The 72,089-nt window shown below is 44.8% G+C and overlaps 1 long non-coding RNA gene across 1 annotated transcript; it reads right to left on the reverse strand.

Annotated features, from left to right (window-relative positions):
* Positions 1-13,516: 13,516 nt before the first annotated feature.
* On the reverse strand, positions 13,517-25,009 carry LOC121042795 (uncharacterized). The gene is made up of 3 exons (XR_005796450.1): positions 24,860-25,009; positions 14,073-14,200; positions 13,517-13,871 (listed from the first exon to the last, which is right to left on the reverse strand). It is a non-coding gene; the product is annotated as an uncharacterized LOC121042795 (long non-coding RNA).
* Between the last annotated feature and the right edge of the window lie 47,080 nt (positions 25,010-72,089).

Consider the following 72,089-nt stretch of genomic DNA (forward strand, 5'->3'; position numbering starts at 1 on the left):
GATCTGAAAGATCATCTGGAACCATGAGTGATTCACAATCTTTTTTCCACCCAGCCCTCTAACAGGATGAAACACACTTCGATCAGGAGGAGGAACCCTTCTAAAGTGGTGATTCTAACTGGGGGTGGGGGGGGGTCACATTTGGAAACACAGAGGGTTGGGGGAGGTACCTGTCAGATTTGCTTTGTGTCATCTAGAAGGCAGAGGTCTGGGGGAAAGGCAACACAGGGCAGATACATTTTGATAAAGGTGACCAAGGACAGCCTGAACGACACAGCTAGAAGCAGTCCCGAACCCCCTACACCCCATGGTTCTGATATCCTTTGTCTGTGCCGAAAAACACCAACCAAGTTAACAACTAATTGTTTAGATGTGGGAAGCCAGGGAGACCCAATGATGGGAAGCAACCAGAAACACACAGAAAAGAGACAATGCTTTGTGTCAAATTCAGGTCCCTGACTCCCAACCCAGGTTAGGATGTAGCACAGTACATAGCTGCCTAAAAAGGACTATGCTTTCTGAAGGAGAGGAGTAAAGGTATTGATCCGTTCAATCATTAATATGATATTGTGGGGTGAGGTGCGTCTGGGTAGCTCAGTCGATTAAGCGTCCGACTCTTGATTTCGGCTCTGGCTGTGAGCTCATGGTTCACGGGTTTGAGCCTCACGTTGGGCTCTACACTGACAGGGTGGAGCCTGCTTGGGATTCTCTCTCTCCCTTTCTCTCTGCCCAACCCCCTCCCTCCCCGCCCACTGGCACCGTATCTCTCTCTCAAATAGATAAACTTAAAAATAAAATAAAATAAATGTGGGATGAAGAAGGAGCCCAGGAGAGAGGTGGGAAAGGCAGGGGACCGCGGGCATCATCAGCTAGAGCTAGGGAAGTGGAGCCGTGCGGTTGGGAGGGCAGAGGCTGTTCTCCAGGATCTGCAGGCTGGGAAGGAGAGGGCTGCAGGGCTGAGGGCCCGCGCTGGGACACCTCTCTCCAGCTCCCTAGTCACTGACATCATGTTGGTCACGCACCAGCTCTACCACTTGCCAGCTGAGTGACTCCGGCAGGTTGCCTAAATCTCGCTGTGCTTCAGTTTCGTCTTTCGTAAAAACGAAGATGGCAACGAAAGTCCTCATCTGCCAGGTGACTGTGGGGATCAAGCAAGGTAGTAAGTGTGAAGTAGTAGAAGGTGATCTACTGTGTTAACAACAATGAGTGTATCGCCCTGGCTGGTTTAAGGGTGCCCAGAAAGCCAAACAAAGCATGTCAGGGTTGTTAGAAAACGGGAGCAGTTACCATGGAGAAGATGCATCAAAGTAAAGGGGGTGGGAGGCGGGGGGAGAGGGGAGGTTGACCAGAGCCACCAGAGTCTGTCTTGGGCAAATCAGTGAAGGGGGGGCTTGAGTGTTAAGGCCTCTCATATAGCTGTCAAGCTTGGTACCAAACGATTTTCATTCTTTTTCTCCAAGCCCTCCCTGCTCGTAGAGCCTTCCTCCCACCTCCCAGGTATCCGCTCCCATCCCACCCTTTGGCCGTAGGCACAACCTCCCACCACCTGGTGTGGTTCCCTCATGCAAGGACACTTGTATTTGCAACTTTACCGACAGTGGCCATCAGACCTTCCCTGCGCTCAGATCCCTGCCTGTCCCCTGCTAGGTGACAGACGGCTGCATCGAGGAACAAATCCTAGACATTCGTGGCATACTGCTTCCTGAGTGCCAGAGTGGCCTTCATAACCATTTCAGGCGACGGTCACAAAGTTTTAAGTTGGTATTCTAGACAAGTATGTGGCTTGGGATCAAGGGAAAGCAAAGTGCTCATCAGGAAGGATTCCTGGTCATAGCAGATGGAGCTATTTCTTTCCCAGGGTGACGTTCACCACGCCCAGTTTCCTCTGCCTACATGCCCCAAAGACACCTCCCATGCCATCTGTCCCAAACTGATGGCACCATCGTATCTTCAAAACCAGCTTCCCCTCTGTTCCCTTTCACAGGTGCTGGCAGCCCCCACGATTAATCAAATCTTGATTCCCCCCTCTTCCTGAACACCCTGCCACTGTTCAACCGCGTCTGCTAAATTTGGGGTGAGCAAGTGCGATGGTCTGATAGGTTGTGTTACCCCCAAATTGATATGTTGAAATCCTAATCTGCAATGAGATGGTATTTGGAGGTGGGGCCTTTGGGAGGTACTTAGACCATAAGACTAGCACCCTCACGAATGCAACTAGTGTGTTTTGTTTTGTTTTGTTTTTTTATTTTTGGGACAGAGAGAGACAGAGCATGAATGGGGGAGGGGCAGAGAGAGAGGGAGACAGAATCGGAAACAGGCTCCAGGCTCCGAGCCATCAGCCCAGAGCCTGACGCGGGGCTCGAACTCACAGACCGCGAGATCGTGACCCGGCTGAAGTCGGACGCTTAACCGACTGCGCCACCCAGGCGCCCCGCAACTAGTGTTCTTATATAAGAGACCCAATGAGAGAGCTCCCAAGCCCCCTTGTGCCATGTGAGGATACAAGAAGTCTGTGACCTGGAAGAGGGCCCTCAACTGACCATGCTGCCACCCCGGTCTTCGGCTTTCGGCTTCCAAAATTATGAGAAGTTTCTGTTGTGTATAAGCCACCCAGGCTGTGGTATTTTGTTCGAGCAGCCTGAATGGACTAAGGCACCAACTGTCCCAGTTTTCCTGGGACTGAGGAATTTCCCAGGATGTGAGACCTTCAGTGCCAACATCAGGGAAGTGTCATGGACGTAATGTTCTAGGCAAAATTCTGGGAAGGATGTGACCCTTAAGCATTCGTATAGCAGTCAGTGTTATGCCACATCCATATCTCTCAGAATTTGGGGGCTCTTGTTAACATCCACTGCAAGTCTCTGCCTCTGAACTTAGGGGCTTCTCCTCCCACCCCTGCCCAACCTCCGAAATCTCTGCCCACCTGCACGTAGATCAGAAGTGCTAGGAAACGGGGCTTCTGGGTGGCTCAGTCAGTTAAACGTGCGACTTCAGCTCAAGGTATGATCTCACAGTTTGTGAGTTCAAGCTGACAGCTCAGAGCCTGGAGCCCGTTTCAGATTCTGTGCCTCCTTCTCTGTCTGCCCCTCCCCCACTCACGCTTTGTCTCTCTCTGTCTCTCAAAAAGAAACAAACATTATGGAATTTTTCCTAAAAAAAAAAAAAAAAAAAAGCGTTAGGAAACTCTGAGCCTTGGGAGCAGTTCTCTGGAGCGGTGTACAAATGCCCCAGCCCCCTCTCTTTGGAAAGGATAATTTGGAGATGTGTTATTTTACACCATCTCTCAGTTTCACCACACATTCAAGCAGGTGATTCGCTGCCTGCCCCTCTCTCTGGGTCGCTTCCCTGCCCGTGCTCCCTGTACTTCTCAGATAAACCACTTGCCCCCCAGTCTGCTTCCGGGGAAGTCCAAGCAAAAACAGTCACCCGAGGAGAAGCCCTACGCCTCACATTGGAGCTTGTAGATCAGGACTATTCAATAGAGCTTCCTGCGCGATGGGAATGTTCTAGATCTTTGCTGTCCATAGTGAGAGTCACTGGCCACGGAGAGCTATGAAGCATTTGAAATGTGGCTAGTGTGACTGATAGGCTGAATTTTCAAGTTTACTCAATTTTAACTAACTTATACTTTACTAGCCACATGTAGCTTGTGACTATCACATCGGATAGCACACATTAGGGGTCAACCATACCTTTCTCTTTATAGAAGTAAAAAGTGTTTTGACTTCTTAAAAAACAAGGGTTGGGGATTGATAAGAAGAAGGGGTGTGGAAGAGGTGGGGTGAAAACCCCGGTTTTTGAGAATTCCCTTTCCCCTGGGTCTGTGGAAAAAAGTTGTGTAGTTGGAGGATGATTCACTGATGCTGTCCATAAACATAGGACTCACAAATCATAGACTTACCTGCGTTAATTATAAATAAGGCTGGCACCCCTCAGGATGCTCTTAGGTCTTGTAATTAGTTCATATAAAATCACTCAAGTGTTCTCTCGGTAAAGTTCAAGCTACATCCAAGCTACTTTAGTATGTCTTGTTCTTTCAGCTACATGTTCTTAGAGACGAGGTTTCCCATGACCTTGGGTTTATTAGGTCACCATGAGAGGTTGAGAACAACCTCCTTGGCAGGCACGTTGAATACATCTTCCTAGGAGAGAGTGTTTGCTAATAACCATTTGTAGTGCTGAGAAAAAAATAAAATCTCTTCCCAAAGTCAGGCTGTTCACACAAACCAAGGGCCCTTGTAATTATGCAGAGTTTTGTGTTGTGACCGGTTGTGCCTCTTGCTGTTGTTAAGACAGAGGTAAGTGCTTGGGCTTTGGGCCACCGTGACCTAGGGCAGACACGTGACACTTCCTCTATGTGACTGTGACCCTTCGTCACTTAATCTTTCCCCATCTGTACAATGGGCATAATAGTTGTCCCTAATACCTGCCCCACTGCAGCGGTGTGAAAAGAGCAAACGAAGCAATGGAAGGAGAGGTCGGCACATTGCCTGGCATCCAGAAGGCACTCGGTAATTAACATCACCTTCACCAGTGGCAGCCCACAGACCCGAGTTCCGATCCCAGATCCTGTGACCTTAGCCAAGTTGCCTAACCTCTCTGTGTCTCCATTTCCTCATATTTATTTATTTATTTATTTATTTAACCTTTATTTATTTTTGAGACAGGGAGAGACAGAGCATGAACTGGGGAGAGGGTCAGAGAGAGGGAGACACAGAATCCGAAACAGGCTCCAGGCTCTGAGCTGTCAGCACAGAGCCCGACGCGGGGCTTGAACTCTCACGGACCACGAGATCATGACCTGAGCCGAAGTCGGACGCTCAACTGACTGAGCCACCCAGGCGCCCCTCCATTTCCTCATTTTTAAAGTAGGGATGATCTCTAGCTTGAAGGATAGCGTAGAACACAGATCATTCGTAGGCAGTACTTGGTATGCAAATTGGTACTAATTATGTAATTATTATTCTACCCTTTCCCCCCTGTAGTGATAGGCACATGGTGGAAATGGAATGAACACTTTCTAACTTGATTTTTCCCTCCTCTGCTGAAAAATGCTAGGCCTCTTTGAAATCACATTAGTGAACTCTGAAATTTGAGTTGCAGTCTATCAAGCTAGGTCAAGGGTATTTCCTCATTTGACGTCTTGTTTTTTTCTGATTGTAGTCAGGGATACATTTTGTATTTTATATGACAATTTCAGTCATTTTTTGGGAGGGGGCTAGGAGTAAACCAACATTATATGGGTACTTTGTGTCCAGCCCTGGGTCCAGATTTACCTATGTAGTCTCATTTTGTCTTCATAACAATTCTTCGTGGTTCCTCTAAGGGGCTAGTCTCATACCCGTTTCAAAGGTAGGGAAACCGAGGCAAAGGGTGGCTAAATGGGTGGTACAAGATCATACAGGGCAAAGCCATGTTTCAAAGCCAAGCTGTCTCTCTCCAGAGCCCCAGGTCTCTGGTCGTCTGCTATCTCCACATGATGTGGGCTTTTCCTCTTCCTCAAGGGGCTCAATCCTGGCAAAATCTTGTTAACACGAGGGTGGCCACATCCACTTAAGCTCTTCTGAGTGTCTCTGTTCTTTCCTCTCCTTGACCCGCTAGATCCCAGCAGCAGTTCAGGCCCTGCTCTCCCTGCCCTCGAGGTCTAGGTGGACAGCAGCTGTCCCCACTTGTCACATCATGGCGGTAGATCCTGTGCTTGCTTCTCTGTGGTTAAGGAGCTCAGTGAAGCATATAATGCTATAATGGATTTCCAGTTGCTTTAGCTAACATCCTAGCTCTGGTTTCCTGCTCTGGTTCCACTGCAGGCCTTTACCATTCTGATGGAGACCAGGTAGCACAGATTGGGGGGTAAGTGGTAATGCGGTGCGTGCATGCTGCAGGGAGTCAAAAGCAGGTTTTTGGTTCGGTCTAATCTCTCTTGTCTGTCTCTATCTGCCTCTCTCTCCAACAAACTGTTTATTACACAGACACAAATGTGTTGCAAAACTCCCCCTTTTCAAAAGCAAGATGGGGGCGCCGGGTGGCTCAGTCAGTTGAGCGTCCGACTTCAGCTCAGGTCATGATCTCGCGGTCCGTGAGTTCGAGCCCCGCGTCGGGCTCTGGGCTGATGGCTCGGAGCCTGGAGCCTGCTTCCGATTCTGTGTCTCCCTCTCTCTCTCTCTGCCCCTCCCCCATTCATGCTCTGTCTCTGTCTCAAAAATAAATAAACTTAAAAAAAAAAAAAAGCAAGATGGCGGCTCATTTCCAGGCTGCTCTGGTGGGTTGAACAATAACCATATATGGGTCAGATCCGGGCTGCATGTCACATAATTCACATTCTTGGCTTCTTGAGTCACTGTCATTATCTAACCTTTCCAGAGAGCCTGCAGTGTGTGGGCATGGATGGACAGGAAATCAGATAAGCCCCGTCTGTGTGCGCATCTGCTTGGGGACCTCTTTACCTGTTTCTGGAGAAAGAGTTTCACATTTGCAGTAACATGACTGAAAAATTCTTGCCTTAGAATCTAAGGCCTCTTTAACTCTGGAGGGAACTATCAGAGGTTCCAAATAGAGACAGATTGTAAGACTGTTCTACAGTGAGAATCATTCTCCAAATCCAGTCTTCATGCCAAACCTCTTCCTATTCCTTTTAATCTCAAAACTATTGAGACAGATTCTTCTTCTGCCCTCAGTCCAGCCCTCTTCAAACTGGAAGCACCTTTGGAAGCTTTCTTTTGGAAAGTGATCCCTACGTGGTGGAACGCGTCCATGCCCCTCTCCTTATCTGTCCGTGTGCCCCCCACCCCCATCTTTGCCCCCTGGTTTGTGTAGAAAGCCTTAATAAGAAACAGTCTGTGAGAGTTTTCCAGGGCTCTGCAGTGAGGTGAGGTGGGGGAGCTCATCCCATCCCAATGGTCCCTGTGTGAGGTCCAGGCTTAGGGTTGGGATACCCACATTCTCCTGAGGAACTGGTTGGCTACTATCCTAGGGACCCTGTCAGCTAACTCTGGGCTCACACACTTGGAGGCCCATGGGGCATTTCCCATGAGGAGCGTGGGCTGGGTGGGCCACGTGAGAACTGAGAGCACGTGTGTCCTTCAGAGGGGAGCTGTCAGCTCCAGCTGATGCTGCCGTCTGGGAAGGCAGGCCCAGTATTGTTGTACCTTCCACATCTTCTGATTGTTTTTTTTAAAGAGAAGCCAGAAATGCTTTCCAACAATAGGAAATGTCTCAATTTGTTAAGGTTGGCGACCATCCAACTGGAACATAAACAAATAGTACTGGAAGGACCCAAACAACATATCAGTGGGCCACATTTGGCCCACAAGCCGCCATTTGCAACTTTAGGCAAACCCTCCTGGCATTGACTACTGAACCCACATGCATGGCCTACGCTTCGCAAGCCTAGAGGATGTTGTGGCATGCAGTTTTTTTACTCGATAGTATTTCAGGCTTCACCTTCTGTATCCTTGTTTCCGTTTTTGTTTTCTCCATCCTCATCACTTAATCCTGTTGAATATTATCTTGTTAAATTGCATGTGCCACTGAAGAGAGCTTTCTGGAATAAGAAAGCGAAGTCATCCACTACCTATCTGCAGCACGCCTTTCTGCCCTGTTTCCCCACGCCTGCTCGTTTGGACAGGTCTTCAGATGAATGCCAATTAGTCTAAGACAATCATAGTAACTCCACTCCTCTTGCCAATGACTGGGTTGGGCATGGTCATGTGACATACCTCTGACCAACGAGATGTAAGATAAAATCGGAGGGAAGGGGATGCACCATGGGAAAGTTTTCCTTGGTGAAAAATCTCCTGAGTTCCTGATGCCCTTGTCAGTCCCAGAGCTAGCAACCCAGGGCCTCCCTCCCTCTGCATCTGGTCCGGTGAAATAGTTAGTTTTTCTTCATATTGAAGCTACTTTTGGTCAGGTTTTTCTATTGTTTGCTACCAAAAGCATCCAAACTGATACAGAAAAGAAAATTTCTGGGTCCCGAACCATACTCCACTCAAGAGATGAGATGACTTATCTATCAGTGGGCCCAGGCTGACTGCCCCTTGAGGCCTCTTACATGGAGAAAACCGAAGACTCTGCCCCCTCTGCCAGGTACTTGGGAACAGATCACAGGCACATTCATTTGGCCACATTTACCAAATGCCTACACGTGCAACACTCACCTCCAACAACCATGTGGGTAGGGGCAGGAGGCACCAGATGTGTGACAACCTCACAGAATTCCAAAGATGAAAGCTGGAGGGAGCCCTTGCTTAAAAGGGCCAGGTGGGGGGCGCCTGGGTGGCGCAGTCGGTTAAGCGTCCGACTTCAGCCAGGTCACGATCTCGCGGTCCGTGAGTTCGAGCCCCGCGTCGGGCTCTGGGCTGATGGCTCAGAGCCTGGAGCCTGTTTCCCATTCTGTTTCTCCCTCTCTCTCTGCCCCTCGCCTGTTCATGCTCTGTCTCTCTCTGTCCCAAAAATAAATAAACGTTGAAAAAAAAAAATTAAAAAAAAAAAAAAAAGGGCCAGGTGAATACATTTTCATCTCACAACCTCTCGGGATTCCCAAACCGTCAGGATTGGGCCAGCTTGGGCCTCCCTCTTTTCTTGTAGCAACATTTTAGCCTCTTACTCTACCACCAACTAGAAAGTGTGGTTAGAGACACCTGGCAGAGGCGTCCAGGGCTTAGCCAGCCCTGAAGGGGCTGCAGTGAGGAGACGTGGAGGGTGTTCACTACATTCCACAGCGGCCACCCTATGGTCTGGGAGTCCTTCTCCCTAACTCTAGGTTCCTCCCAATACCTTCCATCTCCTGAACCCATTAAGGCCACAGAAAACCCTACGAGGAATGATGATAATACTAACAGCAGCAGTAATGGTAGGAATGATTAATCCCGAGTAGGACTGTGTGCGTCAGACCCTGTCCTAAGTGCTTTACCTCTATTAGCTCGTGTAACTCTCGCAGCAACTCACGACTTAGGGGATAAGTTGTCCCCATTGTACACATGAGGGAACTGGGGCCCAAGTCACGTAGCTAGTCCCCTCACAGAGCAGGGATTTGAAGCGAGGGGGTATGGTTCCCAGTGCTAGCACTGTCCCACCCAGGGCTAATTGTGCCCACTGCTGGCGTGGGAAGAGGGGATAGGAAAACATTTACTTCTCATTCTCTGCATGACTTGGATTTTTAAAAAAATCTTGAACATGCACTACTTTGGGCTGGGTTACAAATATTGGACATGACAGCAACCACACACTCTTGGGAGCATGTGTCTAAAGACTGTACATCTGAACCTCTGACCTGCTGCCCCTCATACAAGCCTATGTGTCCCATTCCTCCAAAGTTCTACCATCCTCCACACTGAGGAGACACTAGAAGAAGAGAGATAAAGGGTGGATTCTACAGGAACCATATGGTCCCCAGATAACTTTGGCTAGAGCACCTCTGACCCGGGGAAGGGGTGAAGTGGAGAATTAGTCAAGTAAAGATGCAAGGAAGGTGAACTTGGGCGGGGCATTTGTCTTCGCTCTTAGATTGCAGGGTTTATAGCATGAGGGTCAGAAGCTACTGATAACGTTTCTACAAAGCGAGCATCTGATTTCTTGGGTAGGTGTCTTTCTTCATTTAGATGCATGTGCCAGTATTATGGCTATGTAACAGTTACCCCCTCAGTTCGGTGGCATAAACAGCTACCCATCACGCTTATGGGTTCTGTGGGTCAGAAATCCAGCCGAGGCAGAATGGAGATAACTTGTTGTGTCTGCTCTGCAGTGCTGGGCCTCAGCTGGAAGCCTTGAAGGCTGAGAGCTGGGATCCTCTGAAGGCTCCTTCACTTGCGTGTCTGGTGGTCGGTGCTGCCTGTTGGCCGAAGGTCTCAGTTCCTCTCCATGTGATCTCTCTACTTGGACTAGTCTTGGCTTCCTCACTGCATGGTGGCTGGATTCCAGAAGTGAACATTGAGAAGATGGCGGGGAAGGGAAGAAGAGAGAGAAATGCAAGCACCAAGTGGAAGCTTTACCCTTCTTGGGATCTAGCAGCCTAAGTCACACAGTTTCACTTCCGCCATTCCCCAGTAGTCAGCACAGTCACAGGCTCGTGCCTAGACTCAAGGGAAAGGAAACAGACTCTACCTCTCAGTGACTGGGTGTCCGTCGCACCGTAAGAAGGACATGCTGTATGAGATAGATATCTCCATCTTTGGAAAACCATCTGTCCTGTCATATGATGATGACAGCAGCAGTAGAATGTCAGGTGTCATCGACCAGAGAGACCACCCGCCCCTGTTATAGCTTTGAAAACACTCCTCACACTAGTTTTAACAATTACCCATCCTACAGGTGTGCTGTTTCGAAGGGGCACATGCACCCCCATGTTTATAGCAGCGCTATCAACAATAGCCAAAGGATGGAAAGAGCCCAAATGTCCATTGACAGAAGAATGGATAAAGAGGATGTGGTATATGTATAATGGCGTATCACTCGGCAATCAAAAAGAATGAAATCTTGCCATTTGCAACTACATGGATGGAACTAGAGGGTATCGTGCTAAGTGAAACTAGTCAGAGGAAGACAAAAATCCTATGACTTCACTCATATGAGGACTTTAAGACACAGAACAGATGAACACAAGGGAATGGAAGCAAAAACAATATAAAAACAGGGAGGGGGACAAAACAGAAGAGACTCCTAAATATGGAACAAACAGAGGGTTTCTGGAGGGGTTGGGGGAAGGGGGATGGGCTAAATGGGTAAGGGGCACTAAGGAATCTACTCCTGAAGTCATTGTTGCACTATATGCTAACTAACTTGGATGTAAATTTAAAAAATAAAAATAAATAAAAATAAAATAAACAAGTAAATAATGCATTTAATTTGTTAAAAAAAAAAACCAAACAATTACCCATCCTTCCCTTCCATCAGAGTCTTGTTCTGAACCAGTTAATCTGAGAAACCGGTCTCTGTTCACGGATGCTAATGGGTTACTCATCTCATAAGACCTAACTACAACTAATAGGGACCTGCTTTCTGGAGACATGGTTACTTAGCCTAAGAAGTGACTTAATAATGGTCCCAGAGGAAGGGAGTGGGCACAACTGGCTCTCTTTTGGTGCCGCTCAGCTCATACTGAGTAGACAGCCACTTGTCTCTCTGAATGCCAAGCAAGGATCTGTATGACAGTTCAATTAGTGTAAGACTGCTAAGAGCAGGTATTCACTGCATACCTGAGCGTGTAGCGGGGAGCACACAGAAGTCCTTTATCTTCTGGATCAAAGATGTTAACAATAATGGTGTTTGAGTGGTAGAATTGGGAGTAATTTTTGTTCCCTAATTTTCTCTATTTTCTAATTTTTTTCATGAGTACGTATTACTTTTATTTTATTATTTTTTAATGTTTATTTATTTTGAGAGAGAGAGAGAGAGACAGAGTGCAAGCAGGGGAGGAGCAGAGAGAGAGGGAGACACAGAATCCAAAGCCGGCTCCAGGCTCTGAGCTGTCAGCACAGAGCCCGATGCGGGGCTCGAACCCATCAGCGGTGAGATCATGACCTGAGCTGAAGTCGAACGCCCAACAGACTGAGCCACCCAGGCGCCCCTGTATTACTTTCATAATAAAAGAAAGAACATTTTTCAAACTTTCATCAGTAAGAGGCCGACAGGAAACCTTGGCTCCAACCCTTCTCTGTCACTGTCATTGTGACCTCTGCCAGCTCTCTGACTTTGTTCCCGCAGGTGTCGATGTTGACACCATACCTAACTCCTGCTCCATCACAAGGTTGTCACAATTATCTCACGGATGAGCAAATGCAAAACATTTGGAAAAGGCATTATTGCAAAGATACTATTTCTTGCTATTGGCCCTTTTCCCCCTGAATAAGCTAGACTTCCCCAAAACGATAAAAGTGAAGCCAAGTTGTTTACTTGTTTACCCTAACATCCATGGCCATTGCAGAGGCAGACGCCGAAATATAGGTTTCACAACATATTTAGAAATCCTGTGAAGCTCCTATCACAAATAGAATTTCCTTTAGCATTTTCTTCTTTGGCCTTCTCGACGTCTATCTTACAACTCTATGCAGCACCTGTGAGCTAATAAATAATGTATTCAAAGAATTCTGCAAATCCAGAAAGGTCACCATTTGTACACCATCAGTCTATCAACAGAAATTTTTGGCTTAAAGTAAAAAAGCAGGCTTATTTTGGTGACTGGTGACTTGGAATACCAGCTGCAAAAAAGGAATGGGAAATGAAGACCTGCCACCTAATCCCTTTCCAAATATTCATTTAAAGTCCAACTTTCATCAGAGTGGGTGAGTCTTCATGGGTGAAACCTTGCCAGATGGATTGCTGGTGGGAATGCGAACTGGTGCAGCCACCCTGGAAGACAGTATGGAGGTTCCTCAAACAGTTAAAAATAGAACTACCCTAGGACCCAGCAATTGCACTACTAAGTATTTATCCAAGGGATACAGACAGGTATGCTGTTTCGAAGGGGCACCTGCACCCCAATGTTTGTAGCAGCACTATTGACAATAGCCAAATTATGGAAAGACCCCAAATGTCCATCGACAGATGAAAGGATAAAGAAGACATGATATATATATATATACAATGGACTATTACTTGGCAGTCAAAAAGAATGCAATCTTGCCATTTGCAACAACATGGAGGGTATTATGCTAAGCGAAATTAGTCAGAGAAGGACAAATATCATATGACTTCATTCATACGTGGAATTGAAGATACAAAACAGATGAAAATAAGGGAAGGGAAGCAAAATAATATAAAAACAGGGAGAGGGGCAAAACATAAAGAGACTCTTAAATGCAGAGAACAAACTGAGGGTTGATGGAAGGGTTGCTGGAGGGGTTGGGCTAAATGGGTAAGGGGCATTAAGGAGGACACTTGTTGGGATGAGCCCTAGGTGTTATATGTGGGGGATGAATCACTGGCTTCTACTCCTAAAATCATTATTGCACTATACGCTAACTAACCTGGATGTAAATTTAAAAAATTAAATTAAAAAAAACAAAGAAAGCTTGCCAGATGGGTACATGAAGATTGGGAAAGCGGCATAACCTGGAATTGAGACGAGTTGGGTTGCTACAAGCCTTCATTAAGAACTGAGGGTATGGGGGCGCCTGGGTGGCGCAGTCGGTTAAGCGTCCAACTTCAGCCAGGTCACGATCTCACGGTCCGTGAGTTCGAGCCCCGCGTCAGGCTCTGGGCTGATGGCTCAGAGCCTGGAGCCTGTTTCCGATTCTGTGTCTCCCTCTCTCTCTGCCCCTCCCCCGTTCATGCTCTGTCTCTCTCTGTCCCAAAAATAAATAAACGTTGGAAAAAAAAAAAAATTAAAAAAAAAAAAAAAAAGAAGTGAGGGTATGGAGGCCCCTGGGTGGCTCAGTCAGTTAAGCATCCAACTTCCTCCTAGGTCGTGATCTTGTGGTTCATGAGTTCAAACCCTGTGTCGGGCTCTGTGCTGACAACTCAGAGCCTGGAGCCTGCTTCAGATTCTGTGTCTCCCTCTCTCTCTCTGCCCCTCCCCATCTCGTACTCTGTCTCTCTTTCAAAAATAAATAAACATTAAAACAATTTTTTTAAAATAAAAAGAACGGAGAGTGTGCACAGCCTGCCGTGGGTGTCAGCTCTGTTATGGCCTGCAGTCCCAGGCCCTGCCTGCCTCGTGGCACAGCTGAAGAGGTTAATGACCCCGCAGAGACTCAGGACCACTCACCACCAGCTCCTTGGATCCCAGAGCAATCCCGACTGAGGCCCTAAGCCTTGCACAGAAGCCCCATCCTTGCCCCCAAGCTGGGAATGACTTGTATCGATGACTTCAGTCTCACCGGTTTCTTATGTTTCAGCGGCCCCACTCTTCCCTCGTCCTGTGCCATGAACATGACCTGCAACAGGCACTCTCACCCAGAATCCATGAAATAGACGATATCCCCATTCTCCCAATGAGGAACGTAATTTACAGTCGTCAGAGGACTCGCCAAAGGCACACACCAATGGCAAAGTCAAGTGTGCCCGTGTGCAGCCCTGCGTCCCCAGCTCCCGCTGGATCCCCGGGGTGAGCTTCCACCCCCTCCTTCCGCCCTCACCGTCTCCGTTCAGTAGCACCTGTGTCTTCTCCAGGGCACGTCACTGTTGCTTCCTGTGTGCTGTGGGCTTGGCCGCTTCAGAGGTATAATCACTGGGTGCCAGGGAATTTGGTCTGGAGAAATTTCACCTTATCGGGAGAAAGGAACACTTTCATTCCTTTCTCCGCCTGAACAAACACAGCTCACCACCGGGAAACACAGTATTGGCAATCTCCCCTTCTCTCCAGGCCGTGGGATGCCCTCCGGTCTCTGACTTCCAATATCTGGCCTAGGATGCAGCCGGTTTCTTTCAAAATAAGGGGTCCTGTCTTTGGAAGATGGCACCCTGACCTCACAAGAGCTGTGCTAACCGTACTCAGAGCAACTCTCGCAGTGAAAAGGTGAAAACCTCAAGCACAGAAAAGTCACCTGGATCTCTCCTGCTGTCCTTAAACAGGGTGGTCCGGCAGGGAAGTCTGATTTGTATTGTTTTCAAAACCTAACATTCTGTTTGTTTTCCATCAGGGTAGGCTAGTCAACAGTGAGCAAAGCCTTTCTTATGGCTAAGAACACAGGGAGAATTCTAAGCCAGTTTTTAAAATTGAAAATGGACATCCGGCCCAGGAATCTTACTCTACAAGACAGAAATACGTGTTTGCATGTTCTGTCTCAGTTGCTTGAGAAGAGGCTCCCGTATCTTGTGACCAAAGGCCTCTGGTCCCAGAGGCTGTGTGGGTCTGGTTCCTGACAGGCCTAGACTTCCAGCTTCTAATCTTTTGCAGACCTCAGTATGGACAGACTAAACTTGAAATGTCTGCAAAGACACTACATGTGCTGGCTCTTTTCTGGGCTCAAGTTCATGCCTTGATTGCATGAACTGTCTTCCCTGGAGAGGCCGACTTATTCCGCTCCAGCTCTTTAATCATTGTTTGTACAAGGCTTGATCAAACTTTCTGAAGGGCAATTGGTTTTAAATGGGCAGTCACAGGCTCAGCTGAGGTCTAAAAAATACATTTTCATTCTATTGTAGTGGCAGGATACACAGAAAATTGCACGGGGATCAGAGAAAGCAAGAGAGGGGAGGGTCAGCTCAGGACAGGAAGAGAATACATGTGTCCACAAATTACATAATCTACAATTACGTAATACATCAGCAAGTAACACTCTAGGTCCCAAACTCTCTGGGAGGAAAAAAATAATAACTTGTTTTCCTCTTCCCTTGTCCTTTTCTTCCTTCTCAACAGTGAAAATGAGTTATGATGCAAAATCATATTGCTCGAAACCTGTTATCAACACCCACCCTTGGAGACAATATTAAACAAGCAGAGAATGACTATTCTCCATTTAATTCTCCTCTAACACCGTTACTATAACTACCACTACTAAGTACGACATCCGGATAGGCCTTCTCAGATTACAAAACTCTTCTTATTCCATTTGTCACTCCAAAAAAACTCTGACTCTTTGTTGCCATGATCCTCACTTCGGAGATGAGTCAATCCATCAGTTTCTCGCTATGTAGACAGGAAAGGTCCAAATCTACACCCTCTGATGATACTGTGGATTGGGATTTGGGGATGGCTGCCCCCTCCGTTTCTACCCTTAGCCCCTCTAGAGAGTGACTAGCACACCGTGTGTGAGTAGTGGCCACCAAATTCTGTCTGGTCATCGAATTGTTGCAGAACAGACTTAAACCTAGAGGTTTAACACCACAACCGCTTTCTTGCATGTCACAATTTTGTAGATCAGGAATTCAGAGAGGACTTGATAAGGTGGTTCTTCTGCCTGTGGTGTAGACTGAGTCATTCGGTGGTATTCAGCCGGAGCGAGCTGGTCTGGAAGATCCACGACAGCTTGCTCACATAAATGGTGCCCTGGCAGGGATAGCTGGGAGGCTGTGGCTTTCTTCCTCTCTCAGCAACCTCCAGACCTCTCCATGCAATCTCCCCAGCAAGGTTGTTGGACTTGTTACGTGGAAGATTAGGCCTCCAGATCCAGTGTTCTGGGAGCCAGGAAGTGAAAGCTGTCTGACTCCTAAGGCCTGGACACGGTCAAAGCAGTCCTAGACCCTGCCCCAATTTGAGAGGGATGGCAAATGTACCTAATGTTTGCACAACCCCATAGAAACCACAGAAGTCCAAGACTGAAGCTATTTGATGATGATATCTCAATAGTTGTCTATGGATACTCACAGTTTTGAACAATTTTGATTCACAAGGGAGAAAATGCATATTATCTGCTTCGGAGACCACAAATTTCTACCCTTCAACAAATGACCAGCTTTGGATTTCCCAGAGTACAGTGTATGTGACTGTCAACCGGCCACCCCCAAGAAGACTAAAAGAAGAGAGAGTTCTGGGGTGGTTTATGAGGCCTGGATTTTCAACAGCTCAGTCCTTCCCTTAAGCAGTGCCCAAATCCTGATCCCCTGAACTGTAAATATTACCATATATGGCAAAAAAGAGACTTTGCAGATGTGTTTAAATGAAAGATTTTGAGATGGAGAGATCATCCTAATGACCTGCGGGTGCCCAACATGATCACAAGGATCCTGATAGTAGGAAGGCAGGAGACCAGGGCGGGTAGCAGGAGATGTGATGCAGAAGCAAGTGGTCTGAGTGATGTGAGGAAGGGACCACGAGCCAGGGAATGTGGGCAGACTCTAGGAGCTGGGAGAGGCAAGGAACGCATTTTCGGTTAGAGCTTCTAGAAAGTATCAGGCCTGCCAACATCTTGATTTTAGTGCTGTAAAATTCATTTTAGATTTCTGATCTCTAGAACCATACCGTGATAAATGTGTGTTGTTTTAAGCCACTGAGTTTGACCAATGTGTTACAGTAGCAGAAGGAGACTAAAACCTTCCTCTAAAGCATAGCTAAGAGATTACAACATCTCATGGGATTTGTATCAACAAAGGAGTCAACCTAATAAATAAAATATAGCAAAATCTTCTTCTGCCCGGCGAGAAGTTACAATTTAGCATTCTACCCTCCACTAGATCCCTGTTAACGCCCTGCACTCTTGGATTTACTCTCCCTTCCTTTCTAAGGGGAACCTCTTCCAGGGAAAAGAATGAAAAGTAACCAAGAGCTAAAGACCATCTTCTAATGACCGACGGAGGGAAGAACAGTGGATTTTGTTTTTGTTAAATAACACTTCTAAACTCAAAAGAGTGGTTCGACTGGGTGGGGGAGGGTATCTCTTTTAAGAACAAGGCCATTAAACATTGAATGCATTTCTTAAGAATTATCTGAGTGATTCAGTTGACTTTTCACATCAGAGAATAGAGCTTAACTAATACCTTTTTTTTATATATATAGCGAAATACTGTTGGGGATTTATGTAATAATGCTTATTTGCTTTTGATGAGTACTTAACAGATCACTGTCTGTGAATTTTAAGGCTCATAACAAGTAAGCTTGTCTTTCCCTCAGAGAGCAGGGAAGAGAAGGCTCATCCAGATCCCACACGTGCCTTCCACTAAACCTCTCAAGTCACTGTCAATGTTCTTACCTAACTTCCTGCTCCTCACCCAACAAGAACTGGGGAGTTGGAAGTGGGTTAAATGGAAAATGAATACGATATTTGCCCGTATCAAGGAACAATTTGTTCTCAGTTTGAGTAAACTGACCTTCAAGACAATAGGGCGGGGCGCCTGGGTGGCTCAGTCAGTTGAGCATCCGACTCTTGATTTGGGGTCAGGTCATGATCCCAGGGTCGTGGGAGTGAGTCCTGTGTTGGGCTCCTAATTGAGCATGGAACTGCTTAAGAGTCTCCCCTCTCTCTTTCCCTCTACACCCCCACTCAAAAGTTGAAAAAAAATAAATAAATAAAGACAACAGGGAAATATGAATATGAACTACTGTGGCATTAGGTGATAAATGCATGGTGAGCGTGTTGAAAATGCTATCTGTTAAAGATGTGCCTCTGACATATTTATGGGTACCATGACATGTTATCTGAAACCTTCTGTACTTCCCTATCCCCGGCTCCTAGAGTTATGATGACAGATGACAACCTATTGAAGCTGGATGACGGGGTCCCTGGGGTTTCACTTTACAATTCTTTCTACTCCTGTGTTTGCTTTGAATTTTCTATGATTAAAAATAAAGAGAAAGAGAACTGTGGCCTTGGGCCCCAGGACAAATACCATGGAGATCTCATTACAGAGGGTTCTCTTCTCTCTCTCTCTCTCTCTTTTTTAACGTTTATTTATTTTTTGAGAGAGAGAGCATGGGCAGGGGTAGAGAGAAAGGGAGACACAATCTGAAGCAGGATCCAGGCTCTGAGCTGTCAGCACAGAGCCCGAAGCGGGGCTCAAACCCACGAGCCGTGAGATCGTGACCTGGGCTGAAGTCGGAAGCTTAACTGACTGAGCCACCCAGGTGCCCCGAGGGTTCTCTTTAGTATGTCTGTTCTCAGCCTAGATCCTCCGCTCGCCTCCTTGAGCACTTCAGTGTCTGAGGGCAAGATCTGCCCTGGAGCACGAGTCTCAGGAAGGTGGATGTGGCGAGCCATTCCTGGCCAGCATTTCAGACAAGGGAAAGACAACCTCCAGCTTGTCTGAAACAAGGAAATGCTCTCCAAGGCAGCTCACTGTTGGGCACCAGTGGAGATGGGACCCATGTCACGGTCAGCAGCTGAGGGCTGGAGTCCATGAGGCTCCCAGAGCACACCTGGGCCCACTCAATAGTTCCAGAATCTAGTCCCGAGAGCCCCTTTCCCTTAAAGATTCCCCCTCCCCATTTATTTATTTGAGTGTAGTTGACGCGCAAAGTTACATTAGTTTCGGGTGTATAACATAGTGATTCAACAAGTTTGTAAGTTAGGCTATGCTCGCCCGAAGTGTAGCTACCACCTGTCACCATACAATGCTCTTACAGTGTCACTGACTTTACTCCCTATGCTGTGCCTTTTATTTCTGTGACTTATTCATTCCCCAACTGGAAGCCTGTATCTCCCTCTCCCCTTCACCCATTTTGCCCACTCCCCACGCCCTTTCCCTCTGGCAGCCACTGGTTTGTCCTCTGTGTTTAGCCTGAGACTCTTGATGAATTCCAGAGCAGAAGGCGGAGAGGCAGGGAGTTAGGTACAAGGCCAGAGAGGTGTAGTTGTAGGAGAAGCAGCTTAAGGTGGTCACCTGGACAGCAGAAAGCGTGCTCCCTACCTTAAGACAGACAGGTGGTAGGAGGGTCCTCCGCTCCCAGGTAGGGCACCCAAGTGTACTCACATGGGGGTAGGAGAGGGATCCTTTCTAAGATGATTCCATGGCCCGGAGGCCTGGCAGGGTCAGGTGTGTTTTCTGGCTGGCGGAGCGAGCTCGGCCGCCCAGCTTGGCTGGACTTCAGGGAGCCGCCTGGGACAGTGTCACCACCGGTCCAGTCCCAACCCAAGGCCTCCAGGATGCAGCCCGCCATATGTCAGTCAGCAGCAGCGAGAAGAGTCGCTGACACCTTTCTGAATCCTATCATGGAACCCTATTCATTCAGTTACAGGAAAATACTCTACCAAGGGGCATGATTTTCTTTTTTTTTTAATTTTTTCAACGTTTATTTATTTTTGGGACAGAGAGAGACAGAGCATGAACGGGGGAGGGGCAGAGAAAGAGGGAGACACAGAATCGGAAACAGGCTCCAGGCTCTGAGCCATCAGCCCAGAGCCTGACGCGGGGCTCGAACTCACGGACCGTGAGATCGTGACCTGGCTGAAGTCGGACGCTTAACCGACTGCGCCACCCAGGCGCCCCTGATTTTCTGCTGAGGTATTGACAGTCAATGGTTCTCAACCCCGGCTGGACATTAAGACCACCTGGGAGAGTTCAAACCCCCAGCGCCCCGACCCTGGCCCTGACCAATTAGGTCAGCACACCTCAGGGGTGCTGAAAAGCTCCTCAGGTCATTCTCAGGTGCCCTGGAGGTTGGAGCCACATTTTGTGAATCATTCAGGCCTCTGCTCACCTGTCACCCCACAGAAAGGCTTTCTCAGACCAGCCCACTGAAAGAACCTGCTTATTTTCTCTTCCGAGTACGACTGATGGCTGAGATTACGTTACGTGACAGATTTATTTGTATGTTTTCATCGTCTCACGGGCTGTGGGCATCATTTAGTCATCTGCTTTGCTCACCCCCATACCCCCAGCTCTGAGAACTGCACCTGTCATACAGGGGACACTCACTGGAAGGTTCCTGAATGAATGTATTAGCAGGAAGCAGTTTTTATACGTTTTAGGATCCAGTGACGGCTGTGGTGGATGCATAATGTCTATAAGATTGCAGAGGAGAGGAGAGTGGATCAGAGTGGAGCCTCGCCCTAACTCCAGGCTTTGGAGGAACAACCTCCCTGAGGTTGTCGAGTCCCTCGACGTTACCGGTAGATGGCCCAGCAGAGTGTGGTGCACAGCGCCATCTGCTGGATAAAACAAAAGCGGGTTTGTTCTAATGTCCTGGTGGGTTGTTTCAAAGCGGCTCTCCTTGGAAGAGAGCAGAAGGCAAGCCTCATCCTCAGCACATTCACCAGTTTGAGTGAAGCACCACGATGGATGAGTGTGTGTGTGTGTGTGTGTGTTTGTGTGTGTGTGAGAGAGAGAGAGAGAGAGAGAGAATGGAGACAATGATTGAGATTTTACCATGGATGAAATTGTGGGTGTGTGTGCACGTGTGGACAATGATGAAGACTGTACCTAAAGCACAAATGCAAAACCAAAACCCGCCACTCCTTTAGGATTGATCCAGGCAGCGAAGAATCGCTGAGTCCGTGCCAGGAAAGTCACACCTAGGAATCTTCAAGTAGCTCTCAAAAGTGAAAAATGCCAAGCTCACACTCTGTGGGAAACACTGCTCTCTCGCCCCTTTCCACATCTGTTGCTCTGAGGCCAGACTGAAGTGACCCCATAAAGGGCTAATTGATGGTCTTTGATCAATTTCCTGGAGCTAAAATGACAGAGGGCCCAGCTGTTAGAAGATTCCAAGTACTTAAGCGGATTTCCAAATGCTTACCGCATGTTCGGTAAACTTCAGACTAGTTTAGTATTTTTTTTTTTTTAACCTTTATTTTTGAGACAGAGAGAGACAGAGCATGAATGGGGGAGGGGCAGAGAGAGAGGGAGACACAGAATCGGAAACAGGCTCCAGGCTCTGAGCCATCAGCCCAGAGCCCGACGCGGGGCTCGAACCCCCGGACCGCGAGATCGTGACCTGAGCTGAAGTCGGACGCTTTAACCGACTGAGCCACCCAGGCGCCCCTAGTATTTTTTTTTTTTAACATTTATTTATTTTTGAGACAGAGAGAGACAGAGCATGAACGGGGGAGGGGCAGAGAGAGAGGGAGACACAGAATCGGAAGCAGGCTCCAGGCTCCGAGCCATCAGCCCAGAGCCCGACGTGGGGCTCACACTCGCAGACTGCTGAAGTCGGACGCTTAACCGACTGAGCCACCCAGGCGCCCCTAGTTTAGTATTTTTATACCGTAACCTGATCTTTAGAAGGACAGCTCAATAATCTCTCAGTCTCCCTCAGACAGACAGACAGACACATACACACCCCTCACTTACACCCACACCTCCCCATATACACACCCCTCACACACACACACACACACACCCCACGTACACACCCATCACAAACACACACACCCCACATACACACCCCTCTCTCACTCTCACACACACACACACACACACACACACACACACATCATACAGGTACACACAGGATTTAATATACTTAGAAGTTTCCTTAGACCCTTACAAGAATATTTATTTCTATTTCAACTTGAAAACATTGGATAAGGCCAGAAATAATCTCTGGGGGGAACAGAGATTATTTAACCAGGAAGGAGAAAGTTAATTTCATAGAACCTTCAAATGCACAGGAGGCCTTGATTAGAGAAAAACAGGACTATGATGCGTGTGCGCTCGTCATGCCGTGTGGAGGCTTCCACCTTATGGGGTTCTGTTCAGGGACATCACGCTACCCTGTGTGATAGCAGATCATGTGACAGAATTCTAAGGTCTACCAAAAATTGTTATGCCAAATATGGGCACCAGCTGTTCTCCAAAGTACAGAGGTGATAACAAGAACAAGAACAACAAAAATCAGCCTACAGTGTGGCTGGAGAAGCTGAATTAAACAGCAGGATGAACTTCCCAATAGTGAGATACCACGTTCTAGACCAGGTCATGGAGAGAAGCTCTGAAATACCTTCTCTGTGTCTTTTCTTTTTTTTTTTTTCTTTTTTTTTTTAATTTTTTTTTTTTGAACGTTTATTTATTTTTGGGACAGAGAGAGACAGAGCATGAACAGGCGAGGGGCAGAGAGAGAGGGAGACAAGAATCTGAAGCAGGCTCCAGGCTCTGAGCCATCAGCCCAGAGCCCGACGCGGGGCTCGAACTCACGGACCGCGAGATCGTGACCTGGCTGAAGTCGGACGCTTAACCGACTGCGCCACCCAGGCGCCCCTCTGTGTGTCTTTTCAATGTGTGACAGATACTCATTTGAGATTTCTGGAATTGAAGGTTCTCAGGAATTGGAGGAAATGAAAAAATAAGGAAACCCGGCAGTCGTTCAGCGAATATTTAACGAGTGCCCAGTCTATGTCAGGGCCAGTCCTGGTCCCTGGGGGGCATGCAAGCCTGTGCATGACCCAGTCCTGCCCCTCTGGGAGCGAGGCATGTTGCCAGTAGGCACTAACCACCCCCAGGAGAGGCTGCCTCTCATGGGCATGACCAGGTTGTCCTTGACCTGAGGCTGGAGAGATGGGTCGGATTTTGTTTGACAGGACAGCTGAGAGGGAGACGAGGGGGTGTGGGGACCGGTGAACTGGGAAAGGTAGTTGTGGGTGACCGCGAAGGCCAAACTGAGGAATCCGGACTTTGTTCATGAGCAACAGGATGTTAATTATGACCTTGAAGATGCCAGTGGTCAAAAGGAATGCTGTGACTCACATACGTTCTGAGCCTGGGTGTTGGGTCTCATGGGTGTCCCCTCTGTGTCCTGAACATCTGGGTACAGGCACGAGGGGACCGCTGGGTCCTCTCTGGGAGAAAAGGTAGCTGTGGCCCAGGAAGATGCCACCTCCCTCCAGACACGCTTGAAACCCAGCTCGGAAGGCATAATCTGAGCAGCATTGCCTTAAAGGGTCATCAACGAATTTCTACTTTATGATATTTGTAAATTACAATCTTCTACAGATGATAACCCTCTATTCCAGATACTAAGAGGTCTATAAATATCTTGCTATTTTTCGGGGGGGGGGAATACCTCCCGCCTTGGTATTTTGAGACTGGTTTATTTCCCTTATTTAAAATTTTTGCCTACACTCTAGTTGCTCCCTCTGATCGGCCTACTGCTATTTGGAGGCATTTAAAAAACTGAAGTCCTGGGGCGCCTGGGTGGCTCAGTCGGTTAAGCATCTGACTCTTGGTTTCAGCTCAGGTCACGATCTCATGGTTTTGTGAGTTTAAGCCCCACGTCGGGCTCTGCACTGACAGCACGGAGCCTGCTCAGGATTCTCTCTCTCCCTCTCTCTCTCCCCCTCCCCTGCCATTGTCTCTGTCTCTTTCAAAATAAATACATGAGCTTTAAAAAATAAAAATAAATAAATAAATAACTGAAGTCCTTCCAATATTTCTGGGACAAGAGTAGCAAAGTGGTTAAAGTTGGGCTCTTGAGTCAGACTTCCTGGGTTCGCATCTTAAAAACAAATTGTGGGGGCACCTGGGTGGCTCGGTCGGTTAAGCTTCTGACTTCGGCTCAGGTCATGACCTCGCAGCCAGTGAGTTCAGGTCCCGCATCCGGCTCTGTGCCGACAGCTCAGAGCCTGGAGCCTGCTTCAGATTCTGTGTCTCCCTCTCTCTCTGTTCCTCCCCCACTCACACTCTCTCTCTCTCTGTCTCTCAAAGATGAATAAATGTTAAAAAAACAAAATTTAAAAAAATTGTGGACATATTACTTACCCTCTCTAGGCCTCTGTTTCCTCATCTGTAAAATGGGCCTAACAATGGTCTTACTACCTGAGAGGCTTGTGAGGATTAGTGACCTAACACACGTCAAGTGATTACAAGTGCCTAACACAGAGTCAAAGCTCATACATGCTCCCTTTATCACTTTGCATCCTGTACTTGGGCCAGAGTCTGCTCCTATTTGGTAACAGCTCACCTGGTAACAGCACACCTGCCTCCTGATTCCTTTATTTTTATATTTTTGATTAAGTTTATTTATAACTGAAATAAATAGAGCTGGGGAGGGGCAGAGAGAAAAAGGAGGGCAGAGAATCCCAAGCAGGCTCCAAGTTGTCAGCACAGAACCCAGCGCAGGGCTCGAACTCAAAAACTTGAGATCGTGACCTGAGCCGAAACCAAGAGTTGGACGCTTAACTGACTGAGCCACCCAGGCACCCCACCTGGCTCCCGATTCTTGCGTCGGGAGCCTGCCCTTGTGTGGCTCCTGCTACCTTCTGGCCCTCAGCTCCCGCCCTGTCCCTTTGCCTCTGTACCCAACAGTACCAGCCTCTGCTAGACACGTGCACTCATGGATGCTTCCATGCTTTTGGGCGGATATTCCCAGGAATTTGTACATCTCCTCTCCATCACTCAAACCCAACACAGGGGTCACCTCTTCTGTGAAGACAGCTCCCTCCCCACACTTCCCTCTATCACGTGTTCCCCCCCCCCCCCCCCCCCGGAGACCGCGCCATCTACTGTCGTAGCCTGGGCCTTACTCGCACTCCTGTTACCACGCGCACGGCGCTGATGGGTAATGGCAGCTTCACAGGCCTAAGACCCAGTGGACACCTAATAAAGGTTGGCTCACCTGAACCAATTTGAGCTTAGACGATCCAAACTGGAGCTCTAGGCGTGTCAAAGATGTCGTCTCGGGCAATGTGAGGTGGGAGTCGGGGACACCCAGACCCGATCAGCAGCATTCCACAACGCTTCTGGCTTAGTTAGGGACTCTGTAGGCCTGCAGGTGAAAGAACAAGATAAATAAGAACAAACACGTGGAGCTGGTAAATACAAGTGTAAATGCTGCACATGGGATGGGGTGAATTCGAGGCTGGGGTAAGGGAAGCTAAGACTTGGATCTGAGGAGAAGGTGCAGGGCGAGGCAGGCAGTGTGGGCACGGCAGCGCCTTCGAGAAACCCGACAGTCCCAGAGGGAGGACACACACGCCCTGTGCGGGTGTACTGCCTCCAAACGAAGCCAGGTGAGGGTAGGGTTTCGGAGTAAGAATCACAAGGGGAAGACTACCAGACATTCTTGGGCAAGGGGCCTTCATAATACAGGTCCTGTTCTGCTAGTTTTTAAGTGCTTTTGATACAATTCTTTAATAATTATTTATACAATGAATAGCAAGGAAGGAAGCGAAACAGACGAAAAAAGATGAGCCACGGACTCAAATGGACACCTGTGTTTGAATCCCAGCCCCACTACCGGCTAGTTCTGTGACTTAGGCATGTTCCTTACCTTCTATATGCCTCAGTTTCTTCAGCTGTGGACTGGGGATGACGCATGCTTCATTTGGGGGCAAGGTCACTTTTTCGAAAGGTATAATTTACATACAACAAAAACTTACCAATTTTAAGTGTTCAATTTGATGAGCTTTGTTTTACACATGTAATTGTGCAACCACCACTGCGGTAAAGATGTTGAGCATAATCACCCTAAAAAGTTTCCCCCCCGGGGGCGCCTGGCTGGCTCACTCAGAAGAGCATGAGAGTCTTGATCTTGGGGTTGTGAGTTCGAGCCCCACATTGGGTGTAGCGGTTACTTAAATAAATCATGAGGGGCACCTGAGTGGCTCAGTCGGTTAAGCGTCTGACTTCGGCTCAGGTCATGATCCCAAGGTTTGTGAGTTGGAGCCCTGCATCAGGCTCTGTGCGGACAGCTGTGCGCCTGAAACCTGCTTCAGATTCTGTTTCTTCCTCTCTGCCCCTCCCCTGCTCGCACTCTGTCCCTCTCTCTCTCAAAAATAAACATTTAAAAAATAAAGTAAAGTAAAATTAAATTAAAATAACTAAACTAAACTAAACTAAATAAGGGGTACCTGGGTGGCTCAGTCGGTTAAACAGCCAACTCTTGGTTTCAACTTTGGCTTGGGTCATGATCTCATGGTTTGTGAGTTCGAGCCCTGCATTGGGCTCTGTGCTGACAGTGAGGAGCCTGCTTGGGATTCTGTCTCCCTCTCTCTCTCTCTGTCCCTCCTGCACTCTCTCTCCGCATTCCCCTTAGCAGTCAATACCCCCCTTCCACGCCAGCCCCTGGAAGCCAGTGCTCTGTTTCCCATTATCACAATTTTGCTGTTTCCAGAATTTCATACACACGGAAACATACAGTATTATAACCTTTGTGTTCTATTCTCTTTTCCCCGACTTGGTGTAATGCTTTTGAAATTCACCCACGTTGTTGCTATTATCAAGAGTCTCTTCCCGGCCAGTTCAAGTACAGTGGTCTTTATAATGAATTGTCACAACCAGTGACAGGTTTCTTTCTTTCTTCTCCCCGCCCGCTGCCTCACTTGATTAGCCTGAAGTAAAAATAAAATGAATAGTTCATTCCTTTTTATTGCTAGGGAGTTTTCTGTTTTGTGAACATTATGCAATATGTTTGTCTGTTCACCAGGCGATGGACATTCAATTCCAGTGTTTGGCTATTATGAATAAAGCTAGGACAGGCATTTGTATACAGGACTTTGGGCAGACATACATTTGCACTTCTGCAATGTAAGTGCCTGAGGGTGAGAGTGCTGGCCATATGGCAGGTGTACGTTTAACTCCATAAAAAATGTTTTCCAAAATGGGGATATCATTTTACATTCTCACCAGCAATGTATGAGAGTGCCAGTTACTCCACATCTTCACCACCATTTGGTGTTGTGTGTCTTTTAAAATTTTAGCCATTCTAGGGGCGCCTGGGTGGCTCAGTCAGTTAAGCGGCTGACTTCGGCTCAGGTCATGATCTCGCGGTCCGTGGGTTCAAGCCCCACGTCGGGCTCTGTGTTGACAGCTCAGAGCCTGGAGCCTGTTTCAGATTCTGTGTCTCCCTCTTTCTCTGACCCTCCCCTGTTCATGCTCTCTCTCGGTCTCAAAAATAAATAAATGTTAAAAAAAAAATTAAATAAATAAATAAAATTTTAGCCATTCTAATGTGTTTGCAGTAGTAACTTATTGTAGTTTTGATTGTCATTTGTTTTTCTGGTAACACTTTTTATGTGCTTAGTGGCCATTTATGTGTCTTCTTTGGTGTAGTGTCTGTTCAAATATTTTGCCCATTTTTTTTTTTTTTTTTGTATTGAGTAGTTCCTTTTCTGAACTATATTGAGTGGTAACACTGCTTTATATATATTCTGGATACAGTCTTTTATCTGATACATGATTTGCACATATTTTCTCCCATTCTGTGGCTTGTCTTTTCATTTTTAAACAATGTGTTTTGAAGAACCAAAGTTGTTCATTTTGGTGAAGTCTAATTTATTAACCTTCTCTTCTATAGTTCATGTTTCATGTGTCCAAGCTAAGAAATCTTTCCCCAGCCCAGGTCACTAAAATTTTTCCTGTGTTCTCTTCGAAAAGCTTTGAAGGTTTTCTTACCCTTAGGTCACAGGACCCATTCAGGGTTAATTTTTATCTATAGTGTATGATAAGGGTCAACATTCATTTTTCTTTTCTTTTTTTTTCTTTTACATATGGATAGTCAACTATTTCAGCCCCACCCGTGGAAAAGATTATTCTTTCCCCATTGAATTGCCTTGGCTTCTTTGCCAAAATCCAAATGGCCATGCACATTTCTATTTCTGAATTCTCTAGTCTGTTCTAGGACCTATATACCTATCTACATCAATACCACTTTTGATCATTGCTGTAGACTTAGAACACACCTTGAAATCAGCTAGTATAACTCAGATGTTCTTCTGCTTTAAAATTGCTTTGCTGGGGCGCCTGGGTGGCACAGTCGGTTAAGCGTCCGACTTCAGCCAGGTCACGATCTCGTGGTCCGTGAGTTCGAGCCCCGCATCAGGCTCTGGGCTGATGGCTCGGAGCCTGGAGCCTGTTTCCGATTCTGTGTCTCCCTCTCTCTCTGCCCCTCCCCCGTTCATGCTCTGTCTCTCTCTGTCCCAAAAATAAATAAAAACGTTGAAAAAAAATTAAAAAATAAAATAAAATTGCTTTGCATATGGTACCTCCTTTGCATTTCCACGTATACTCTAGAACCAGCATGTCAATTTCCACAAAAGCCTGCCAGGATTTTGACTGAGATTGTGTTGCATTTATATATCAAAATTTGGGGGCAATTGACATCTCAACAATATTGAGTCTTCTGAACCATGAATATGGTATATCTAGCCGCCTTTAATTTTTCTCAGTAATGGTTCATGATTTTCAATGTACGTGACTTATACATGTTTTATGAAATTTCGAATAAAGAATTTAATATTTTAATGTTATTGCCTATGACATTTTTAATAATTTCAGTTATGATTGTATTTAATAATACAAACAATTTGTCTATATTGTTGTATGCTGTGATCTTGCTAAATTCACTTTTTAAAAGAATTTTTTAAATATTTATTTATTTTTGAGAGAGAGAGAGAGAGAGAGAGAGAGAGAGACAGAGTGTGAGCGGGGAAGGGGCAGAGAGAGGAAGACACAGAATCTGAAACAGGCTCCAGGCTCTGAGCTGGCAGCACAGAGCCTGATGCAGGACTCGAACGCATGAACTGAGAGATCATGACCTGAGCTGAAGTCAAAGCTTAACGAACTGAGCCACCCAGGTGCCTTTAAGTTCACTTAAAAAAAATTTTTTTTTAATTTACTTATTTTTGGGAGACAGAGAGAGGCAGAGCATGAGCAGGGGAGGGGGAGAGAGAGAGGGAGACACAGAATCCAAAGCAGGTTTCTTCTGAGGCCTCTCACCTTGGTTTGTAAATGGATGTCTTCCCTGTATCTTCACATGGTTTTCTCACTATGCATGTCTACGTCCAAATTTTCTCTTCTTCTATAAGGGCACTAGTCATATTGGAGTATGACTCACCCTAATGACCTCATTTTAACTTAATACCTCTTTAAAGAAACTATCTCTAAATAATGTCACATTCCGAGGTGCTGGGGGTAGGACTTGAACATATGAATTGGGGAGGGCAGGCACAATTAACTTATAATACTCTCTCTCTCTCTCTCTCTTCTTTTGGAACTTCAATTTATAGGCCAATTTATATTGTTCTACAGATTACTGACACTCTGTTCTTACACTCTTTTTTTTTCAGTGTTATTCCTCTCTCTGTTTCATTTCGTATAGTTTCAATTGTTTTGTTTTCAAATATGCTAACATCTTCTTCTTCCACGTCTGATTGTGCACTTTTTATATTAGAAATTCCATCTGGGGGGCACCTGGCTGGTTCAGTTGGTTAAGCATCTGAAGCCTGATCTCAGCTCAGGTCAGGTCATTATCTCACAGTTTGTGGGTTCCAGCCCCCTGTCTGGCCCTGCACTGAACAGGGCAGAGCCTGCTTGGGATTTTCTCTCCCTCTGTGTCTGCCCCTCCCCTACGCATATGCACACTCAAGCTCTCTCTCTCTTAAAATAAGTGAATTCACTTAAAAAAAAAAAAAAAGAAATTCCATTTGGGTCTTTTTACGTCTCTCATTTCTCTCCTTGTCACATCATGTTTTCCTCTGACTTTTTAAACATGGATTGTATTTTTAATAGCTCATGTACCGCTCATATCTGTTAATTCAGTTCTATCATCTATGCTATTTCTGTGTATGTTTCACTTACACGCTTTTTTTTTTTTTTTTTGGTTTATGAGTTGTATTTTCCTTCTTTCCATGTCTAGTAATTTTTTTTAAAGTTTGTGGACCTGTAATCTCTCTCTCTCTTTTTAGTTTATTTATTTATTTTGAGAGAGAGAGGCAAGGGAGGAGAGCAGAGAGAGAGGGAGAGAGAGAGAGAGAGAGAGAGAGAGAGAGAGAGAGAATCCCAAGCAGGCTCTTCACTGTCAGCACAGAGCCCAATGTAGGGCTCAAACCCATGAACCCTGAGATCATGACCTGAGCTGAAATCAAAAGTCGGCTGCCTAACTGACTGAGCCACCCAGGTGCCCTGATGTTTGGTAATTTTTTATTAGATGCCAGATGTTGAGAATTTTACATTCTTGGATGCTGGATATATTGATATATTCTTTAAATATTGTTGGGCTTTGTTCTGGAATTCAGTTACATCACTTCGGAAGAGTCTGATCCTTTCGAAGCTTGATTTACGATTAGTTAGGAAGGAATGGTTAGAATAGTCTTTTATCTAGAACTTATTTGGCCCCACTATCGAGGAACACCCTATGATGACTATCCAGTGCTCCACGGGAAGATTTCCCAATTGGGCTAGTGTATATGAACGAATCTAGTCATCTAGGATTTGTTAGAACTCTTGGAATTGTTATATCTAACCTATTCCAGGGATTATTCCCCCTCCCTGCTCAGTGGTTTCCTTACATGCATATGGAGATGAGGACAACACAACCAAAGATTACAAGGAGATCCCTCTGAAGAACTTTGAAGTGTTCCCCCCCCCTCTCTCTCTCTCGCTGCATGTGTCTTCTCCAGCATTATCTCTGCAAAGTTTATCATTTTTGCCTCCCTGTGCTCTGAATTCAGTCTTCTCAACTCAGTGAGACTACTAGACTCTGTTTGGGGCCATCTTCACTGCACTGCAGCCTGTAAACTTATTCCAAGTCCCAAGCTCGGATACTCATAGGACTCACCTCCTTTGTTTCCAGTCTCTCAGTGATCACTGCCCTGTAGTACCTATTGTTTAATGTCTGAAAGACATTATTTCATATATTTTGTCCATTTATCCAGTTGCTTAAGGTAAGAGGGTGAATCTGGCCCCTGGACGGAAGCAAAAATCCTCATATTTTCAAAATTTGTATTAAACCTGGTAATATGCTGGGGATGTAAATCACCTAGCAGAGTACTTGGCACTTGAATAGAGATAAGCTCCTTTTCTTCTCCTCATTTTGAAATGGTTCAGGAACAACGTGAGCCATTTGAGCCATTCAAGCTCATGTGAGTCATTCCTGATGCTACAGGAAATGAATGGTTAGAAGAACATTCCATCTTTGTGCTTTAGAAATATACTTCAATTCCAGACGCATTTACTGAGCGCCTATTGATGTGAGTTGCTATTCTAAAGCAAAAGTTTTGTCCACAGCAGTGATTTCAGAGATGCTGGCATTCTTCCTCACGAGACTCCGCTTAGATTCCCATTTATGAGAAATTAAGGTTTGATGGTGAAGTAGGGTACTTCCTGGTGGGATTTACTGCCACAGACTTTGTCAGAATAGATTTCTTCTAATGATCAGGTCCTTCAGTAAAATGTATCTTCTACATTTCTAATTCTAATTGACCAGGGAGCTACTGCCCTGACCCATTAGTGTGGAGGTTGAAGCCTGCATTGCCATAATTTGGTGCTTGTCTTTCTTGTTTCTCTGCATTCTTCTCCTTGTCCAGAATGCCTGCTTGTGTCTTTATAATCCCAACTTTCAGTGAGTAATGCTGTTAAACTCTGTACTTCGACTTCTTCCTGCCTACAGTGACAATAATAAGAGTGCCTGTTTCGCAGGATTGTTGGGGGGATGCAGTGACTTCATATGTGTAAAGAACTATAAACTGTACCTGGCAGACAGTGAGTCCTCATTAATGTTTGCTATGATTATCATTGTTACTAGCACCGCATTGTTGTTTGTTAATTATTATTTTTACGTTACCCAGTGAGAGCAGGATGCCCTGGGGAGGGTCCTTATTTTAACTGGACTGTGATTTCCTTCAGAGAAGGGTCCATTTAATTTATCATTGTCTCCCTCGTGTCCACCTAGCCCATAGGAGCACTAGGGTGAGATGGTTAAGGTCAGGGGTCAACAAACTTTTCAGTAAAGGACAGATAGTAAATATTTTAGGCTTTATGGGACACAGTCTCTCTGCCCTTGTAGCACAAAAGCAGCCATAGTCAACACAAATGGGCCTGGTTATATTCCAGTAAAATTGTATTTTCAGGGGCGCCTGGGTGGCTCAGTAGTTCAGCATCTGATTTTGGCTCAGGTCATGATCTCATGGTTCATGAGTCCGAGTCCTCCAACCCTGCATCAGGTGAGCACAAGCCCCGTTTTGGGTGAGGCCCACCTCTCTCTCTTCACCCAACCCCCCTGCCCCATCCCTCCTGAGATTCTCTCTCTCTGCCCCTCACTCACTTGTGACCTCTCTCTCACTCTCAGAAAAACAGTTGTATTTTCCAAAACAGACAGTGGAACAAATCTGGCCATGGGCCATAGCTTGTCAACCCCTGGTTAAAAGTCTTACTCTGCGAATCACACTGCCTGGACTCAAATCTCAGCTCTGCTACTAACCTTGCGACTTTGAATTACACCTTACTCATCCTTTGAGAACAAACTCAAGTTCTCTTCCTGTGGGAATTCCCTCTTGATGGCCCAGCCACAGGCCACCTCTTCCTCTTCCTCTTTATGGAAGTTCATTTGACATTATACTCTAGGTGGCCTTGGGTTCTCCAGAGAAATTTGACTATCTAACTTGTCCCCACATACTTTCTCTGTTTACCTCGTCATCAAATCTCTCCTGCAGTGGAACATAAGCTCCTTGGGGCAACTGGATGGCTCAGTCGGTTAAGTGTCCGACCTTGGCCTAGGTCATGATCTCATGGTTCACGAGTTTGAGCCCCGCGTCAGGCTCTGCGCTGACAGCTCAGAGCCTGGAGCCGGCTTCAGATTCTGTGTCTCCCTCTCTCTGCCCTTGCCCCACTCATGCTCTGTCTCTCTCTCTCTCTCTCTCTCTCTCTCTCTCAAAAATAAATAAACGCTTAAAAAAAAAAAAGAACATGAGCTCCTCGCCATTGGTTCTCCAGCACCCAGGACAGTGCATGGCACGTAGCAGGCACCTGACACAATATATTGTTTATTGAATGAATAAATGAATATTTTGTATTGTTGTGCCCTGTGATTTTTATCATTTAATTTTTCTCTTTTTGGCTTTATTTCCCAAACTAGAGCCATCGTTTCTTGAAGACACGTCTCCGATCATCAATTCAGGATTATCATGAAGATTAAGTGAAATTACACGTATAAGCATCTAACCCAGAGTTTGATGTATACGTGTCAACTGCTTGTTTACTAGTTGATATTTTCTTCTATTCACTTCATAAAGGTTTACTTCCCAGCCACTGTGAAAGGAATTGAAAGGCAAGGTCCTTAGACAAGTATGACATCTGAGACACTAACTGAGGTATGTCATCAATGTAGCTGCATGAAATTGCCATATTTTAAACTCTGCAGTTCTGCAGGAAAGTGGTGGTATTTTTGCCACAGCCCACATCAAAGTCCAGATGGAGTGAGGGAGGGATGGAAACGGAGCCCCATAACCCCCAGGAACTCTTAAGATTTCATCTCCTGAGTAGTATGGTCCATCTGTTTTCTGTAACTTCCTTAGCAACTTAACAAGTAAATCCTTAAATAGTAACTGCCAGCAATATTTCAGGGGTTTTTTGTATTTCTTATCAGGTACAAGAACCACGAAGGTAGCCCCTTATAAAGCGTTCTGCTGTGAGAGACGTCCACCGAGTTGCTCTTCTGGATCCATATGCCCTTCAGTCTGTCTCTAGGGGAGGTCTCTACTCACAAACCCTTCATTGGACATCCATCGTTCCTACCAATTAGCATCCAATATCCCTTCCTGAGGCAGCAGCTGCCAGGTGTTCCCCGGGACCCTTTCCCATCTCAGACTAATGGTTAGGGTAAGGATGGTGTCCCTTGGATAATTACTTATTTAGCAAATCATTCTGAGAAGCACACCTCTTATCTATCTATCTATCTACCTATCTATCTATTTTGGGAGAGAGAGATTGGATCCCAAGCAGGCCCCCACTGTCAGCCTGGAGCTTGTCGTGGGGCTTGATCTCATGAACCTTGAGATCATGACCTGAGCCAAAACCAAGAGTCAGACACTTAACTGACTGAGCCACCCAGGCACTTCAGAAGCACATATCTTTTTTTTTTTTTTTTTAGTATGTAAAAACAATGCTTGTTCTTGCGACTTTCATCTCCTGGATGGTTCTGTCTTTGAAGAGATTTTGTGTGTGTGTGTGTGTGTGTGTGTGGTTTGATTAGCAATGTGCTGGTCAGACCTGGAAATACGATGAGCGTGTTCACATGTCAAATCGGTTTCTTATCTCAGGTGATGTTTTTCAAATCAGGTCTTTTTGGTTTTCTTTTATTGTCATTTTAAATACGACTGAATTTAGCCACCACCAGACTAGTCAGTGCTGTTTTATCATTCAAACTCCCAATAGCTAGAATCCAACCTCAGAAAATGTGCATTCTTACACTGTTGACCATCATGAAATGACATCAGCAGATTGGAATAGGAGGCTTCGTGTTCTTCATCTTGGTTCGTGGGTTTCACCAGCAAGTTCCCAGCACCCACCAAGCCCAGATATGACAATCATAGATATTTTCAGATTTTTCAGTCCTGATTTCTAAAATATCCTTTTGTCTCCAACCATGTCTAGTTAGCCAGCTGTCTCGATTTTTGGATTGGGAACCCAAATCACTGTAAGAATAGAGTGCTTGCTTTCATCACCCGAATTCTTAGCTCCTTCACTCCACTTACTCTGTTCCTTGTCCCTCTTGTTCTTCCTGCTTCTGGAATGTGAGTCTTTGGCTTTCAGCCCTTCCTTTGGCAAACTGTGATGACCTTTTCTCCTGATGATTATTGTAGCGGACAATGTCATGCTTCCTGATCCTCTTGGGTCCCCTAAAATATTGCTATTTTTAATTATTGTTTAACTACACAAAGACAGCACTGGAAGTGCTCAGGGGTTCCCCATCCCCTCCTCCATAGTCTCAAGACCATTAGCCACTGACTGTAGAAGGAGCACAAACACCCAGCTGAGGTTGGGACAACTGTGAGGCATTCCTTATGCCCATGGTTCCCCTGAGGTTGAGGCTGAGGCTGAACCTTGCAGAGCCTTCTGCCTGAGATCTCCCCCTTGCTTGGTGTTATGGGTGGAATTGTGCCCCCCCCCTTGCACCCACCACCCAATTCACACATTAAAGTCCTGACCTCTAATACCTTAGAATGTGAACTTATTTGTAAATAGAGTAGTTACAGGTATAATTAATTAAGATGAGGTTATACTGGAGAAGGGTGGGCCCTAATCCAATATGATTTGCATCCTTGTATAAAGGAGAAGTTTGGACACAAAGACGTACACATGTGCAGAATGCCAGGGGAATGTGAAGGCAGGGATTGGGGTGAAGCATCTACAAGCCAAGGAAGACCGAAGATTGCCGGCAAACTACCAGAAGCTGAGAGAGAGTCGTGGAACAGATTCTCCCTCACAGCCCCCGGAAGGAACCAACCTGCCAAGACCTTGGACTTCTAGCCTCTGGAACATGAGATAATACATCTCTGCTGTACAAGCCATTCAGATGGCAGCACTTTGTTAGGGAAGCCCTGGGAAACCAATGCCCTTGGCTTCCTACCTTCTCCTGTCCTACTTCCCACTCCCTTACATGTGTCTTCTGGGAGCACTTCCATGATCAAACCACTTGCACATGAATTCTCATCTCAGGGCCTGCTTCCTGGGAACCTTGAGCAGATATCGGGTGTTAGATATCTCTCACCAGCATGGATCTCTCCTGAGCTAGACAGAGGATCCAACTGCCTACCCGACACCGCACCTGGTCATCTCCCAGATATTTTAAACTCGTTGTGACAAAATCAGACTCACCACTTATGAAGTCTCTCTGCTCCCCAACCGTGCCTCCCTAAAATGCGATGGCACCATCAAGCTTGAAATGGCTCATGTCAGAAATTTGAAAACTACCTTTGCCCACTTTTCCTCTCTCACTCTCTTAGAGCTCATCATTGTTCAAAGCCTGTCAGATTCCCCCTCAGTTCCCAAGTCTCTCCTCCCCACTCCATTCCTCTCTGTTACTGCCCTGGCCGGTCCTTCACTTACCTCTCTTGGATGATTACACTAGTCTTCTTGTCCCTAGTCTTCCCTCTTTTATCCCCTATACCATTCATACCAGAATGCCTCCATGACCCAACCCAATGATGTTACTCCTTTTCTTAAAACTTGTCAATGTCTCTCTATCACCAAGAGATGAGATCCAAATTCCTTGGCATGGTGAGCCTAGCTCCTGCCCCATGTGGCAGCTTCCACATGGGCCTCACTGAACCATCAGGAGTTCCCTGGGTGTGTATGCCAGTGCTCTCCTGCCTCCTGCTTTAACTGTTTTTAAGTCTAGAACCACCCCCTGCCTTCATCCCACGGCTGGCTAATTCTCATTTGCGCTCCAATCTCTTCTGAAGCTTGACCAGCTCCATGGAGCCCCCCCAGCCACTCCACCTGCCAACTCTGCTCTGCCCTGAACATCTTGACCACACCCCAGGACGTTAGCCATCATTCTGAATTGTAATCGTTCACCCTTCTCACTAGACTGAACTCTGTGAGGAGCAAAGGAGAGAACACAGCCAGAGCTAGAGCCAGAGCGAGGGAGCTGGGCAGGGCCTGGAGGAAGCTTTTCCAAACCCTGCTTTGTTATCCTACCAGCAGTGTTTTCTTTAATACCATGTTCCAGGACACTGTAAAACCAAAATTAACCTCATCTCCATCCCCCCTCTCCTCTCCTTGATTGGTGCTACCCTTTGCCTGGGACAGGCAGACAATCATGGTGGCAACAGAAAGACAAGTTCCTTGTCTTACTCTGGTGGCAACAGAAAGACAAGTTCCTTCTAAGGTTTTAGGGGTTTGTGGTTGTCTTGAGTAAAGGAGGAGGGTGAAATGAGAACTCAGAAGGGGAGATTAAGCTCATCTTTAAGTATAGTCTTTTTGTTTTCTGCCTCTTGTCTATTGCTCTAATGCAAAGGTTTCCATTGTTAAAGAAATGAGAACTCATTTAGACTTTGAGATTAGAATGCAGGTAATGAGTATCCTCAATGCACTACTTATATAAAATGCATTTTACTTTATCTTTACTGAGTTTACAATGGAAGGTTTGTGCTCTGTGACTCATTCATTCAGTAAGCATTTACTGAGCACCTACTATGTGCCAGGCACTGGGCTAGATTCTGGGGATACAGAATTGACTAAGAAATGGTGCATCTCCACTGGCAGACACCCAAACACTAAAGAGAACACTGTATGGCTGTCAGATGGCCAGTTGTTCCCCAATCTTTCTTCTTGCCTTCTTCACGGTAACAGGTTCCTCAGCCCCTGTGGGCACCTGGGGCAGATAGTGAGAGAGGGGCCGGGACTCTCAGAGGCCAGTAGGAAAGGATGACGGTGGTGGTGGATGGGGTGGGAGTGGGGGTAGTTCTCAGGAGCAGAGAGGAAGGAAACTTTGCAGCCATAACATGTGACCCAGACTTCAGGAATGAATACTGGAGTTTTGTTCATCCTTTTTTTTTTTTTTTTTTTTTTTTTTTTTTTGGAGATGATTATATGGCTTTTCTTTGTTAATTTCTTAATATAGTGAATTGTGTTGATTGATTTTTGAATATTAAACCCATCTTCCACATCTGGGATAAACCCCGTTTGGTCATGATTTATGTATTGTTGGATTTGAATGGCTACAATTTTATTTAGAATTTTAACAACTGTATTTATGATAGATTTTGGTCTGTAGTTTTTCTTCTCTTTTCTCCCTTCCTCCCCTCCCCTCCCCTCCCCTCCCCTCCCTTTCCTTTCCTTTTTTTTCCTCTGTAGTTTTCTTATAAAGTCTTTGTCGGATTTTGGAATCAGGGTAATATTGTCTTCATAAAATGAATTGGTAAGCCTTAGACCTTGGATTTCCTGGAAGATTTGATGTCGATTTGGTATTATTTCTTCCTTAAGTGTTTGTTTGAGAGAATTCACTAAACAAGCATCTGGGCCAGGAAGTTTCTTTGTAGGAAGATTTTTAACTAAATATTTAATTTCTTTAGTAGATTTAGGGCTATTCAGGTTCTCTGTGTCTTCTCGAGTGAGTTGTTAGTTCGTATTTTTCGGGGAATTTGTCCATTTCATCTAAGTTGTTCATAAAATTGTTCATATTATCCCATTATTATTTTTTAAAATATCTGCAGGATCTGTAGCAATGCTACCTCTCTCATTCCTGATATTGGTAATTTGTGTTTTTTCTCTTTTCTTTCTGATCAGTTTCGCTAGAGATTTATCAATTTCATTGATCTCCTCAAAGCTTTTGGTTTCATCAATTTTTCTCTATTACTTCTCTAGATTTTTTTTCTTTCATTGATTTTTATTCTTATCTTTATTATTATTTTCCCCTTCACCTTTCTTTGGATTTCATTGGCTCTTCTTTTTCTGGTTTCTTGAAATAAAAGCTGAAGTCCTTTCTTTGACAGCTTTCTTCTTTCTGAATATTTGGTGCTATGAGATTCCTTTTAAGTATTTCTTTAGCAGAATCCCATACATTTTGTGTTTTCATTTTCATTAAGTTCTATTTTGCCTTTTGATTTCTTCCTTGACTCAGGGGTTAGTCAAAGTGTATTATTTTACTTTGTTTCCACATCCCTGGGACTTCAGAGATCTTTTTATTACTGATTTTTAATTTAATTTCATCATGGTCAGGAAACATAATGTATGTGACTTGAGTCTTTTTATACTTGAGTCTTATTTTGTTGCCCAGAATATGGTCTATTCTGGTAAATGTTCTGTGTGCACTGGAAAAGAACGTCTATTCTGCTGTTGGTGGTGTTCTATGAATGTCAGGTTGAGCAAGTTGCTAATGATGTTCAAACTCTCTGTATCATCACTGGTTTGCTCACTACCTGTACTATCAGTTATTGAGAGGGACACATTGAAATCTCAGACTGTAATTGTGGATTTATTACTCCTTAAAGTTCAGTCAGTTTTGGCTTCGTGTATTTTGAATCTCTCTTATTAGACACATAAGCATCTAGGATTTTTATGTCCTCTTGAGGAGCTGACCCGTTTGCCATTAAGAAATTGCCTTTTTAAAATTCCTGGTAATCTTCTTTGCTCTGAAATACATTCTAATATTAATATAGCTACTCAACTTTCTTTTGACTGGTGTTGGCATGGTCTAGCTTTCCCCATCTCTTTAGTTTTATCCCATCTGTGCCTTTCTATTTTAAGTGTATTTATGAAAGGCCCTACACAGTTGGGTCTTCCCTCCGAATGCAATCTGACAGTCTCTGTACTTATTTAGACCATTTACATGTAACACGATGATCCGTATAGTTTGTTTAAATTGACCATCTTGGGGCGCCTGGGTGGTGCAGTCGGTTAAGGGTCCGACTTCAGCCAGGTCACGATCTCGCGGTCCGTGAGTTCGAGCCCTGCGTCGGGCTCTGGGCTGATGGCTCGGAGCCTGGAGCCTGTTTCCGATTCTGTGTCTCCCTCTCTCTCTGCCCCTCCCCCGTTCATGCTCTGTCTCTCTCTGTCCCAAAAATAAATAGACGTTGAAAAAAAAAATAAATTGACCATCTTACTGTTTGTTCTCTAGTTTTACCATTTGGTCTTCTTTCTTTTCTCTTTTTCTGTCTTCTTTTGGATTCCTTAAATATTTTATATTTTATTTTTTTTTTAAAGAGAGAGGGCATGAGTTGGAGAGAGGGATGGGGGAAGGAGAGAGAGAGAGAGAGAGAGAGAGAGAGAGAATCTTAAACAGGCTCCAGGCTCAGCACAGAGCCCAATGTAGGGTTCGATCCCACAACCCTGGGGTCATGACCTGAGCTGAAATAACAGTTGGATGCTCAACCCACTGAGTCACGCAGGCACCCCTGGATTCCTTAAATATTTTTAGCGATTCCATTTATTGGCTGATTAACTATGATTCTTTGTTTTCTTTTATTAGTGGTTGTGTTAGGAGTTAGAGTATATATTTAATTTATCCATCTACCTTCCAGCGATACTGTATCACTTCACATATAGTACACAGACCTTCCAATAGCGTATTTTCATTTCTCCCCTCCAGACCTTTGTGCATCTAGCACAAGCCTGGGAGGTGATTCTTTATTTCAATTTATTATTTATTATAATACTGCTATCAATAGGACAGTAGCTAACATATATTGAGCACTTCACATGTGAGTTCTCATTTGGGAACTTGTTTCATCCAAGTAATCTCAGAATGGCATCTCCCATGTTACAAAATATCTTTACATAAACAACATTTCTGAGTACTTGCTCTGGGCCCAGCACTGTTCCAGCTGCATGCAATCGCATGCACTGATTTATTAACCTTAGTAATAACCCTGCAAGGAAAGTAGAGGGAATTTGGGCAGCTTGCTCAAGCCTGGAATCTGAGCCTATCAATCTGACTCCAATATCTACCTTCTTAACTGGTGCACTCTTAATAGGGACTATACTGATCTGTTAAATTAAAATAAATAATTATAATACTTTTAGTAGGAGGTACTTCACATCAGGATAACAGATAAAGATATCAAGGAAGTCATCTTGGCTCTCCGAAGGCAACATTTTTCTTTTGAAGATCCACATACTAGTCCCCTCTTGGAGGCTTGCTGATTTTGACGGCTCATGGAGCCGTCAGGCACTCAGATCTCTTTAACTGTCTGCTTCCTCAGATCAAAGTCTTGGCTTCACTTTAGAAGTAAAATCTATGTTTTTAAGAGTATAATCTTACTTCACCAAGTTTTATTTTTTGATAAGTTTTCAGTGAAAATCATTGTCCAAGAACCATGAAGTTTATTTATTTTTTTATTTTTATTTATTTTTTTTTTTAATTTTTTTTTTCAACATTTATTTATTTTTGGGACAGAGAGAGACAGAGCATGAACGGGGGAGGGGCAGAGAGAGAGGGAGACACAGAATCGGAAACAGGCTCCAGGCTCTGAGCCATCAGCCCAGAGCCCGATGCGGGGCTCGAACTCACGGACCGCGAGATCGTGACCTGGCTGAAGTCGGACGCTTAACCGACTGCGCCACCCAGGCGCCCCAAAGAACCATGAAGTTTAAAAAGAAAGGGCCAAAGATCTATTCTACCATCTGAGTTCTCCTTTTACTTTTAGAGTCTTGTAGGGGATTTATGCTTTAAAATTATATTTCTTTTAAGATAGTTCTAGAGGAGCTATGGTGGATGGGTGCCTAGTTAACACAACGATTTTTTTCTTGAATAAAAGAAGACTAAATCAACACGAACTAAAGTACTTGTGCTACGAGCCATGTAAATGAGGGTTATTCTGCAGGACTATACACTAAGGTATTCTTATTTCCATTTTACAGATGAAGAAACCAGGGCTCAGGTTAACACAGCTAATACATGGGAGAGGGGAACCGTGAAAGCAGGTCTCTCTTCAGCACACGCCATGCTTTCTCTAGTTCCGCTCATCACCAGAGAGTGCATCCATTATTATTTTCTTTTTACGGTTCTTATTTATTAACTGTAAGGGCTAAAGTACATTAAAAAAGAAATAACCTTGTGGTTTCTTATTTTACATGGAAGCATATTTCTAAAGAAGTCAAGAAAGGAAAAGGAATCTGACGTTGATGCTTGCCTGGGCGAAGGTGGGGAATCCCATAGGTTTTTGTTTTTGTTTTTGTTTTTGTTTTTGTTTTTGTTTTTGTTTTTGTTTTTGCGATGAGACACAGATTGCTGTAATCCGTATTCACTTTAAAGGTCATATAGCTGTTACACATTCTGCACATACTGTTTTGTGTGCCCAATTTCACTGTTTTTGCTTTGGTCAGCAGGTGGCAATGTTGGGTCGCAAGGAACATTTAATGTTCTTAAGCGATGAGGTCAACAGTGACTTTACTTTCATGTATACAACTGTATTTTACAATAAAATAATGGGTTACAATTTGAACTCTTGAATCCTATTTCTTCCCATGAAGAGGGTAACACAAATATTTCAGGCAGCTTCTTTGAGGGGGGTGCGTAGACGTCAGGGTGCTTGTCCTGGAACCTCAGTGAGGAACGGGACCCGCATTCTTACCCTCTTGCAGTAGAGCCACTGGACCCTGATGGTGACCTCTGGACTCCTGAAAGTAGGCGCTAGTCACAGGGCTCAGAGTCACTTAATAGAAAGGTAGGTTCCTCACTTAAAGAAAGTGACGATGGGGCGCCTGGGTGGCTCAGTCGGTTGGGCGTCTGACTTCAGCTCAGGTCACGATCTCGAGGTCCGTGAGTTTGAGCCCCGCGTCGGGCTCTGGGCTGACGGCTCAGAGCCTGGAGCCTGCTTCCGATTCTGTGTCTCCCTCTCTCTCTGCCCCTCCCCCGTTCATGCTCTGTCTCTCTCTGTCTCAAAAATAAATAAACGTTAAAAAAAAAAAAAAAAGAAAGTGACGATGGAGATTATAGCAATATCTCATTTCTTTAGAGATTCCCCAATCCAATAATTTCAGTTGTTAAGATGCCATTCTAAAAGTGAATCAGGGTGGGAGAGGTGAGCATTTACACCAACACAATGGTTGTAGAGTGGATGCATAGAGACAAATTCATGTAACTTATGCCTGAGAGAGACACTGAGCTCCTATTAGAAACTGTTTACTCTTAATGCAGACGGAATTCAAATGTGGCTATTTAGTTTTCAGGTACACAGCAGAGGTGGCAGAGAGAACAATTGCTGGGGGCAGGTGCAAAGACAAACTCAAGTTCATCCATCAGGGTAGGAGGCCTGGGAACAGGAAGACGAAAAGAACAGAAGGTGAGACTTGAAGGCCTGGGACTGCAGGGCTAGGACAGACAGCCCCAAGGTGTCACTGCACAGTGCTCAGCCCAGTGAGAAAGGCCCCGAGCCATCCATCTGAGCAAGGGTTGTATCTGCAATGCTCCATTTCATAAGGCAAGTAAGTGTGTAATGAGATAGAGATGAAGAGATTCCTTCCAAAGTGGGGAAAGAGAAAAAATGGTTTGCTGCAAAGAGTGGTTGCAGTGACTGTGAAAGTGAACTCTTCCCCCAGGGAGGGGCAGTGTGAGCCCTTGGGTCTGGAGGCCGACAGACCTGCGCACAGATCCCAGCCAAGACATGTGGAGGGAGCAACCGGCAGGTGCTCACGCTCCCTAAGCCTTGGTTTCCCCATCTGTACAATGGGGATTAGAGGGTTTTGGTGAGCGTGCCAAGCCCTTAGCCCAAGCCAGCATACGTCAGTCCCAGCTATCATTTTTTATGCCAGGTAAGCCAAAGTGTAAATGTGTGGTCATGACCTCCACCTCTGTTGGGATCCCTAGGACCACAGCCACGCCTTGGATTGCCCTTTTCCTGCACAGGTGTTGGGCTGGTTCCCGCAACTGGGCCCGGGGTTCTGGCTGTAGCCCACGGGACACTGTTCTCTGTGTTTGCTGCAAGCGTGGCCACTGGTCCCACCCCACCTGTATAGCTGGGGATCCCTGGCCATATGGCCACTCTGCCCCCTGCACTTTTGGCCACTCTCAGTGCTGCTTCCACCTTGTGCCTGGACACTGCTATTCCATCCCACCAGCGAGGTCCTCACTGAGGCCCAACAGTATAGTGACCCTCTCTTTCAACTGAGGCTCAGCAAAGCCGGTGTTGCGAGACTGAGCCCGGCCTCGCGGACAGCACTGACCTCAGGATGAGTCCCTGACTGGCTGGACCCTGTCCCTTTCCTTATGTGAAATTCGCATCCCTCCTATCACCCCTCCATGCTTCCCCCAGGAAAGCACTTTTAGCGCCTGGTGGCTTTGATGACAGCTCAGGGTTCCCACACTGCATTACAAAGTCGAACCTGGGGTGTGCCCGGTTCCCAGACACGCCCCATGTTAGTTTCTTGTGGCTGCTGTTACAAAGTACCGCAAACTGCGTGACTTAAGTCAACAGCAATTTATTCTTCCACAGTTTTGGAGACCAGAGGTCTGCAATCAAAGTGTTGGCAAGGCTGTGCTCCCTCTGCAGGCTCTAGAGGAGAATTGTCCCTGGCCTCTTCCAGCTTCTGGGGGCTCCATACATTACTTAGCTGTGGCTGCAACACTCCGGTCTCTGCCCCACCTGCACATGGCCTTCTACCCTTCTGTGCCTTCTCTTCTTGTGTCTCTTATACAGACATGTGTCACTGGATATAGGGCCCATCAGGGTAGCCCAGGATGACTTTGTCTCCAGATCCTTAATGACATCTGCAAAACCCTTTTTCCAAATAAGGTCCCATTTGCAGGTACCATATCTTTTGGGGGCCACCATTCCACCCAGTACACACCCCCATGCCTTGCTGGTCACTGAACGTGGAGGGAGAGCTGTGGAGGATGGCTCTGGAGTCTTTAATTTGGGTTTCCCCAGGCTCTTATAGGAGTCCATTTGAGGTACCTACTCACCCTGCCCCTCCCCACTCCCCTCTCTCTTCCCAGTTCAATGCCTTCCAGCAATCCAGGCCATGTTCATGCATGCTAAGAATGGACTGGAAAGATCTTCAGCATCTCCAGAGCTGTCCATAGGAGACACCGTGGTCCCTGCCCTCATGCCACACAGTTTTCCCAAAGCAGGGCCCTGTGAGTCCCACTAGGGGAGCCCCAGCACCCTCAACACTCTTACCTTCAATCCACGAACCTAGCTGCCTCCCTGGTAATCTACCTCGGACGTTGACATCACTCCGTGAGCGTCCCAACTGCAGCCTCACCAGGCTCTGTGTATTAGATCACCTCCACCTGCTGAAAGTCCTCAGCACCGAAAGTGTACCCATCACACACACACACACACACACACACACACACACCCCAAGTCAATGCCTCAAGGTAAAAAACCTAGCACCGTTAATCCCCACAGGTATTCTGAAAAGATTATATCCACGTTGGACTTTTGGAAACTGGCTTCGTTTTTTGTAGGGATTTTCAATATTTTAGCAATGATCTACATTTCCTTTCTCACCATTTAAATGTCTTCTCTCCTGGGGCGCCTGGGTGGCGCAGTCGGTTGAGCATCCAACTTCAGCCAGGTCACGATCTCGCGGTCCGGGAGTTCGAGCCCCGCGTCGGGCTCTGGGCTGACGGCTCGGAGCCTGGAGCCTGTTTCCAATTCTGTGTCTCCCTCTCTCTCTGCCCCTCGCCCGTTCATGCTCTGTCTCTCTCTGTCCCAAAAATAAATAAACGTTGGAAAAAAAAAAAAATTTAAATGTCTTCTCTCCTAATTTAAATATTCCGGTGCAACTCCCAGTTGTGATTCGTGTGTTCACCGTAGTGAACGCTCAAAAGTCACACAGGAGGCGGGACGACCCTTCGTCTGGCCGGTCTGTCCCGGACATCAGACATCGTGAAGTGTCTCTCAGCCCTGCCCCCTAAAGGCCAGCAGTGCCTCCTCATCAGTGAGGACCAGAGAGCAGCTCCAAAGAGCAGAACAGGCCAGGGCACTGGGCCTGGGAACCAGAGCCCCTTCCCCCAGAAGGGATCGGGGGTACCTCCCGGGAGGAGCTGCAGGGCGTGCTTGTGAGCAGCCAGGCTTTGCTGAAATGGGTTTCTCTGAAATGTTTTCTCAGTTCCATCTCTTAAGAGTATCCTATTCCCTTAAAATAACCACAGATCTTGCTTTTCTGATATAAATCTGGGGTTTTTTTAGGTTTATTTATTTATTTTGAGACAGAGAGAGAGAGAGAGAGAGAGAGAGAGAAAGAGAACAATCAGGGGAGGGGCAGAGAGAGAGGGAGACAAAGAAAATCCCCAGCAGGCTCCTTGCTGTCAGCACAGAGCCTGAGGCAGGGCTCAAACTCACAAACCTCAAGATGATGACTTGAGCTGAAGCCAAGAGTCGGGATGCTTACCCAGGCGCCCCTCTGATATAAATCTTGAAACATATTGATTTTACTGATGGGTGCTGGATAAGCTCTAGGTTTCAATCTGCCTAACATTTAATAATTTGAAGACCTGCCAGATCTTTGTGTCTATATGGGGAAATTTACCTATATGCAAATGGCCACATTTGCTGAACCCGACCAAATGCAAAGCAAGCCTTCATTCTTTCAAAGGATCGGTAGCCTTTGGGAGAGGTGCGTGAGCAGGATCCACAGATCCTTTGCCGGAGGGGGATCTGCTGGCTGCTTTCCGATTCGACAAAGCCAAGGTGGGGACTTCTACCCAGGCCCCTAGTTTCGGGTAGTGTGCTTTCCTCAGTGCAGCTAACTTCAGGACTCTGTGTGTGCTAATTACCCACATTCCCGGGGGGCCTGTATTCCCCGGAGGTTTGGAAGAGCCCTTAGATTTTTACTTTTTGGAGCAAGATCCTCAGGCCTCTGGCAGCCAGGTGCTCCCAAACTCTCCACTTGGAGCCTGCTTTCACCTGGCCTCGCTTGGCCAGCGGGTAACTCCCGGAAGTTGTAACTAGAGGAGGAGGAGACGGAGCTCTTTCTGGTGCGTAAATATTGACTTGTGGTTTTGTATCATGGCAATCAAGGCCCTTCTTGCCCTGGGCCTGCCACACTCTGGACTCCTATTCCTCCGCACATTGCCCCCCACCATTCTATTGCACAGACAATCAGATTGGCTACGATCTGAAAAATAAGCATGAAAAAAGCTCTATTTTGTTCGCTCAAGTCTTCATTTCAGATTGTCTTTCCTCTGCCTCGCTGCCTGGTAGAAGCTTCCTCCTGCTTCCTGGCCTCAGAGAAGCTTGCTGGCTCAGCCTGGCTAACACTCCCACAGAGCAGCATTTCGTGCCCAGGCCACGTGGGCCCAGGTGTCGCAGCTGTGGGCCGCCTGCCTTTGGGAGTCTGGGTTAGCCACTCCTCGCTTGTTCTTTCAGCATCTGGGCAAACATCTCACCAAAGCACTGTCTCGGTATCATAATGGCCCCCGCTGAGCTGACCCCAAGGCTATGAGCTTCTGGAGGGCCAGCCCACATTTCTGTTTGATTGCTTACTTTTGTGGCTCCCTGTCCTGAGCACAATAAATAGCACAGACAAAACGTGCTCAGATAAAATTAACTGAATTAAGTAGAATTTCAAAGCTGAAGGGAGGACAATTAACTTCAGATCATCTACTCCAGAGATCACCACATGTCCAGAGAGACAAATTGGTTTGGCTAAACTCACTAGCAAGTTATGAGGGAGGGAAGACTAACCCATTCGCCATCCAGAACACTTGCTTTTTACTTAGCGTTCTGCACGGCATCATGGGGTCAAAAGAGACAAGGACATTTGTTTTTCCACATAAGAAACTTACACCGCAGGGGCGCCTGGATGGCTCAGTCGATTAAGTATCAGACTTGTGCTCAGGTCATGATCTCGCAGTTCATGAGTACGAGCCCCGCTGTGTGCTGACAGCTCAGAGCCTGGAGCCTGCTTTGGATTCTGTGTCTCCCTCTCTCTCTCTGTCCCTCCCCTGCTCACTGTTTCTCTTTCTCTCTCAAAAATAAATAAAAAACGCTTAAATTTTTTTTTTTTAAAAAGAAACTTATACTGCAGCTCCCTGACAGTTAAATTATATTGTAGCTGACCCTCACCAAAGCCTTACTGACAGATCAGTGAGTGGGCGAAGGACGAATCTTTTTATTATCTAAACTCCCTGGTGTAAAATGCACACAGATATGAGAAAATGCACACAGTTTAAGTATACAACACAAAATTCTCACAAAGTGAGCACTCACTTAACGACACTCCTATCAAGAAAGAAAATTATGCCGGTGCCCAAAAGCCATCTCTACGCTTTCTCCCAGCTACTGCCTATTCTTCTTCTTCAAAAGCAACTACCTTCTTGACTTAACCCTGGATTTGTTTTTGCCTGGTGTTGATCTGTATGTAAATGGAGCAGTGCAGGGATGGTTCCTTTGTGCTGGCATCTTTTGCCTAATGTCATGTTTGGGCTGTCATGGTATATTAGGTGTGGTTTGCTCCTTTTCATTGCTGCATAGAATTTCATTGTATGACCCCACCATCCTCACCCCCACTAACTTAGTTTGAACCCTGAACGGCCTGGTTTTAAACACTGCCTCCACCCCACGGTACCTGTGTGATTTGGGGTAAATTGATAAATTTCCAGTGCCTCCGTGCCTTCATCTGTAAGATGTGCATAATAATAGTTTATAATGTAAAAAGGATTTTATGTTATGTTCACAGGTCTATGCTTTGCTTTTTAAATTTTTTTTTTCAACGTTTTTTATTTATTTTTGGGACAGAGAGAGACAGAGCATGAACGGGGGAGGGGCAGCGAGAGAGGGAGACACAGAATCGGAAACAGGCTCCAGGCTCTGAGCCATCAGCCCAGAGCCCGACGCGGGGCTCGAACTCACGGACCGCGAGATCATGACCTGAGCTGAAGTCGGACGCTTAACCGACTGAGCCACCCAGGCGCCCCTATGCTTTGCTTTTTAAACGTAAAATTTTGTTTGGGTTATTATTGCTATACCTACGCAGATCTTGTGCGGATCTGTATCATTTTTAAAAATGGCCACACAGTATTCCATCCTATAAATGCATTATACCTTATTTAACCAGTCTCTCATTGGTGGGCATCTTAAGTTGTTGGCAGACTTTGCTATCATAAACAATGCAAGAATTACTAAGAATATACCTGGCTGTCCTTTTGCAAATACATTTTGGGTTAAATGTCTGGCAATGTGCCAGATCAAAAGGCACATGCTTTTGAGATTTTGATCACATTTTTCTCCAGAGGTTGTACCAATTTATGCTTTCAACAACCACATGTCAGACAACCTGATTCTCATCAACAATGAACATTACCAAATGTGTTGAGTTTTTGCACACTGGCAAGGTGCAACATTTTTATCTTTTTGTTTGCTTTTATATTTAAACAATTTTAAGAACCGGGGTGCCTGTATGGCTCCGTCGGTTAAGTGTCCAGCTCTTGATTTCAGCTCAGGTCATGATCGCACGCTTGTGCGACCTAACCTGACCCTGCGTCAGGCTCCACACTTGGTGGAGGGTTAGGGTTAGGGTTAGGCTCCACTTGGCATGGAGCCTACTTGGGATTCTCTCTCTTTCCCTCTCTCTGCCCCTCCCCCAACTCTGTCAAAATAAACAAATAAAATTTTTTAATTTTTTTTTCAACGTTTATTTATTTTTGGGACAGAGAGAGACAGAGCATGAACGGGGGAGGGGCAGAGAGAGAGGGAGACACAGAATCGGAAACAGGCTCCAGGCTCTGAGCCATTGGCCAGAGCCCGACGCGGGGCTCGAACTCACTGACCGCGAGATCGTGACCTGGCTGAAGTCGGACGCTTAACTGACTGTGCCACCCAGGCGCCCCAACAAATAAAATTTTTAAAAAAATTATGAGAACCATTTGCATCTACCTGCTCGTATTTTTAGTTTATTTTTCTACCAGATTGTTTTTGGTTTTGTAAGAAAAATTTAAAACTCTTTGTAAACTAAAGAAGCTTATACATTCAAGAAATATGTTGCATATAGTTTCCTTCTAGCTTGTCATTTGTCAGTTGATTATGTTTACCATACATAGTTTGACTATCTTGTTGTGCAATTTATCAATACTTGCCTTATGGCTCTGGATCTTGTGTTTTGCTACACCACTCTGAGATCGTCCTTTGTTTCATTACTTTCATAGTTTGTTGCTTTTTTTTTTTTATTTTTTTTTAACATTTATTTATTTTTGAGACAGAGAGAGACAAAGCATGAACGGGGGACGGGCAGAGAGAGAGGGAGACACAGAATCGGAAGCAGGCTCCAGGCTCTGAGCCATCAGCCCAGAGCCCGACGTGGGGCCCGAACTCACGGGCCGCGAGATCATGACCTGAGCCGAAGTCGGACGCTCAACCGACTGAGCCACCCAGGCGCCCCATGTTTGTTTTTTTAATGTTGAAGTTTCTGCCCTATTTGGGATTTATTTTGGTAAATGCGCTGGGCAGGAATAGAGCTTTATATTTTTTTCAAAGAGCTAGTCAGTTTTCTCATAATTTATTAAATGATCTAACTTGTCCAACTGGTTTGGAGTGCTACTACCTTCAGAAGGTACTAAATAAGTCTATGTGTTTGGTTTTCTTTGTGAATTCTCTTTTCCATTCCATTGAATTATCTGGCCATTTCCTCTCTAGAAGAACATGGGATTTTATTCACTCATACGCTTTAATATCTGTTAGGGCCACTTATTCTTCCTACCCCTTCCCCCCCCCCCCCGCCCCCCAAATTTTCTTTGTATTCATTTCTTTGGATTCTGGTATCATTTTATAAAATTCCTTATCTTCCGAGATACTATTTTATTGAAGTAACAACATTTATGCACTAATTCAGAGAGGTTTGATTTTATATTATTTTCTGTTTCCAGAATGAGAGAAATCTTCTGCTATATTGCTCAGTTATTTAAAAGTTTTCTGTGTATACGTTTTCCACATTTCTTCTACAATTTATTTCTTAGTATTTTACTTCTTCACTTGCTATGGTAAAAGGAGATATTCTTTCTATTATATTTCCCAACAGGCTATTGTTTATTTATATTAAAACGATTTACTTGTATATTTTAATGAATCACCACCTTTTGATACTCTCTTTAGCTCCCAAGTTTTGGGGTGAGCCTCTTTACCTCTCTAAAAATATAACCACACCATCCGTAAATCATAGTCACTTTACTTTCCAATATTTGTATCTCTTGTTCCTTTTTCGAACTGCATTGGACTGTGCTTCCAGAACTCTGTTAAGCAACAGTGGGAGAGTATTCCTGATTTTAATGTTGTGCTTCCCTTTGGTGTGTGGGAAGACCTGTGGTTGAATCAAGATCAGACCCTCTTTCCTCTGTTCTAGGCCGAGCTGGGAAACTAAACTTTGGTGAGAGAATTCTCCCTGAGCCAGTCACCTCACGGGAGCTGTGTCAAAGCCCCACTCAGTAATAAAGTATTTGTTGTCTTTCTTTGTTTACCATGTGTGTCTGTCTCTCTCAGTCTCTGTAGGGGTGGATGATGTGGAAAGGGTAGCTACCTGAGACCAGATTTGAGCTTCCTTGTCTCCTAGCCAAGTTATGTCCCGCCCTGTTATGTCATTCCCAGTAATACATTTTTCACTTACTAACTATAACTCATTTCCTGTTTGACATTTTTACCTTATAAGTGTTCATTCGAATAGTCTGTTTTACCAACCGTAGTTTATGTTTTTAAAGTTCTGGAACCAAATTGCATTTCCCCACGTACACCCAATCCCCAGTATGAAGTCCTGCATGCAGTAGGGCCCCCAACAGCTAATTAACTGACGTTACTTACGGGAGTACACCTGGAAATTAGGAAAGTACACTTTACGGACAACATGAAGATCTTAATAACAATGACAATGGGGAGGGGTGCCTGGTGGCTCAGTCCAGTAAGCATCCAACTCTGGATTTTGGCTCAGCTCATGATCTCACAGTTTGTGGGATTGAGCCCCACACTGGGCTCCATGCTGTCAGCACTCAGAGCCTGCTTGAGATTCTCTCTCTCGGCCCTTCCCCTGCTCACTCACTCTCTCTCTCTCTCTCTCTCTCAAAATAAATAATCATTAAAAACAAAAAACAAAAAAACAATGAGAATGGTTGCCTTTGTCACCTCTCAGTGCTGTTTCCAGAATCAAATGAATAATGGAAAGGAGAGTATTTTGAATATGTGTACCATTGCTAAGGCTGATTTTCCACTCCGCCTACCATGTTGTAATGAAATGATGACTTTGGTTTTCTTGACTAGACCACAAGCTCCTGGAGGACAGGACCAAGTCGTATTCATCCTTGAATTCCTGGTATCCACCCCAGGTCTTGGCATATAGTAAGTACTTAATGTCTGTATTGCTGAATAGAACAGCAAAAGGTCTTATTTTGATATGGGGCCAGTTGTGTGGTTGGTCTGAGGGTCACATGAGACATGGCTCCAGTTCTAAATGGCCACAATAGACCAATCACCTAAAACAGGACCCAGCTCTGGAGCATGCCAATGCCTTGGAGCTCCCCACCTTTGGTTTCTGATGATTTATCTGGTAATTAATCGCATGGTGCTTGGGGCTATTTCTTCTGCTGTTAAATGCTATTAAGTTATTTTATCATTTTGCTTTTTCTCATGTATTTAGGTCATTTCCTAAACAGATGGCATACAACTTGGGGAACAGTATACGATTATATCTGTTAAAGATTTCCTGCACTCCTGGTACAAAATATTGTCCCTGGCCCTGACCCAAGCTCATAAAAAAGTTTTTTTTCCTCTCTTCTATTTCTGGACTGATGGTTTGACTTCCTCAGTTAGATTCTTTTTATATTTTTAAAATCCAAAATGCTTTTCTGCTACCCTCTGGATTCATGGGTCACTGAGTGATAACGATAATTGCCATTTATGGAGGGATTACCATATGCCAAGCACTGTATGGGGCACTTAATATAGAGAAGGTGTCCTGACACATGCTTTGCAGAATAAGAAACACTTGAAAATTCCCTTTCTCTATTCTCTTCCAGTAGAGCAAGACAGTTGGGCTATCTGTATTTCAGGATGCACACTGGGTCCCCACAGAGAGCACTGAGGAGGGATTGCTCACTTGAGGTGAAGAGTCACGTGACAATTTTAAACGATTGTTAAATTACTCTGGTGACTTAGAAGCACCTTGAAAACTGGATATTCTAAGTGCCCAAGGCATGCAATTTTCCAAGGTGCAAACTGTGGTTTGGGAGTTTTGAAAGAGCATTGGCTACTTTTGCCCTGCAGCAAAATGAGGACTTTATTTGAAAACCGTATTCTGGGGGCACTTGGGTAGCTCAGCGGTTAAGTGGCCGACTTCAGCTCAGGTCATGATCTCAGTTCATGAGTTCTAGTCCCGTGTCGGGCTCTGTTGCTGACAGCTCAGAGCCTGGAGCCTGCTTTGGTTTCTGTGTCTCCCTCTCTCTCTGCCGCTTTCTCACTCGCACTCCGTCTCCCTCTCTCAAAAACAAAATAATAAACATTAAAAAAATTAAAAAACAAAAAAAGGAAACTGTATTCTGTGTGAAGCCTCATCATGAAAGCATAGTTCAAGGACCTTGGAGAGGTCCTAGGAGAGTGAAACCAAAGTGACTCTACAAATGCCACAGGAGCCTTACTGGGAAGGGCCTGCCAGGGGCTTGCGTCGACCTGAATTGGAACAGTAGTTGCTAAACTTTTTGTATTGTGTCTCTTGCTAGTAATACTGAAATAAACATTTGTGCCCATGTCTTTGCATTTGTTATTTTAAAATCATGCACATATACAGCTATGCCATTATATTATGTATGATACAAAGTATACACAAAAAGGAATATTTTTAAAGAATGAGAGAAAAGGGAAAATAAGATTTTAACAATAATTTAAGCTATCTATACAATACCAAGTTACTGAAAGTTGTGTAACTAAAAGTCCATTATTAGTAGTATATTTTTATTATTACTATCTTAAAATCTTATTTCAACACTTGAGCCTGAAGTCAGTTGACTTTAATACTAGGTTTAAATACTAGTTTTAAAATGGTATCTCATAAAGATATGCAGAGCCAAGTGCAAGAATACATCATTGGCTACATTTACTGAATCATATGTGTTTTTCAATATGTTTACATTATCTACTTTATAGAAAAAAAAAAGGTGCAGGAAGGTCCAGAACTTTCCAAAGCCTCTAGCTAGGGCCAGAGCCCCAGTGTCCTGACCCCCAGGACATCACTCCTTCCATTCCAAGGAAAACCATTTTCCACCCAATGACATCTTTGCTTTACAAATACTCTCATACCAGGGGCACCTGGGTGGCTCAGTTGGTTGAGCGTCCAACTTCAGCTCAGGTCAGGATCTCACGGTTTGTGAGCTGGAGCCCCATATCGGGCTCTCTGTTGTCAGTACAGAGCCCACATCAGATCCTCTGTCCCCTTTCCTCTCTGCCCCTCCCCCACTCATGCTCACTCTCTCTCTCCCTCTCTCTCTCTCTCTCAAAAATAAACATTAAAAAGTTTATATAATTTATTGTCAAGTTAGCTAACATACAATGTATACAGTATGCTCTTGGCTTTGGGAGTAGATTCCCATGATTCATCACTTACATACAATGCTCAGTGCTCATCCCAACAAGTACCCTCAAAAACATAAAACAAAAACAAAAACAAAAACAAATACTCTCATGCCCTTTCACCTGTGTATGTCTGGGGTCATGTCCCTCCAAGTAATTGCAAGATGTTTTTTCAAGGCAAGAACTGTGTTTCTACTTCGTCGTATTCCCCTAGTGCTCAGTGGACAGTGGGAAGAAAGAAGGAGGGAGGTAAAGGAATCTGCTTTCACACCTCCAAAAGGAGCAGCTCCACCAGCTAGGGATTACCAGGATAGAAACGTTCTCCTGTCGGAGAAAAGGTACACTCCTTGTACCACAGATGCATTCTTTCTGTCTTGTCTTTTCCCATCTGTTCCTGGCACCTTGGGCCCAGAATATAATTATCAGGGATTAAGCTAACTTTACTTACCTTTCCAATCATAAATGTTGAGGCAGTTTTTTCCTTGTTTGCAATGGCTTATTAAATTGCACATTGATTTATTAAGCACCGCAAGGCTAAAAGGTCAAGTGGCAGATTTAAAAATAGTAATTTGTTCAAATAAAATCTCAGCCATAGGATTAACCAGGACCTAGCCTCCTCCTGAGGGAAACCTGCAAAATGGTCCCCCACAACATCTTTGTGTGGTGTTTCTCCCATTTCCTGATATATTTCTTCTTATCCCTCACAGCACACTGTTTCCAAGAATCACACCTAGATATTTCCCATTGTCCCGCTGAGATGAAGCATCAGGTAAGACCAAGGGATCTATGAAGATAGAAGAGAATACGGGGTCAAGTCCTCCTGGTGGGGCTGGCACAGTTCCAATGCCATTTCAAACTGGAGCCCCGGGGCAGTAATAAATTGTTTTGTTTGCCTAACACTCCTGGTAGCTTCCAGTAAACTTCATATTTCTCTCTTCTCTTTTGGGGAAATTGATCCTCTTCCCTGCTTCAACTGTTCAGTTCTATCCATGGCTGCCAACAAGAACGCCCCACTCAGCTCACATTAGAACTAGGGATGGGACCCAGGCCATGCTAAGGAGACACCTTCGCTACCCTAAGGAAACTTTTTGGGATTGAATGTCTTTGGGTGGTGATGGTAGGGGCTCTGCTATCTCCTTTGGCCAGGCTGGGAAGATATGTGAGAGCGGATACTGCAGCCATGATTCCTCTGTGTGGAATAAGTCTATCTGCCTTTAGAGGAAGAAAAGAAGAGCTTATAAATACAGAGAAGCAAAAAATGAGAGTGGAAAGACAGTCTTCTTTAACTACAGCTTTCCTTGTTACATAAACTATTCTAAATAACCCCTTTTGCTTCAACTACCTTGAACTGAGTTTCGGTCACTTACGATCAAAACGGCCCCAATGAGGACAATGCTCCTTTAATGAGTGCCTGGTTCCATTCCCAGTGTTCAGAGACAAAGATGAATATGATTCTGTATCTGTCCTCAAAGTACTCAGAACCTATCAGGAGAGGAAGTTACACACAATCACAAAGCAATGTGATGGCTGCCACGGTAGAAGGAGTGAACACAGCCACAGGGTTAAGGGAAAGAATTCTGAAAGTGCTGAAACTAAAGATGGAAGTTTATCTATTTTTTAATGTTTGTTTACTTATTTGTTGGGGGGAGAGTAGAGAGCGAGCAGAAGAGGGGCAGAGAGAGAGAATCCCAAGCAGGCTCCCGGCTCTCAGTGCAGAGCCCAATGCAGGGCTTAACCCCATGAACTGTGAGATCTTGATCTGAGCTGAAACCAACAGTCAGATGCTTAACCAACTGAGCCACCCAGGCGCCCCACGATGGAAGTTTAAACTAGGCCTTCAAGTCTCTGGAGTCAAGGCAGATAAAGACCCAGTAGGATGGGCATTTGTATCCAGTCCCTTTCCCTTACTAACTGGGCAATTTACTTACCTTCTCAGTTCCTTCTGTAAAATGGAGACCATAATCATATCTATCTCATAGGTTTTGGCAAATATTAAATGCTATAATACTTGTAAAATGCCTGGCACAGTAAAAGTCTGGTAAATGTCAATGATTACCATCCTCCTCCCAAGCACAAAGTCCACATCCATGTATTTTTAGGGTTTGCCTTTTAAATAGAGTCAATCAGGGCAACACAGCTAGGGGAGAGCATATCTTACACTCTGCTTGATAGATACACTGCTTCCTAAAGAGGCACATTTACATCACCTCTCATGTATACTTGGTCACGGCCTGTATATTGGGTCTGGATCCTTGCCTCTTTGGAGAGAAGAGTCTCAAAAGGAAGGAGAGACCCCTGCTTGGACCTGAATGAACTCAAGGTAACATCTTACAGAATCTGAACAGGAGGCAGAAATCCCATTAATTTACAAGCTGTTATGCAGGGTTTCAATAATCTCAGGCTTATTATCATTCACAAAAGCCATGGTACTAGCTTGGTTGGTTCAGCTTTGCAAATTAATAGACAATGAATGAAAAAAGCACAGAGGGGTGCAGTTCCACATCTGACTCTTTAATAACCATTCCCCAAATTCTAAAGCCAAAGGCATCTAGGCCTGATTTTGTTTGGGGGATCCTCCTGGGACCTGGAGCATGATGGGATTCTAATGAGCCTTGATGACTGGGTGCTTAAATTTTGTTTATTATGAAAACCTAGTTAGTCTTGTGTGGCAAACTGCTTTATTTCAGCACAAAGAGCATAGAATTGGAAGTCTGTCTCTGACCATATAATGGATTGAGCTAATATGCATGCCCCTCCTATCACAAACGCTGAGAGATGCTGGATGAAATAAAACCACCACCTCCTCTAATTTAAATCCATAGTTGAATGAATAGAGAGAGGTTACTTGGTTCAATGGCCTGATGTGGTGGTTTGAAACTCTTGATGATGTTATCTTGGAAGGCATGTTTTGGACGTGAAGTCTGATGGACTAATGAGTGTGCACGCGAGCAGAGGAGAAATATGGAAGAACGGAAAAAGCTTTACATTTTAGTACATTTAATAACACGTTATTTATGCTTCTTGAGTCAGAGGCCCCTCAGTTTCATCTTGCCTGGGCCCCATAATCATGTAGCCGATCCTAGGTAAGTTTCTATTTATTAGGTGGCTAAGTATATAGATGTTTGCTTTATTATTATTCCTTACACAGCTCTCCTGCATATGTGATACTGTTTACAAAAAGAAGAGAATAGGGGGAAAAAAGACAGGTAAAAATGCTTTCAGAGCCTCTTTTCCATAACTCCAGTGAGGCTGGTCTTTCTTATAGAAAACGGATTTTATTTTTGGATGCTACCAAAAGTAATGTGGCAATGAGTCTGATTCATGACTGCTGGAAAATGCCACTTGAATTCACACATAACATCATTACTATGACTGAGTTTGTCATATGGTTCACGAACTAAGATCTAAAGAAACACACACCCACACCCACCCACCCACCCACCCACCCACACACACACACACACACACCCTGTTTTGAACATACTTTTCAATACATAAACATCACTAGATTGTTAACATGCTTCCAAGTAGACTCTTCTGATTGGATCAGTGAACTTGGAGAGTATGAGTCCTGATAAGACAGTTTAGAAATAGGCAAACTACTTTAAAGTCCTTCCTCCACACAGTCCTTGAACCCTGTGAAAGTACAACAAGGATTCATTTCACAATTCCCTCTTCTAAAAAAAATGTAGAGGAAATTCACCAGGCAAGTCAACATAAATGCATCTTCCACCGATGAAAAAAAGGCCTGTTTATCATTTGGCTAAAATGTATGTGGAAAAGATGAATGTGTGATGCCCAGGGTGTCCTAAATCTATATCACACTCCACCTGTAGGTTTAAGATAAGGTTGGGAGATAAAGTTCTTCACTTCTAACTAATCGACACCTTTTCCCCTGCTTTGCTTGACATTTGGTGGAGCTCTCGATCCTTTCTTTTCTTCTTCTTCTTCTTCTTCTTCTTCTTCTTCTTCTTCTTCTTCTTCTTTTCTGGGACAATTTAATCATTCTTGCCTATTAATTTAGATCAAATTGGACAAGCCAGTTCCCATGATGTGTGATTTGAATGTGACTTCTACCACATTTAACTTGCAAACCACGCTCTGGGTGATGACTGCCGGCAGTGGTAACAAGGTGGACGTAATTCCACACTAACGGCATTCGTGAGCTGTATCTTCCCTGATGCTGGTTGCTTCCCATCTCTGGGGAAGAAGCAGGATGGAAGAGTCCTTAAGCTTGTTAAACAAGACACCCGGGCCCTCCCGGGAAAGTTGCTATCTGCCTTGAGGACTTTCCTGCTTGGCCAAGTCAGCGGTGGGCCCGGCCCCTCCCCCGGCCCTGCTCACCAGGAAGAAAAGGTGCGGGCCTCTGGCACAGTCACCAGGGAGCTGGTCTCCAGGGCTCAAGCCAGAGACATGCTAGAGCCAGCTCATGCCAGCTTGCTAGAACCAACTACACACGTCTCTTTCTAATTCGGTGTTCAGTGATCTCACGTTGGTGGACTGAAATCAGCCATGGTAGGTTTATTTACACCAATAGAATTAGCAAATACAAAGCTTTTCTGTTTAGAAAGCTTGCTGTTGAAATGTTTACCAGCACACCACTGGCTGAAGCCCTGAGAGCTGAGACTCAGAGCCCGTTAGGAGGTGAGGGGTAAGGTAAGGGGCCTTGGGAAGGCTGGGCTGCATCCCTTTAGTTATGATTTAGTTGGTCACATTGTAGGAAAAATTCCAACACAAGGACCAATCCGGCAGGACCGTTCTCAAGAGCACAGACCAGCAGCTTGGCTGACCTCATAGGCTAAGGGTGAACTAGGTGTGTTAAATAGCCATTCGTTTTCCACCCACTCGTTTAGGAGCAGGGAAACACTTGTTCTTCCAGATGCAGATCTGGCCAGTGTTGAGAACTAAAAAGATTTCATTACGTGTCCCAGAGTAAAAATAGACACCTTGCTTTTTTTAAATGAAAACCACATGATCTCTTTTGATATTAATTACCAGTTTTGAATTTAAAAATTTAAAAATTAGATAAAGAACTAAATTTTAACTTGAAAAAGAAACCCTTAATCAGAATCGATATAGAGGGGCACCTGGGTGGCTCAGTCATTCGTGTCCGACTCTTAGTTTTGGCCCGGGTCATGATCTTACAGCTTGTGAGTTTGAGCCCCACATCAGGTTCTGCGCTGACAGCTCAGAACCTGCTTGGGATTCTCTCTCCCTCTCTCTCTCTGCCGCACTCTCACTCTCTCTCTTGCTCTCTCTCTCTCTCTCAAAATAAATAAATAAACAAAAAAATTCTTAAAAAAGAATTGATACAGAGAAAAAGGCTTGCATAGCATTTTTTATAGGTCTTTACCATGTTGTACATAGAGTGGTAACTTTCTGCAGGACTTGGCATCTGTTCATATAGCCTAGCAGAATGTATAAATGGAAACCATTCTGAAGGATAATGCACTGTCACCCTTGGTGAATTTGGATGGATGGATGGTAAATACTGAAAACTCCAGGGCTGCATGTGTATTATGTATTGGGTAGTCTGTCCTCACCGCTGTTGCCTCAGTTGATGGGAGGCTGCTCCCAATGCAGCTGACATTATCTGAACCAAACAGAGACGATGATGGATTGAATCCACTTAGCAATATGACATAGACAAAGTAATACCCAGAAGTGTGTTTTTGTCTCTGCAAAAAGGAAATAATTTCTGTTTCTTCTTTTAAGATGAATACCCAGTTTCTAGACTCATCTGATTCTTTTAAGAACATCTAGTTTTTAGACTCATTAAACTGTCATTTCTTTTTAAATCCAAAACTGACGTTTCTGATCACATCACTTTTATCCACATCTAAGGGGCGCCTGGGTGGCTCAGTCAGTTAAGCCTCTAACTTTGGCTCAGGTCATGATCTCTTAGTTCATGAGTTCTAGCCCCCCATCGGGGTCTGTGCTGACAGCTCAGAGCCTGGAGCCTGCTTCCGATTCTGGGTCTCCCTCTCTCTCTGTCCCTCCCCCACCCATGTTCTGTGTCTCGCTCTCTCTCTCTCCCTCAAAAATAAATAAAACATAAAAAAAATAAATAAAATTTAAAAATTGAATTATTCACATTTAAAATTGTGAATACTAAAAAAATTCTACATAAAATTCCCACTTCAGGAATGCCTGGAGATTCTTTTGTTTCTTTGTGAACGTGTACGAAGAAGAGTCCGCACTAACAGCTGTAGGAAGTGTGAGAAATAGGCAGCATTGAATTAAGTGTGTTCTGAATATCTGGGGAAAACGTTCTAGGTTTATTCAACATTTAGGCAACCGCTGTCTTTGTAGACTACAGCTAATTCTGCTCTCTGCAGAAGAAAGCTCCTAATCCCAGAATTTATTAAATGCTTAGTACCTTGTTGAGAAAAGCCTGAGGCTAAAAATGTCAACTCTAAAATGTCAGAAAAGTCTGAAGTTCTCATGGCAATGTTAATTTGCTCTTCTCAAAAGACGTTTTGACGTTAATAAAAATATTGTTAACAGACCAGGAAAGTGCAGCTCCTTCTGAATTGTGTTGAGTCAGCTCATCTTAATTAACCTACAAGATTCCTCCATTTCCTGGGCCCAGAAAAGTCTTTCTTGGTGCTATAGAACAAGAAAGAAAAATGGATGGACTCTATGGCTGGGAAGCATGAAGAGGAGAGACATGTTGTTGGAAAAGCTCTGAGCTGAGTTCAAAAGGGCCATGGCTAAAGTCTGGGATTGTGATGCCTCCCACTTTGGTTTTCTTCTTCAATATTACTTTGGCTATTCGGGGTCTTCTGTGGTTCCATACAAATTTTAGGATTGCTTGTTCTAGCTTCAAGAATAATGCTGGTGCAACTTTGATTGGGATTGCATTGAATGTGTAGATAGCTTTGGGTAATGTTGACATTTTAACAATATTTACTCTTCAAATCCAAGAGCGTGGAACGTTTTTCCATTTCTTTATATCTTCTTCAATTTCCTTCATAAGCTTTCTGTAGTTTTCAGCATACAGATCTTTTACATCTTTGGTTCAGTTTATTCCTAGGTATTTTATGATTCTTGGTGCAATTGTGAATGGGATCAGTTTCCTTATTTGTCTTTCTGTTGCTTCATTATTAGTGTATAAGAATGCAACTGATTTCTGTACATTGATTTTGTATCCTGCAACTTTGCTGAATTCATCAAGACAGCATGGTATTGGCACAAAAAAAGACACATAGACCGACAGAATAGAATAGAGACTCCAGAATTGGAGCCACAAAAGTATGGCCAACAAATCTTTGACAAAGCAGGAAAGAATATCCAATGGAAAAAAGACAGTCTCTTTAATACATGGTGCTGGGAGAGCTGGACAGCAACACGCAGAAGAATGAAACTAGATCACTTTCTTACACCGTTCACAAAAATAAACTCAAAATGGATAAAGGACCTGAATGTGAGACAGGAAACTATCAAAACCCTAGAGGAGAAAGCAGGAAAAAACCTCTCTGACCTCAGCTGCAGCAATTTCTTACTTGACACATTTCCAAAAGTAAGGGGAATTAAAAGCAAAAATGAACGATTGGGACCTCATGAAGATAAAAAGCTTCTGCACTGCAAAGGAAACAATCAACAAAACTAAAAGGCAACCAACGGAATGGGAAAAGATATTTGCAAATGACATATCGGACAAAGGGCTAGTCTCCAAAATCTATAAAGAGCTCACCAAACTCCACACCCGAAAAACAAATAACCCAGTGGAGAAATGGGCAGAAAACATGAATAGACACTTCTCTAAAGAAGACATCCAGATGGCCAACAGGCACATGAAAAGATGCTCAATGTCGCTCCTCAGGGAAATACAAATCAAAACCACACTCAGATACCACCTCACGCCAGTCAGAGTGGCTAAAATGAACAAATCGGGAAACTATAGATGCTGGCAAGGATGTAGAGAAATGGGAACCCTCTTGCACTGTTGGTGGGAATGCAAACTGGTGCAGCTGCTCTAGAAAACAGGGTGGAGGTTCCTCAAAAAATTAAAAATACATCTACCTTATGACCCAGCAATAGCACTGCTAGAACTTACCCAAGGGATACAGGAGTGCTGATGCATAGGGGCCCTTGTACCCCAATGTTTATTGCAGCACTTTCAACAATAGCCAAATTATGGAAAGAGCCTAAATGTCCATCAACTGATGAATGGATAAAGAAATTGTGGTTTATATACACAATGGAGTACTACATGGCAATGAGAAAGAATGAAATATGGCCTTTTGTAGCAACATGGATGGAACTGGAGAGTGTTATGCTAAGTGAAATACGTCACACAGAGAAAGACAGATACCATATGTTTTCACTCTTATGTGGATCCTGAGAAACTTAACAGAAGACTATGGGGGAGGGGAAGGAAAAAAAAAGTTAGAGAGGGAAGGAGCCAAACCATAAAAGACTCTTAAAAACTGAGAACAATCTGAGGGTTGATGGGGGATGGGAGGGTAGAGAGGGTGGGTGATGGGTATTGAGGAGGGTACCTTTTGGGATGAGCACTGGGTGTTGTATGGAAACCAGTTTGACAATAAATTTCATATTTAAAAAACAAACAAACAAAAAAAACCCAAAAGGGCCATGGGCAGCCACATGGTTTTTATCATGAAACAAGTTAATGGCAATTGAATATTATGCCAGCCCCATCCACTGGAAGAAGGTGGCCTTAGGACTCTGGAGGGCTCAGAATCCAGGGAGAGTCATGCAATGATGGGGCTTTGGATCCCATGGCCCGCAGTCTGCCTTAGTGGGCTAAATGTCAAAGCTTTTGCTAAAGTGTCCTTAATCTCTGTATGGTTCCTGAAGCTACGGCTGATGTCCTTGGTTTCAAATCTATCTTTTGTCCTGCTTCTAGTAGATCATTAACATAAAACTGGAAAATGGCACTCAAGTCAATGAAAAAATCTAAAATAAATCTTTTAGATCATTGGATGCAAGTGTCTCTAAACTGTCCCTGGGCAGGCTAAGTGCCCAAGGCACTAGGATTGAGACTATGTTGGTTCCCTGGCCATTGCTGGCTGACTGTAAGATCCTGAATACATCATTCAAATCTCTGACTTGGACCTCATGTAAAATACAGCAATAGCTATTACATATTTTGTGTGTATGTCTGTGTGTGTGTGTGTGTGTGTGTGTCAAATTAAATGAAATAATAAATTATAAATACTTCATCAGGCATCTGGCCTGAGAAATTATGATTTATTTACTTAGACTCCTTCCTTCACCCACTCCGTGTCCCCTTCTCCCTGGCTACTACATACACTTGTTGTTCTAAAAGCTATTTAAAAGGGGATGCTTTAGGGGTATCTGGGTGGCTCAGGTATAAGTCAGTTAAGCGTCTCACTTCAGCTCAGGTCATGATCTTGCCGTTCAGAGTTCGAGCCCCACGTCGGGCTCTGTGCTGACAGCTCAGAACGTGGAGCCCTGCTTCAGACTCCGTGTCTCCCTCTTTCTCTGCTCCTCCCCTGCTCACGCTGTCTCTGTCTCTCAAAAATAAAATCAACGTTAAAAAAAATAAATAATAAAATAAAAGGGGATGCTTTATACATATTGTTTGCTTCACTCTCTTCCTAACCAAATTCTTTGTTTATCCACATACCTGGGGTTTCTTGTTTGGTGAGAACAAGCAATGTTGTTAAAGTGATGTGCAATTGGCCAATGTTCCTTGCACTAAAGATATCCTAACTGTCATGTCAGTATCTGTTGCATCTGTGAAGAATTTTGATTGGGATCAAGTCCAAGCAACTACCAGTGGTGGCTCAAGGTATGTTCCTTAGAGAACGAATCTGAAGCATTTGATAAACCAAGGCGGTGATTCTCCACTGTGGCTGCACATTGTGATTCCCTGGAAACCTCTAAAAGTACTGATGCCCTTAAGAATCAAGAGCCTTTAAAAATTTCATACCATTGAACTGGGCAATTCCACTTCTAGGAATCAATCTACTCTAAGAAAAGAGAGATGTGAACAAAGACATATGCACAAAGCATCTCAAGCATTAAAAAAAAATTTTTTTTTAAATGTCTATTCATCCCTGACAGAGACAGAGAGAGAGAGAGACAGAGAGAGAGAGAGAGAGAGAGAGAGAGAGAGAGAGAGCAAGTGGGGAGGGGCAGAGAGAGAGGGAGACAGAATCTGAAGCAGGCTCCAAGCTGTCATCACAGAGCCTGACGCAGGGCTCGAACTCATGGACCGTGAGATCATGATCTGAGCCGAAGTCCGACACTCAACCGACTGAGCCACCCAGGCGCCCCGTCAAGCATCTTTTAAAAAGCATTTTCCAAGTCTAATTAAATGAATGGGGAACGGTTAGATAAAATATGATATGCCCGTAAACAATTGTAGATCCATTAAATGACACTTAGGATATGGTATTAGAAGTTGGGATGTCATTACTCTTGGGGCAGGGATTGTGACTGGGAGGGGTATGGAAGAGGTATAAAGGGGTGCTGGTAATACTGAATTTCTTGACCTGAGTGCTCGTTGTACAAGTGTCTTCACTTCGTGAAAATTCATCAAGCTGTACTCTTTTAACATATGCATTTTTTAAAACACACATAAAATTTACCATATCAACCATTTTTAAGTATATGGTAGTATTCAGTACTCTCACATTGCTGTGCAAGGGATTGCCAGATCTCTTTTCATCTTGCAAAACTGAAACTCATACCTAGTAAATACTTCCTCATTTACCTGCTCCCCCAGCCCCTGGCAATCCCCACTCTGCTTTCTACCTCTATGAATTTGACGACTCTAGGTACCTCATGTAAGTAGAATTATTAACAGTATTTGTCTTTCTGTGACTTAGTATAACGTCCTTAAGGTTCATTTGTGTTGTACCGTGTGTCAGAATTGGCTTTCTTTTTAAGCTGAATAGTATTTCATAGTATGGATAGACCACATTTTGTTTATCCATTCATCCATCGATGGGCACTTGGCTTGCTCCCACCTTTTGGCTATTGGGAATGATGCCGCTATAAACATGGGTATGCAGTTATCTCTTCAAAACCCTGCTTTCGGGGCGCCTGGGTGGCTTGGTCGGTTAAGCATCCGACTTCGGCTCAGGTCGTGATCTCACGGTCCATGAGTTCGAGCCCCACGTCGGGCTCTGTGCTGACCGCTCAGAGCCTGGAGCCCGTTTCAGATTCTGTGTCTCCCTGTCTCTCTGCCCCTCTCCTGTTCATGCTCTGTCTCTCTCTGTCTCAAAAATAAATAAACGTTAAAAAAAATTTAAAAACCCTGCTTTCAATTCTTTTGGGTATGTACCCAGAAGTGGATTTGCTGGAGATAAAAATGCACTTTCTATCTGTATGTTATACTTCAATGAAAATTTAACTTTTTATTTACATCAGCAAATACTGATGCCTGGATTTTACCTCTAGGAATTTTTATGAAATGCCCTGGGGTCAGCCTAGGCATTAGACTTTGTTAAGCCCCCTCAGTGGATTTTAACATGCAGCCAAGGTTGAAAGTCTCTGACCTCAGAGATTCATTTAGAGCATTCTTACATACAGCTTGCAGAGAGCTGTGCAGGCATCAGGGACTGGGGTATTCATTCTTCACCCAACCTATGCTATCCCTTCAATATTTTAACTTCAAATCATTCCCATCACATGGTGACCTAGACCAGGAAATAGTAGGTCAGTCAGTGTTTGTGCCTTCCATTGGTTGCAGGTAAGGGAGACAGCACACCTGGGTCTTCATTTCAGCCCTTGCCAGAATGAGTGCACAGCGTGCTCTTTCTGCCCATGGAACAGGTAGGTGGGTGCCTCCATGATGAGACTATTGGGATAGCCAGAAGGGCCTCCCCAACATGCACACATACAAAATATTTCTCCCTGGAGCTTCCCAAAAGTCTTCACTTCCTTTTTTTGCATGATGTAAATTCCTGCCAATGAGTAAGAACCTCCTTTATTTCTCCAAACTTTTGTTTAAATTCTAGTTCATTAACATGTAGTGTAACATTGGTTTGAGGAGTAGAACTTAGTGATTCATCACTTACATGTAACATCCAGTGCTCATCATAACCAAAATCTTTTTTAAATGCCACTGACCCTGGCAGGTTATATGTAGACTATTGGCCATTTAAACCATGTTGTGAATTAGTACAAATAGATATTTTTCAATAGTAAAATTATTATTTTCAAAAATAAAAAGCTGTGATGTCAAGACATGGAAGCAGGGTTTTTTTCAGCCTCAGTACTGACATTTGGGCTGAATAATTCTCGATGTGAGGAGGTCTTCTATACCTTGTAGGATGTTTAGCAACATCTCCAGCCTCTACTCACAGGAGATGCCAGGGGCACTATAACCCTCAGGTGGAATCACTAAAAATATCTCCAAATGTTGACAAATGTCCCTTTGGGGGCAAAATCCTCTCCAGCTAAGAGCCGCTATACTGACAGAATGAGAAGTTTGATGGAATAAGAGAGTAAGAAGAAATTTTGCAACGTTAGAAATTCAGGCACGGTTAGAGCAGATCAGGCCTGGATAAGGGTGGGTAGAGGGGTGTCAATGCCCTTTTACGTCTCTACTTGTGTCTCAGCCCCAGAAAACCCTCCTCAGTGTTCTGAGGTGAGAAATAGGTGCATCATGGGAAGCAGCAGGGCACTGAAGACAAGACCATCCATATGAAATAGTGCCTTGCACCTGCATGAAAGCTCTGTGTCCCCTGGACACAGGAAACCAACTGGTCTCCTCTCCTTCGCTGCCTCCAAAATGTGGATGTTGTGAAGTTAGGGCGTATTATGGTCGTCTTGCCCCACCCTCTCCCATTCAAAAATTTTTCCAGTTTTTCATGGCGACAAAGCTACCTCTTGTGAACGTCATAAATACGGGTGTTCATGGACACAACATTATGCCAATTTATCACCTGTGAAACCATAACACACATTCCTAAAGTTTCTTAAGTCTAATCTGCCCAAATTCTAAACGACTCTGTGTTGCTAAAGTACATAGATGGAAGGCAGAGGAGGAGCATGCTGGCTGGTGGCTGAGGCCCTGCTTTCTAGGGTGACCCGGAACTTCTGCAAACCACCTCTTCCGAATCAGGTCCTTTCCTCACCTTGGAGCAGGAACCTTAAAAACTATTTCCCAAGACTGTCTCTAACTAACAGAGTGTGTTTTATGCCTGTTTCCTTCCAGTTCATTCTCTTCACCTGAGGCTTCAGCTTTATTCAGGGACCCTCAGCCTCTCACCATGAGGAATAAGCAGCCGTAGGCAGGGGAGCCAGCACCCCTGTGAAGGCAGATGCTAACCCCCATCCCCGAGACTTCTCCGTCCCCTGCTCCACCCAGCTCCGCTCATGACCCTAGTGGGGCGGCCATTTTGCAATGAAAGACACTGAGTAAACAAAGCACTGGCCAGGGAGATTGGCTCAGATTTAACAGAGGATGTGTACAGGCCTTCAGTGCTCCTCGGCTCACAAGCTTTAACCACCGTACAAACTGATTTAGAACACTAAAGCCCAACTGTTTGTTTAGTGCCTTTATTGACTCAATTCCCGCCTCTAAGGCAGGTGGCCTCAGCCAGCCACTCAGTCATTGTTCTGATCCGTTCTCCTCAGTGACACGGTGGCCTCCCTGTTAAGAGTTTTTTTCTTTATTTCATTTTCTGGTCCTTGAAAAGTCGGACAATTGACACATTTACAGATGTAGTGTTTCATTTCTAAAGAGGCATAATTCCCTCTAGTAAAAGTTTTCAGCTGTCGAAATGGGGTTGTTGCAAAATAGGGACTTTTCTACCTTCCTCTTGGAAAGCCAAGGACTGATTTCCCTGGTGACTGTGAGGAGTGTTGTCCCTGTTCTGGTATATTAACTCTTTCTGACCCTTGCTTGTAAATGGCTTCCAAAGTGCCCTAATGGATAATTAAGATGGGCCAAAAAGCTTCTACAAACCTCCCATTGTGCCTGGCTCCACTGTGAGAGTTAATGGTTTCTCCAAAAGGGCAACTTGGAAGAAAGAAGCTGGATTGTTTTTCTCGTGGTCTACTGGAACAATAATATCATTTATTAAGCATATATTTTGTGCAAAGTACTATGCCTGGTTTTGTTGTTTTTAGATGTGTTGGCTCCTTTGATATTCACCATAAACTTGTGTGCAGGGTAGAATTGCTCTCTTTTATCAGATGGGGAAACTGAGGACAGAATGGTTAGGTAGCTCGTCCACAGTCCCTCAGGGTCCACAGGCAGAGCAGGAATTTGATCCCAAGTCTGTTTGACTCCAAAGCCTGTGCTACTCCCTCTCTGGCCCCTGGTCACTCATCTAGGAGAAAAGGAAAACCCACGAGACCCCAGGTAGGGGGCGGCACGCACATGGAGTGGGCCAGGGAGCCAGGCCAGAAGGGGCACCAGTGGCACGTTTGCTATGGCCTGGCAGGTCAGAGTCCACTTGGCCACCTCCCCCAGGGGCACAGAGCCTACATCCTCTCTTCTCTGTGGCCAGGGCTGTCCTGGGACAACTTCCTCAAGCTTTTCTGTCAGAGAGCAGAGTTCATGTGTCACTTGATCTTTTTTTTTTCTTTTTAATGTTTATTTATGTTTGAGAGAGCGAGACACAGAAACAGAGCGCGAGCAGGGGAGGGGCAGAGAGAGAGGGAGACACGGAATCTGAAACAGGCTCCAGGCTCTGAGCTGTCAGCACAGAGCCCGACGCGGGGCTCGAACTCTGAACGGCAAGGTCCTGACCTGAATCGAAGTCAGACGCGTAACCAACTGAGCCACCCAGGCACCCCATGTGTCACTTGAACTTGCCGCCAGTAAGGGAAGCTGGGAGAAGCACACAATACTCACACATTCACACACACACACATGCAACATGCAGATACAAGTACACTTGTGGGTCACTCAACCACATGCACACGCACATGTATTCATTCAGACACACACGTGCACGCACTTGGACATTCATATGCACATTTGCAGACACACGTATACACGCATATGGATGCACACACACTAACGCACACACATCCACACACACATATCCAAATTCATCCAGACACATTTACATCCATCCGTACACATCCGTCCTCAACAATTCACGTGCATACTCATTCACACTTCCACTTGCACACACTCACACATGCATACTCACAAATGCACGCTCGCAGTGAAACCCTTCCACTCATATAAAGTCATGCCTGCCCACTTACAAACATCCACTCACATGCACATTATTCACACACGCACACTCACACACCGTCACACGTATTTCTCTTACTTCCTGCACGAAGCTAAGGTGCAAGGTCAAGAGGCCAACAGCCAACATAATAAATTGGAAGCGGGTGGTGTGTTGTGGGGTTTTGTGACTGCAAAGCCACTTGAAATCACTGGAGAGCTTAGAGCAAGGGCACTGGCTTTATTTTAAGGAAATGTGGTCTCTCTCCTAGCTTTAACTGGCTCCAGTCTTCATGAGCCAGGTTTTTGGCCCCAGGCCCTTTGGTAAGAGTATCCGCTTTGGAGTCTCACACACTAGCTCTGCAACCTTGGGCAAGTAGCTTAACTTCTCTTTGCCTCTATTTTGTCATCTGTAAAATGGGGATCATAACAGTGCTTACTTTATAGAGTTATGAGCACTAACCAGGCTGATACATGTGAAGTTCATGGGCCAGGGAAGGGCACAGATTGTTCAATAATAGTGGGCCATGATTGGGTTTACTCAATTTCATTAATCAGGCAAACCTGGTTAATTTCATTAACCAAAGGCAAACATCAATGGAAATTTTGTTATGGAAGTGAGGTCCAAGGAGAGTTGCCAAGTTTTAAGGGCTTTCTGCCCTGGTGGCTGTAATCTATAAGCTTGAGAAGGCCTCAGGGCAGGGGACAGCTATCTTTTCTTCTTCTCAGTCTAAGTGTCCTAGGGTCCCTTAGACTAGTGAGGGATAAATCGGTCCGGGGGGCGGGGAGTCAGAAGGGCAGCATCTCAGACTGATGAAGAGGCCAGGTTTACACCTTCCTGTCCTCCCTCCCTCCTCCTTAGTTAAATTAATCCTTTATCTTGTGAAAATTTTGGAGAAGGAGCCATGCAACAAACAAGACTTTTATTTTTGTGCTCAGCTTACTTGCAAGCAGCTCGCGTTTAAGGATTAGCACATTGAATCTGCACTCCCAAGACCTCTCCTCTTAAAAGTTACAGAAGAAAGTAGAATTATTTTCATTAAAGAGTAGTTAGACCAATGGCACACTATTTCGTTCTATTTCTTTCTTTCGCTCAGATTCTGGATCAGTTTGCAAAATTTCCAAGTCTTCATTATCCCACCACTTCCCCCCCCACCCCCGTTCCACCCCCGGCAGGCAGTATATTGCTTTGCTCTGGCAGCAACTCTGGGTCATGCCTTCTCTTTCCTTCTTCCCTCTGTGACAATCTATATCTTGGTTCTGTCTTTCCCTCAAAAAGTCCCCGTGGGGACTAGAGGCTGTTTCTCTCCTTCCAGCCTGCTTTCCACCCGAGTAGGTCAATGCTTGATCAGAAAGGCACTATTTGCCTTAGAATTCCAACTATTTTGTTATCAGAGCAGTCATCTCATCAAAGGAATGACCAGAAAAAGGCTATTTTACAGTCTCTGAAAGCACAAGTTCCTCTCTTGTTTGCCACAGAGATAAAGGGAGGTTTCCCAAGCAATTTTCCTTTGTAATTTGTTTTTTACGTTTGCACCCATGTTTACCAAATAATTCCTATCTGTGCCTAGAGACTAATTGGAATGATATTCACTGACTGCTAATAAGAGTTACTTGGGGAGGTGACATGGGGTGATTTTTATTTAAGATTTCTGCTTTGTACTGTTCCAAATCAATTGACTTAAAATGAAGAAAAAACTTAAAAACATACACACAGCAATACAGCAATCATTTTAAAAAAATTCTTCAAAATGCACCACTTTTTTTTTTTTCTGTAGGAGTTTTTGAACACCTCACTCAGCTGGCCCGTTAAGCAGGACTCTTTTCAGAGCTCTGTTCAAGACAGGTTTGGGGATAAAAAGAAAGTTACTCTGGACATGGAGCCAACATTTCCCTTCATTTTGGAAGGCATGGTTGAATTATCAACTCAGAAAGCTTTTATAAAATACACCTTCTGGGAGCGCCTGGCTGGCTCAGTTGGTGGAGCATGTGACTCTTGATCTCGGGGTCGTAAGTTCGAGCTCCATGTTGGGTATAGAGACTACTTAAAAAGAAAAACCTTTTTAAAAAAATTAACAGTAAAATAAATAAACATTAAGAAAATACACCCTACGGACATATCTTTCTTCAGGTATTGTTTTGTCAGATTTCTCTAAGGACAAACACCACGGTCAGTTGGGAAGGGTGTTCAGGGGTTAGTGTGTGGGCTATTCCTGGCGTCTTTAAAATGAAAGGAGGTCCTTCTTGTACAGAAGGAAAATGCCAGTTTTCCCTTGGTGAACACCACTGGCTACACTTCAGATATACACCCTTGGGGTTAATTTCAGCTTCCAGTCGAAGTCTAGCTTCTTTCATAAAATCACGTGTATGAAATACATCTAACTTTGCATATAATTATAGATAACTCATTTTCTTTGTTGTGGCAACATATTAAAACTTATTTATCCATTCTAGCGCATAAGGTCATTTGGGTAGTTTACGGTTTTGAGCTATTATGACCTGTGAGACCATAAACATTCTAGTACATGTCTTTTGGTAACCATATGTTAGCGTTTCTGTTGAGTATGCGTGTAACAGTGAAACAGAATACAGTATGCGAACGTTCAGCTTTACTAAATACTACTAAACAGTTTTCCAAAGTGTTTGTACCACTTTACATATCCAACTGAGTGTATGAGAATTTCAACAGACCATTTTTTTTTTTTTTTAAAGATTTGTGATGGACAGTGACTCTGGAGAGAAATACTAGCCTGAACTAGCAGATGATAATGCGCCCTGAGGACTTCCAAGAAGTCCAAAGCGCCACTCATTTTCACGTTAGACGGAAACATCCCTCTGAGATCGAAAGATCGAAACATCCCTCTGAGAGATAGAGGGGCGTGCCTCATGCCATGTTTTCCTGAAGCGGATGAAATTCTATGGAAGCAACTGAAATGCTTTTTCTAAACGCCTTACTAAGCTCCATATCTTCCCATGCTCCCCCAGAGCTTTGATTTTAGGTCCAA

This window comes from Herpailurus yagouaroundi, unplaced genomic scaffold (genome assembly GCF_014898765.1).
Source record: "Herpailurus yagouaroundi ecotype Mexico unplaced genomic scaffold, PumYag 186, whole genome shotgun sequence".
Taxonomy (NCBI): Eukaryota; Metazoa; Chordata; class Mammalia; order Carnivora; family Felidae; genus Herpailurus; species Herpailurus yagouaroundi.